At 38.5% G+C, this 72,089-nt stretch overlaps 2 protein-coding genes across 2 annotated transcripts; both read left to right on the top strand.

Annotated features, from left to right (window-relative positions):
• The first annotated feature begins 12,566 nt into the window (after positions 1-12,566).
• Positions 12,567-14,028, top strand: LOC128735735 (uncharacterized). The gene is made up of 6 exons (XM_053830224.1): positions 12,567-12,690; positions 12,753-12,911; positions 12,976-13,063; positions 13,120-13,603; positions 13,660-13,843; positions 13,910-14,028. Exons 1-6 carry the CDS (start codon positions 12,567-12,569, stop codon positions 14,026-14,028), a joined length of 1,158 nt encoding a protein of 385 aa, XP_053686199.1.
• A 9,208-nt stretch (positions 14,029-23,236) lies between these two features.
• On the top strand, positions 23,237-45,726 carry LOC128735734 (O-acyltransferase like protein-like). The gene is made up of 11 exons (XM_053830223.1): positions 23,237-23,350; positions 29,352-29,503; positions 43,493-43,742; positions 43,813-43,899; positions 43,961-44,324; positions 44,385-44,541; positions 44,603-44,682; positions 44,820-44,933; positions 44,990-45,140; positions 45,201-45,530; positions 45,595-45,726. The coding sequence occupies exons 1-11, from the start codon at positions 23,269-23,271 to the stop codon at positions 45,724-45,726; spliced, it is 1,899 nt and encodes a 632-aa protein (XP_053686198.1). The 5' UTR covers positions 23,237-23,268.
• Positions 45,727-72,089: the final 26,363 nt, after the last annotated feature.

Below are 72,089 nucleotides of genomic sequence, written 5' to 3'. Positions count from 1 at the left end.
TGCTTTCCCGTATCCTGTTCTGCAGACTGAGACCGTAGTCACCGTTAGCGTTAGCGGAGTCCTTCGTCGGCGAGTACCAAGTTGGTTCTCGTGAAGGTCGCTCCACGACGGATCAGATGTTTACCCTGCGTCAGTTGCTAGACAAGTTCCGGGAGTACAACTTGCATACATACCATCAGTTTGTGAACATTAAAGCTGCGTACGATTCAGTTAAACGAAATGAGCTGTGGCAGATAATGCTAGAGCATGGTTTTCCGACGATACTAGTAACGCTGATTCATGCGACGCTGGACGGAGCCAAATCATGCGTTAAAAAAGCGGGTGAGACCTCAGCTGCTTTCGTGACGTTGGGTGGACTGAAGCAAGGGGATGCACTCTCTAACCTGCCATTCAACATTGCCTTGGAAGGTGCATTACGAAGGGCAAACGTGGAAAGGAATGGAACTAGCATCACGAAATCTCACCTGCTTCTTGGTTTTGCGGATGACGTCGATATCATCGGAATCAACCGTAGAGCAGTGGAAGAGGCCTTCAGGCCTTTTAACAGGGATGCGGCGAGATTGGGACTTACCATTGACACCACCAAAACGATGTACATGGTTGCTGATAGGGAACGTGGGAGCCCAAGTGGTGTTGGTGGCGAGGTGGAGTTAGATGGGGAACGATATGCAGTAGTGGAGGAATTTATATACCTTGGTACACTCGTGACATGTGACAACGACGTAAGCCGTGAAACGACGATTTGCAGCTGCGAATCAGGCTTTCTACGGATTACGTAGCCAGCTGAAGTCCCGTAATTTACAAATTCGCACAAAACTGGCACGTTACAGAACACTAATCCTCCCGTTGGTCCTTTACTGACACGAATCATGGACGCTAAAGGAAAAGCTGAGTGCTTGGGGTTTTTGAGCGTAAAATTCTGCGATCTATACATGGTGGCAAAATGGAAAATGGAGCGTGGCGTAGACGCATAAATCACAAGCTTTACCAAGTATACAAATATGCTCATATAGTGAAGGTAGTGCAATGTGGCATACTGCGGTGGGCTGGACACGTGGCCAGAATGCCCGATGAAAGAGTAGCCAAAACTATTTTCAGCAGACAACCAGGAAGAGGCCATAGACTGCGGGGCAGACCCCGCACCCGGTGGGTACGTGCCGTCGAAGACGATGCGTTATCTGCTGGTCTCGATAAACTGTGTTGTATGCTGCTTTAAAATTAATAAAGATATGATGTGTGAGCACGTTGTACTCCCAACATTTCTGCAAGATCTGTCGGGTGGTAAAAATCTGGTCCGTAGTTGCGCGTGCTCCCATGAAGCCCGCCTGGTAATTCCATACGAAACCCTGCGCTTTTGGTGACAGCTGGCGTAACAGGATCTGGGAAAGTACCTTATAGGTGGCGCTTACTAGCGTTATGGTGCGATAGTTGCAACGGTCGTGCCGATGTCCCTTGTTGTAGATTGGACAAACCACTCCTTCCATCCAATCTCCGGTAGCTTCTCCTCTTCCCATATCTTGGAAATAGCCCAGTGAAGAGCCGTTTCTCGGCCATGTTTATAAAGCTCGGCCGATAGAGGTCCTCACCAGCGGCTCTGTTGATCTTAAGCAACACGAGTTGATTTCTTGGAGACCAGTTGCTGAGACATTACTATCTACTATGGATACTTCAAAGTTAACTTCCATGCCGCCCCCTTCTGCAACTTCACCTCAATGGTCGAAGAACTGCTTCTACCTGTCGACCACCTCGCATTTGTTTGTGATTAGATTTTCCCCTCGTCCCTACACATGTCAGATGCGTCATTGCGTAGCCCCTAAGAGTTTGGTTCACCTTCTCGTAAAAGTTGCGCGATTCGTTAGTTCGGAATAGTTGTTTTAATTCTTCAAAATCTTCACTCATCAGGGCAATTCGTGGTCAACTGGTTCCTTGCTCGTCGGTATTTGGTCAAGTTCTCCCTATAATTTTTTTCTCTCCGCCGCTTGTTGGAATTTCTCATTAAATCAATCATACTCTGAGGCTCTGCACCAAGTGCGAAAGTGGCATCTCCGATGTCAGTTTTTAGCGTACATATACTGCTACTAGGTGATGTTCAGAGTTAATGTCCGCATCCCGCAGGAAACGTATATGCAGGCTTCATTTTAGGGTTTTTTGCTTAGTAGATGCTCATTTGACTACTGCGCCTCAACGATACAGAATTCGAAAAAGTAGTATAAAAGACGAAATAGATAACAAACCATTGTATATAATTTCAATCGTCTTTTTATCAATACAGTTAGATTTCTATCTGCAGGTGTAATGTGTGTTTTTTGTACCGTTTAAAAAAAATTGTAATTCGCGAATTTGATTGTTGAAAAATACCTAAATAGCACAATTTAATGGTAATAAATATTTACAGGCGTCAGACGATGGTTGAAGAGTAGTAGGCTGAAACGTTACGCGATATATTCATCAGTTTCATTATTTCACCGAAAATTTTCAACTAAACCTGAAGATAGTGATTTTGAGGTGACTTAAAATCAAAGAACAGTTAGATTTCGATTTTGGCACGAACCGATTTTGGCAACACGAAAATATGCTTCAACATCAATCAATTTTCGCATACAGGTTCAAAATTACCCTGAATGATGACGTCAATATGTGCATGAAAAATAGTTTGTGGTTGCAGAATGTTTTAAAAGGTCTACGTCTTACTGCAAGGTGGCAAAAACTTGCTTGCGTCGATCTAACAACTCTCGTCTGGCTTTTTGAGTTTAAAATGGTTGCAATTGTAAAAAAAATCATTGATTATTGATATTTGGCCCATTTTTGACCCATTTTCATTAGATTTTTCTTTATCAAAAAAGGGTCTCGATTTTGGCACGGTATCGTTTTTGGCAACATAGGCGACACGCATTTGTTGCCAAATTCGAAATCCTACTGTATAGTGATTTTCTTTATGGGACTGATATGCGGGTACCGGCAGTACAGCATTATAGATTGAAATTCCATACGCTACCCAATCAGTAGACCTTAACCCATTTTAAGTATAAAAACAATTACTGATTCAAGTGATTGACTGCAATCAAGTGTTTGATTTGCTGGTAATTAATCAAGTTGAATTTTTAATTACAATGGCGAAATTCAAATTCAAAGGTTGTATACTTTCTGAAATATTACTATGAAGTAACGAGCGGCAGATAGACACACACTCAGATAAATAAACTTACCCACTCTAGATACGCACATCATGGAATGAACAATAAAATATTGACCTTTTATAAGCTTTCAGCAGAGATGCCGATTTCAATTTTGTTTATTCGTGGTAAATTTCCAGCGGTACCGCTGGATATTTACACGTTACGTTGGTGAGTGACTAAATCTATCGATTCATACTGGTAACAGGCCAACTTTTTGTTTTCTGATGGAGGCTCCGAGGGAAGCAGCACATCTTTAACCGCCAAACGTATTGACCTAAGCAGTCAATGTAACTTTGTAAACTCTTGACAAGCAAGGTGCGAAGAACGCTTGACGGCGACGCCGTTGTTGGCCAGATTGTGGCAAAAATACTTTGTGTACATAGTTTTCCTACAATTTGCGCTATCGCAGCAAATGCGCAACCGCTAAATCACTGAGCTAAACCTTGATATCAATTGCTAACTAAATATTGTACGTTCAATGCATCGCAATTACAGTAGAGAGAAATATAATGCATAAATTAAAGTAGGCAAGTAACACAGCCTCCCAGTTGCCCTCGAGGGATGATGCTGGCCTAATAATCCAGTCGTCGTATGTTCGAATTTCGGCTGGGAGAGGCTGTTAGAGTCAATAGGATCGTAGCAACTGGCCCTGCAATTGTCCTGTACTCAACAGCTGGCTGCGAAGTCTGTCGTATAAAAACAGAAGGTCAAGTTACGATAACGGAATGTAGCACCTAGGCTAAAATTAATTTTTAATCAAGATTTAACAAGTAATGAGTTAAGAAAAAGTGCATGTGATTTTCGACATTGAAACTTTGCTTTTATTGCTATACCGTACTCTCAGGAATATACCTTTCTGTTATGGCATAGCATAACGGGTGGCAGCTAAAATTTTGGAATTTTTTCGAGGCCCCTGTCCACAACACAAAACGAGCTCAGAGAGAAATGAGAGTGTGTACGTGATAGCTCTCTCTCTCTCTCCCTCTCTCTCTCTCCCTCTCTCTCTCCCTCTCTCTCTCTCTCTCTCTCTCTCTCTCCTCTTTCTGCCAATATTCTTTGTTTTGTTTATATTTGCCAAGTTTTGCACAAAATGGCGTCAAAACAAGAGGCATTTCATGAGCGCATTGTACACTTCTATCAATTGTACAAAAAAGTATACGGTAGTAGGGTACAAGAGGGTATTCCCAGCACGCTACTAATTTCGGCATGCATTACCTATTTTGGCTACACATTCCCAAATAAAAACTTTGCCGCTATATAACAATACTGAAACGAATGTAGCACTCATAAGCTTTAATGTGTTATAACTATTTTCATAAAAATGTAATTTGCTAAATTTTGTTCAATAAACATCAAAACCACTGTTTTTCCACTGGCACGTAATTAGGCTGAAAAAACCAGCAGCAATCGCTTACGCGTATCCGCCCTTGATGATGGTTTGGAAAACGCACAATTATGATCACGTTTACTTATTCTAGAAACTAAACAGCTGTGAATATGGTATCACAGAACAAATCTACTTCTTTTTATCACGGAAGAACACAAAAATTCCCTTCTGATATGAAAATATAAATCAATTTTCATTCACAGCATTTTGTTTTAATTTCAGCATATGATGCTCTAGTTACACTACTACCAATGTGTGAGGCAATTACTCCTGAAACTCTTCTATCTGGTTAACATACCTAGTAACACCACTGACAACCACTTGCTTCTGGTGCTAGTGTATATGTACGATTCAATGATACACTAGCGCCAGCAGCAAGCTGTTGTCACTGCAAAACTAGTTATCTTCAATGAGCCGGTATCTAGGCAATACCGACATGTTATCTATCGGTCTCTGTTCTGATCTGTTTTTGAAAAGCATTAAATCCCTGTGCTGGCTAGCTCGGCCTGCCGGATTTAAAAAACACAGACACCACTATAGAAAATGGGCTCAATTTAGCCGCAGCGACTTCCTCATTTCTCGCGACTATAACTCAAATTCAGTAGCGTTTCATTAAGATTAAAATACACGCCGATATTCAGTAAATATTATTCTATCAACTGGTATAAAAATCTTGTCTCGAATAAATATAATTTCAACGTTCAGGCTACCGCTTAGTGGGCTGGAAATACCCTCCCGTACTCTACAACATTTTAAAAGCGAAAATGTTGCAGCTTCGACAATTTACCATACCCTAAGATCCCCAACATCTACTCGCAAACAAGGTGGTGGAAGTCCAGCCAAAATTATGGGAAGCAGAAAGGCTTCGTGCTCTTTCTCGTGCCTTCAATAACAAGGATTCCGTGAGCCAACGGGATGCCGCAAAAAGTTCAACTTTTCCCACCAGTACATTTGCAAATCAGTGAAAAGAGTGGGAATAAAGTGCCGATAGAAGACAAGGGCCATGGAATACACTGAGGAACAGATCTCGACGCTAAAATCCCAATATTGCTTGTTGAAAAAAAAATTATTCCGGAATAGGCTTTATTTTGGACGACGAAAGTTACTTCCCACTTTTAAAGACGCACATTTCCGGAAATGATCGATACTATTTCATGACTAGTTCTACTGCGTCTCCTAACATAAAATACAAGTTTAAACATTAGTTTGAACAGAAAGTTATGCTGTGTAATGCCATTTCCGAGAGAGGTATTTCTAAGCCATGATTCAAGCCCTCTGGTATGGCTATTAATTAAAATGTTGTAACAGAACGAATGTTTGAAGAAAATTTTGATCCAGTTTCTACAAAAACATCATACAGATGGATAATACGTGTTTTGGCCGGATAAAGCATCATCGCATTACGCCAAAAAACTACAAGGTATACAGCTCTAAGGGTTGTACGAAAGGGTGACGTAGGAGTGGATCAGATCATTAGATGAATGACCAGCCCAGATTATTGTATTGAATGATTAGGCGTAGCTTGACATGTTTCAATACTTTCTTACTTTAACACGCTTGTGGCCTTTAAAGGGCCATTGGTTACAAATAACATGAATTTTTGACATGAATGGCAACCGGCACGTAAGTTAGCGACGTTGATTCACTGTCTCTTGCTCCGAGAAGGTTTTACTAGTTTGCATACGTTGTGAGTAGTTAAATGTTAAATGTTAGACTTGTATAACTATGTAAAAAATTTTGTACATCAATAGCTGAGGATGAAGGGATGCCCTTCGAAACGTCGACATTAAACGAAATATAAATATTTTCGCACGAAACCCGTGACCAAAAGCCAGTATCATCTATAACAAAACCAACGGTCGTTTTTATTATTATCGAAAATTACTAAGGGGCCATCCATATACCACGTGGACAGTTTAGAGGGGGGTGGGGGGTATGGAAATGTCCACGCTTGTCCACGGAAGGGGGGGAGGGGGTATGGTAAATGTCAACGTGGACAAGTTTTTTTATATCAAAAACAGAAATTACAAACAGAAATATTGAATTAATTATACACATTAGCAATCATTGATCAGTGATTGTTTGTAAGCTCAAATAATGTTTTATCTTCTAATAAGGCATATGTTGACGTAAACACATGAACCGAGCATTAGGGAAGGATTCGCGTTCAGAAAATTTTACGAAGCACATCGCGTCGGAAAGGTCCTGTGTTGTGTTGAAGTAGGCGGCCAAGCTGAGGGATACTCTTGACGTAGAAGAATCGTCAAGCGAAAGTCAAGCTGAAACGGACTTTCTTGCAGTCCATAATAATTCGCTGTAGCCAAGATTACTATGAACAGAAGAATTAAGGATCTAACACCTTGCATATAGAGTTTAACGCTGCGGAAATTTGATAGAAAATGAATGGAAAAACTTAAAATTCCGCAGCGACTCAAAATCCGTATGCATTCTGTCGGCCTTTAGACTAGAGCGTACGCTTTTTGATAAATACTGCATAAATCAAGTTGAAAACTAAATTCAGCACCATGCAATTCTGTTCTGTTAAATTATATATAAGAAAAAAATGTCCACGTGGACAAATCGGGAGGGGGGTGGGGATTGAGCCAATGTCCACGCATGTCCATGGAGGGGGACGGGGGGGGGTTGAAAGTAGGTATATTTCTGTCCACGTGGTATCTGGATGGCCCCTAATCTACTTTCACTATCAACAGGGGTGAGGGGTCTTAATTCACCATAGAAAAAATTCTTGCCTTCTAAAACCCCACCATGCTAAATTTGGTTCCATTTGATGGATTAGTTCTCGAGTTTTGAGGAAATTTGCGTTTCATTAGTATAGGAGCCTTCCCTCTTATGCCCTTCATAAAATTGCTCTCTTACCCCCTCCATAAAATTGCTGGTCATGTTATCTATCCAATGACATATAAGTTGTTCAGTTTCGTTTAGTAGTTTAGTTGTTATTACCATTTCAAATCTTTCATTCAAACGTTACACTTCTATTTTCGTTTTCATAAAGTGCTACCCAGTCCCAGTATAGTAAACAAACACGTAGTTCTACCTCAAAAATCGTTACTGACATGTCGGCCGTACAACGCTCCTGTTCCAATATCAAACGTAATCTTCGCAGAACAGCCAATTACGGACCGTTTCCAAATATTCACTAATTTTTTATCAACGATGGACAATGTATCTTTAATTTCAGTAAATCATGTCTTCTTCAAACAGCTTTACCTTATTTTGACAGGTTTAGAGATAAATTTCATAATTTTAATTGCCACCCGTTATACGCACAAGAATCACTTTGTGTGTGGTTTGTAGCGTTCCACAATTGCACACACTTTTCTCAAAGTGGGCTTGACCGATGTTGATGACTGTGATATCAAGTGAAAGCTGTAATTGTCTTATAGATTGCTATTGAATTTCATGTTGATCGGATTTTCGGTTTAAAAGTCATATATATAAGCATGATAAAAAAGAAACCCCATTTTCTTGAAGTTTATTTTTTCACCTTTGTTTACTTGCCACGTAGCTTTTAATCCTTACTAGTAAATAGTCAACCAAATCGTAATTTTAGTAATAAAGCAAGTCAAATAGTGACGAAAAGTCATTAAGGGGAAACCGAAAGTGGCTCAAAGATGGCTGGATAAATGGCTACCATTCGAAGTATGTATTGTTTTGCGCCTTAAAAATGCATCTGTATTGGCAGAGCACGCTTTCACCACGTAATCAGTGCTTCCAGCGCTGTTATAATGTCCTAAAACTTGTAATTCAATTTATCGATCTGCTGTGTATCAATAAACGCTCAGCAAAACATAATTGCTAATGGAAAATAAATTTAACTGAACATATCGATCATTACGTGTTCATAAAAGCGACCAATGTATAATTTGGAATTAGTTAATAGATATTTGGTTACGCACATATTTCGTTGAACTAGCGATTTCCGAAAAAGCAGCAACACAATATCAAACTTTCGTCACATCAATGAGCTTTTAAAGAGCTTTCAACTTTCGCCGCATCGATGAGCTTAGAGTGAAATAAACAAACAAAACGCAAACGCAGGAATCAAAAACGCAATCCGATGCAAGCGGATTAATTAAACATCCTAGTGATCCTACGCATTATTCAGTTGCTGCTGTTAATTTTGATTGAATCGGAATGCCTTGATAAAGAAAACAAACCTTTTTTCGGGATGTTTGTAGTCAGTGCGGTTGGCTGCGGATCAGCTGTTTATGTTTGCAAGCTCCGCTATTTGACATATATTACCAATACTAATGCAATATTCAAAAAAACGTTTAGGTTTTTAACGAACACATGAGATGTACAGTACAGTGTTTGTCGCACTAACACAATAACGTTAGCCACTTTCGGTTCCGCCTTAACGATTGAACACACAATATGAAAATAGTTACTCAGAAGTACTTTATGTAATCAAATAAATAATTCAAGACCTACGTCAAATGCGATTAAACAAACTTTATAGATTCCAAATCATTGGGATTGATCTAAAATCTAATAAATGCACATTTTTGGATTTAAACCCACCTATCAGCATCCATTATGCTACCACGAGATTGGCTGAAGCACATTCCAAAAACAGCTATCCGAACATTTGATTGAAGCTGCAAGGTTGCATGTAGCATATCATTATGTTCCTTCGTCGATCCGTCCTTCGCATTTCTGAACCTGACCGGGGCTGTAGATAGGGTTCCAGTCGATATGTTAGAGCACCGCTGACCGCTATTTCGTTAAGCGTTGTCACGTCGATTGAAATCTTCGATATTGTTTTTTGTAGATTCGAAAATTTTATACGATTAACACCCTGAAAGTGCTGCAGCCATGTGATGTCATTATCTTCGACGCGACGGTGGTGGTAGTCGGCAACATTGATTTGGCGGAGCCAGTTGTGGGCAATCCAGTTTCAAATGCCCATTCCATTTATAATGGTAACATTGATTTTTAAAGACATCGTAAAAAGTGCACGCAAAAAAGAACGCACAACACAATGCTTCGGTGCTATTTTTAGCTGGGTTTCAAGTGTTTTATTTTCACTCTGCAGGATGTCTGGGATCGGCTGGCCAATTGCCAGTTTATATTTACACCTCAAATATTCTTCATTTTTGATTTGATTCTGTGATCTGACGTTGTGATGACATTTTTCCTCCTACAACAATTATATTATTTTTTAAAAGCTTACGTATATGGGTCATTCCATCTCAAACGTACACAAAAACCGGAAAAATTGGATCCGACCATCAGCGATTTCAACCAAAATTGGCATAATTGTTCATTCCGACCCCACAACCAATTTCCAAAAGTTTTACGCCAATTGAGCAATCCCCCTAGCAATGGCGCTACTGCTCTTTAACAGATTTTCCAAAAAAGTCATTTTGCGGGCTTAAATATCTCTGAAACAGTTTGGTGTGAAGACTTGCCACTATACTTTTTCTATAGGTTTTTGGCCGCGGAATCGAATGATGTTATTAGTTTTTAGCTAATTTGTCAACATCATACATTTTTTTGCAATTTAAAACGAAAGATGCGAATATCTTAAAACATCTCCAATTTTGTTTTCAAATAAATATGCTTAAAATGTTCGCCAGAAAATTCTACATAAGAATCACTTAACGAGAAAAAACAATATTGGTAGTTTGGGAGATATGGCGTTTTAAATATCTGGGCCGTGCGTAATTCTGTCTGAATTGTATGTTTAAACACGCCTACCTGAAGCTTCCGGATATTTTCATGACTAAATAATGTATTTTAATGAAAGAGATTTCTGAATTTACGTCGTTTTTAGGCTAGTTTTTCTCATAGTGCAATGAACTAACTGGCACTTGTCATCTTTTTCGAATGTCATAAACCTTTTGCACGTGAAGCAGGGATGGTTCGATCACTTTAACTCAATTTTGATTCATTTGACAGTACCGTCTTAACGGGGCCAAATATGACAAAGTTGTATATGAGACATTTGTAGCACAGGTTATTGTCTATAATTTTTCTGAACAAAGTTTTGCTGTATCTTGTGTAGTTACTGCGCTACAATGCTAGTGTCTTATTAGTGACTAAATTAACGCTCATTTAATCACTGATGAGTTACTAGCGATGTAGCACCGTAACTACAAAAGATACAGCAAAACTTTGTTCAGAAAAATTGTAGATTAGAACTAGTTCTACAAATGTCTCATACATAACATTGTCATATTTGGCTCGGCTGAGACGGTACTGTCAAATGAATCAAAATTGAGTCAAAGTGATCGAACCATCCCTGACGTGAAGTAAACAGTGTATTGAAACTATTTTGTCTCATTGATGGACACTTAGAGAAGATTTTTGTAACTTTTAAGCTATATAAAAAACAAATATGGTGTTTATTTTAAAATCTTTACATTTAACATATAAGAGGCTTGCCTGAAGCCAAAAGCACGTCTCTGACAGGACGCCATAAGAGGCTTATCGGTAACTAAAAACAGGCCCATGACAAGAAGTTTTGCTTTCATAGCAAAGGGTTGTGTTCTCAGTCACCCGGTCGACTGCTGTACTGCTCGATTACTCAACAAAACTGCTCTACTGCTCGACTGGACTGTTCGACTCAACTGCTCGATTGGACGATCTACCTGACCACTGTACTGAACAGACCGATTTAACTGCTCGACTGGACTACTCTACTCAACTGCTCGATTCGACTGCTCAACTTACTACTCGACTCAACTGCTCGACTTAACTGCTTGATTGGACTGTTCCATTCGACTGCTTGACTAAACTAGATTAGACTAAAATAAAGTCGCACACTCGACTGCTCGATTTAACTACTCGATTCAACTGCTCGACATCTTCGCAAATACCGGCAAATCCGCAGTTTTCTTGACAGACATTTATATTTTCCGGATCGTAAGATTCGGGCCCAACTAGTTTAAGAATAAATCAAGGAAATTTAACTTGATATTAAATTGTTTAATCTGAAGCACACGTAAAACGTAAGTAGAGATAGTTCGTATATCAATCTATTCCATCATCCATTTGGAACATGTTCACTTCCTTTAATTTTAGCTTTCGATGTATCGTTTATATTCCAAAAGTGGGAAAAAGAATCAAATAATAAATCACTAAGTCAAGTCAAGTCAAGTCTACCAGTCGTCATAGTTCGAGTCTCGACTGGAAGAGGTTGCTAGAGTCAATAGGATCGTAGCACTAGTGCCGCAATTGTCCTGTACTCTAACAGCTGACTGCGAAGTCTGTTAGACAAAAACCGAAGGCCAGGCTTCGAAAACGAAACGTAGCATCTACTGTCTTACCTGACCTACTGCTAATGTACGTGTCATGGCAATAAACGTTACATTTTAGTACTATTCGTTTATAACGCAAGTGCAGCTAATATCGACCGATTTTTTTAATTAATGTTTTTATTATTGCATGTAACTTGTAAAAAGTTGCAAAAATAACTACTCAGTTTTAAAACAAAATCATTGCGTACTACTGTCACTTGAAATATTAGGTAAGCAATAACGTACTTAATTTTTAGTGATCAACACTAACGATATTTTCGATACAAGGGCGATATTTTACGAAACCTTTCGAACCAACACGATCTCACGAAGACACCGTATATTCGCAGTTACTCAGGTAAAACAGCAAGCTTTACTTTACTACCAAAAATTGCAAACTATTTTTGCCTTACAAAAATGAATTGAATGCACTGCCGATGCTTCTGAACTGTATCTGTTAAGATATTTTAACTCACCTTGCCCGCAACTATATCCAAACAAACCACGCGTAATTCGAGAAACCCTAAAGCAACCCAGTCGATTAATTAAACTATTATTTAAACTAATCGCTCGGGTGACAAGTGAGTCAAAATTGCTTCGGATATTTCACACCAACAATTGATTAGCGCGGTGCGCTTTTCTAACACTTTCCCTTTTTTTGGCAGCTTTAAAAGCGTCGTAATACCTGATAACAGCTTAGTTCGTTCGTGGTTGTATGTTGTGGTGTTCAGAAAGATAGATATGAAAGTGATCATTCAGCTTGTTGTGCTGATAACCCTCACCGGCAGTGTGTTTGGTTCGAAATTATGGGAGGAATCCAGCATAGAACCAAATGTTACAGTGTCCAGTAACCGCGAAGCTCGAGGTAATCGAGTCGAATAACGAAAAATTTATAAAGTTGAATAATACCTGTTTGTGACTTCCTAGTGTTTCCATTCTGGTCAATTGGGCGAATTGCCAATACGGTATGTACGGGTACAAACGGATTGATTGGAAATTGTCAAATTCGTGGAGAATGTACCGCCAATGGCGGTATAGCGTCTGGAAACTGCTCTACACTCACATGGCAAGCAGTCTGCTGTACTTGTAAGTTTAAAAGTGACATTTATAATAGAAAGGATCTACGTACGGATACATTTTCTGCTTTCAGTCGTTCAAAGCTGTGGTGCCACAACATCTCAAAACGTTACCTACTTCACAAACGCTGGTTATCCCACGCCATACAACGGAGGCGGAACGTAAAGTGAAAAATCGTTTGTTATAAACACTTACATTATTTGCAACTTTTATTCAGATGCGCGATAACGGTGGTTCCACCAGATAATACGGTATGTCAGTTAAGGGTCGATTTCACTACGCTATCACTAGCACAACCGAATGGAGATGGAGTCTGCAGTATAGATAATGTTCAAATAAGTGGTGGATCCTCAGCGGTTCCTGTAATTTGTGGCGATAACAATGGGCAGCATGCTTATGTATCATTTAGCGGAACCGCCGCAATCAGAATTGTGGTTTCAATGACTGCATCAACGTCCTTTAACCGAGTATGGTTGATGCAACTTAGTATGATATCCTGCACGAGTGCTTACCAGGCGCCAGCTGGGTGTCTCCAATATTTTTTCACAAATACTGGGACGATTGCCAGTTTTAATTACGGATCCGCGGCTAATTCGGCCTTGAACTCACTGGGAATGATCGGTACTCGCCAGCTAGCCAACTCTAACTACGGAATATGTATTCGAGCTAATGCCGGAATGTGTACAATAACCTACGCCTTGGTAAGGGCAATTCTTAATTGCAACATAGATATGGTCTTTTATTTTTTTATTTATAGCCTGCAGGCGATTCAAGCGCGTTCACCATGTCGATGGATGCCACTGCGGTAGCCCCAAACACTCTTGGAACGGCTGCTGTAGGAGCTACCGGAGTGGACTGTACAATGGACTTCATAGTTATTCCAAACCCCACTGGACTGGCTTTTGATCGGTTCTGTGGTTTAGGATTAGGACCTACCACAAGTATAGTAAAAAGTGATGCCAAAAAATTTCACATTTTCAAATGCCTCCGTTTTTCTTCTTTTGTAGGTGGTACAACGCCCTTTGTTGTATATTATGTTACTAACGCCAATGACAACGGTGATGTTGCTAATCGAGGTTTTCGTTTGGCGTACACTCAAAACGGTTGCGCCGTGACTGGAGGATAATAAAGACTGATAAGAAAAAATAGTTTTTCTTCACAACAACCCAATCCATCCAACATTTTCCGTCTACATCTTCTTCTTCTTCTTTTTCTAAATGGTTGCTCTGTTAAACACAATAGCTCCTCCCTGAAGTAATACCGATAAGGTGGTGCCAGAGGGGATGGAGGCTGGAGACTTGAGTAGGGTTTTAGTGGGTCCGGATCATCATGCCTCATTGGGGGGCTCGGGATACCAAACCCCACTCCCTGAGTTGTCTTCTCAGGTGTCTGAAAGTACCGTATCTTCTAAGGTGCTCGCAGATTTCCCTACTCGTAAAAAATGGTTGCTGTGTTATATACAGTATGCAATAAAGCAAAAAAAATTAAATGGAGTCGTGTTGATCTACAGACGTCCATATAGATTCAAGGTATGATGCAGGTCTAACAAGCCAATCGTCGTATGTTCGAATCTCAGCTGGGAGGTGCTATGGAGAACCAGTGGAATTATTGCACTAGCCCCGTCCTGTACTCCAATAGCGGCTGCAAAGTCTGTCAATAAGGAAGGGTCAAGCCTTAAAGACCTTTATACCCAAGGCTTTGCTTTTTTGACCGACAGAATGGCTGCCAACGCTTTGCTGATAAACTCACACAGCCCAGGCTGCATGCAATGTTCCGCTAATAACTAGAAATACTCTGGGTATGTTCAGCATTAACGAAGAAATGATCTCTTGAGCTGCCTCAACGTTGAAATCTCCGTCCAAAACCGGTGCAGATGATATTTCGTCTATGTTTCTAAAAAAACCGTTGAAGACCTGTTAATCTCTCGCCGTCTCATGCTTGGTTTTCTATCTAAATATCTGAAGCGGGGTATTTCTACTTGCATGGACCATATGTTTCCAACCAATATGTTGCACCCGCCATATGTTTCCTGTGGGGGGATCGGAAAGAGGTTAATAACTACTTTAGCAGATCACCGTCAAATGAACGTTATCTATGCTGATTTGTCTGCGGAGTTCGACCAAAGCAATCATTCGGTATCAGCGCCAGTGTATTGCGTTGGTTCACTTCCTACCTCGTTGGTCGTAAACTGATTGTGACAGTTGTAGATGTTCAATCAAATGCGTTTGTGGCCGCGTCTGGAATCCCACAAGGTAGTCATTTGGGTCCGTCAATCTTCCCGCTGTACTTCAATGATGCCAATCACGTACTTAGAGGAAAAAGCGCTGACGATATGAAGATTAACTTTAAGATACGCTACAAGGTTGATGCAATTCATTTTCAACGAGAACTTGATATTTTTATGAAGTACTAAAACCTGAACTGCATGCTCGTCAAGCCTGAAAAATGCTCCATTATTTTATTCGCCCATCTTCGGAAACCTGTCTTTAACCGTGGTACCGAAATTCAACGTGTCGATCAGGTGAAGGATCTCGGCGTTATTTTGGACAGTCATCTATCGTTTAAACGGCAGATTTCCTACACTGTGGACAAGGCATCCAGAACTTTGGGATACGTCTTCCGCATTGCTAAGGGCTTCACTGACATATATTGCTTCAAGGCATTATACTTTTCGTTCTTACTCGTTCGTTCGACTTGAAAGGAATAGTTCAACGCGAAAGGATAGTTCAACGCCACTTCTTTCGATTTCCTCTCCGTCGCGTCGTCTACCATGGCGAAACCCGTTTCACTTCCGCCGAGTTACGATGGTCGATGTCGATGAATCCACTTGGAGACAGTGCAGATACGCAAGTGTTCTATTTGCTGTTGCTACATCACATGGAAAAATCGATTGTCCTGCTATTCTGAGGCTTTTCCACAAATGATGACTAAGAAATTGTTAGTGCTTGTAATTGTAGTTTTTAGACTGTTGTTTTTGTAATTAGTCTAAGTTACTCTTAAGATTACTTAAGATCATTTACACTTAAAAAAGTACCGAAGCCGAACGTTGGGTAAAATCTTTTATGATGCCAAACATTACTAATGATCCGTAAACGTCGATTGGCACCACCGAATTTTTACCGAACTTTCGGCTGCTCAAAGTTTTTAAGTGTGTTGGGACTATACAGTGTGATACATATATATTCGAACAAAAATCTTTTTATGCTGTCAACGGCATATACAATTAATAAAATCAAACTAATATCATGTGTGTGTCATCATAACTTAAGTCTTACTTGACGTAGTTTCATTTTCGTATTGTATCTCGTTCGGTGTACACGTACCAATGTTCGAGTTACGGTCGTTGATAATAAGTAAATTCCGAAGCACTGCAGCACTAATTTTTGTGACCTCAAACATCTCGGTATAAAAAGAGGATTTGCATACCATATAGTGAAAAGATTTGCCGAAACGGGATCTGTTGAAAACTGTTAAAGACCCGGAAGAAAACGAAGCATTAGTATTGCAGAGGTCAAAAAGGTTGCTCGAGAGTGAATTTGTCGCAGTTTGGACCGGCCCGCATGGAAAATGGCAGTTGAGCTGAATATTAAAAGGGAATCTCTTCGTCGAATTTTGAAAAAGGATCTGGATGTGAAAGCATTCAAAAAAAGACAAATCCATGGATTACCGAAAGCAACAAAACAAAAACGGCAGAAAAGATACAAACTGCTGCTCCGTCGGCACGGTGATTTCGAAGTGATCTATTCTGGTGAGAAGTTGCTCGTTCTTCAAACCCCCCGTCATGCTCAAAATGATCGGTTGTGGTTGATTTCGATCATCGTAGAACGTCGATCAACGTCGAAACACAAACGGAATGTACCACGATACAAAAATTCATCAGCAGTCATGGTTTGAGGAGGCATTTAAAAGAAAGGAAAACTTCCTCTTGTATTTAATGACAAGGATGTGAAAGTTAATGCAAAATATTATCTAGAAATGATCTTAGAACAAAACTTGATTCCTTACGTTCGGGGAGTGTATGGTGAAGAATATTATTGCTTTCAACAGGATGGAGCTCCAACCCACACTGAAACCTTGTACAGACGTAGTGCAAAGCCAATCGGACGGTTTTCATACCGAAAAACGAATGGCCTCCAAGTTCTCCTGATTGGAACCCACTGGATTTTTGTATATGGGGCTACATGCAGCAGAAGCTCACGGATTATAAATATCATAATTTGAACGAATTTAAGTTAGCTATCAACAAGATATGGGATGATATTTCAATGGAAGTAGTGCGTGCCACGTGTAACGACTTTAAGGTGAAATTAGTCGTCATCGATTCTGCCAATTCCATAAGCAGTTTTTTTTTGTTTGAACCAAAAATTCTGTCCATGAAAATATATTTGCTGTGTTCAAATTGGCAAGAAGAATGCAGTGTTTACATTTTCATGAACAGAATCCCGCTTTTGGGCCCAAAAACTGCTTCCGAAATTGGGCTCTCCGACGAAAAGTTAATGACTGCTAGTTTCCCGTTAAGAAGCGTTCGAAGTGTGTTATCCAGGCAAAAGACGATTCAATAGAATAATGAATGTTTGTTGCGTTCTGTATCCATGAGTAAGCAACTTCTAAAACTAAAATCCGAAATAAAGCCATTATTTAAAAAAATATATGACTTTGTTTTTGTTCGAATACATAAGTGTCCCACGGAAGTAATTCTCGCTGAAATGGTGCCATTACTGACACGAGGTCTTCAAATATTGGAACTTTTGAGCTTAATTGGCTGAAAATGTTAAAAAATAAGCATTACACTTTCAATACCTCGAAATAGTGGACCCCTCGTTCGCCAAGGGGCCTAACAGTTTAAAAAAAAGTTGAATTTTGAGCAAACCTTGCAATCTATATCGTGTGATATTTCATAAATTTGCCATGAAACGACTAACAAATGGCCCGGTTCTGAAAAGAAGAAGAAATGGAGAAATAAAAATCGGTTGGGGGCTCATGGTAAAAATGGCGATTTTTTGATAAAATCCAATATGGCGACCCAATCCTAGATGACCGCTAAAAAAATTTTACTCCATTTGAAAGCCCTGTTCTTCTTCTTTACAGAATCGGGCCATTTGTTAGTTGTTTCATGGCAAATTTATGAAATATCACATGATGTAGAACTCAAGGTTTGCTCAAAATTCAACTTTTTTTAAAACTGTTAGGCCCCTTGGCGAACGAGAGGTCCACAATTTCGAGGTATTAAAAGTGTAATTCTTATTTTTTAACTATTTTCAACCAACTAAATGCAAAAGTTCCAATTTTTGAAGACCTCGTTTCAGTAGTGACCCTGTTTCAGCGAGAATTATTCACTGTAGTCTGTTGATGTCGACTTAATAAAAAAATTAAATAAACTACAACTTCTTCTATCGCTATTTCCTCGATCTCCTCGATACAAGCAATTTTAGGGAAGATCAGTGGAAACCGCATCCCCAACCTAGTGCAGCGTATAGCACTACGCTTCTTACGAATAATACAATGAAAATATTTATTACTGCAGAACAGTTGAAGCTGAAATGAAGCCCTACTTGGCTGATTGGTATCTGACTGTTGAAATCGGAGAATAAATATGCAGTGAGTTATTGTTATGTCCGGTATTCTCAAGGCAGCCATCTTGGCTGCCAGGTTTTCCTTTGCTAATAATCTCTTTCGAGTGCTATTTCGAGGTCAAATAAGTAAAAGATGCCATGTTCCTGCAAAACAACTTTAAAGCTTTTCAAGATGGTATAACGAAAATGGAATGGTGCACACCACTAGCAAGAGTTCAATTAGAGTTTATTTCTAATTCCCGTCGAAGTAAGGAAAGCCACTCTAATTTTCATTATTTCTTAGGTGGATTTAATGAATACTTCAAAAACTCTGCTGCTGAATTGACTCAAACACACTTACCTTCCGATCCGTGCCCTTTGAATTCACTAAAAAGCGATTAATAAAGCATTTGATTGAAATTACGCAACTGACTTTATATCTTAAATTCATCGTACCGTTTTAAAATTCGTCCATCAAAATTTTTCAACGTCCGAACTAAAAATCAAAATAATGTTTACGAAGCTAGCGCGCATGTATTTGTGTAGGACGCCATGACAAATGTTATTCTGCAAAATTTCTGTAGGTTATGCAAGTTTTCCCGGCTGCAGAAAAACAGCAATGCATTGAGTGAGTTATTTTCATTTTATGAATGACGGAAATTGAAACGGTTAGTCGACATTTTCTTCTTCGTCGCATGAAAAAAGTTGGAAATTTGGCTGCAAGGAATTCTTTAACGAAAAAAAAGCATTTAAATAGATCTCAGCTTACTTTGAATGATCGCGTATGAGAGGCAACAAACTAAAATATGAGGGAATAACTAGTTTTGCATTGTGTGTCATCAAAATCGCTGATATTTTTAATAATTTGTGTTGGATAGAACGGGAAAAGGCAATTACGACGAAGCAGCAACATACCCTATATCATTCTCCAGGAAAAAGTGGCCGATTCATTTCGGTTATCATCTCAGCGGCGAACTGATTAAAATAGTGTCCTGTATCAAGGGCCTACAAGTAGCATATTAACTACATATCGTTACCAAAGCAGTCTTGACCTGATTATGAGAACGGCTAAAAGCTTGACAGATATACATTGCTTGAAGAATTGGTTCTCCGTGCTAATTTCTTTGGCGCTGGAATATTGCCCGGCAGGCTGGAATCCTCATTATCTCTACGGCGTTAGAAATCGGTTAGAAAAAATACAGCGCAAATTCATTCGATTCACCCTCCATTGCCTGCCATGGAACAACCCGCTCCAGCTACCAAAGATACGAAGCGCACCTAGAACATGCTAATCGGACTGGACACCCTAGCAACTAGGAGCAAACTGCCGAGCAATACTTGAACATATTCTCATGGCGAGGGTCGATTGCCCATAACATCTCTATCGTATTAGTCTACGAGTTCAACCACTGACCTCGTCATAGTAGAATTTTCTTCCAAATACCGTTTCGAAGGAAACATTATGGAGCAAACGGAGCCATCGTCGGGCTTTCTTCAACGAGTTTTCAGCCAAGTATCAGTTGAGTTTGAATTTTCACCTTACTCGTAAGACAATTCGTAGGAACTTTTTGAATATTTCACGTACTAGATAGATTATAGTTATCAGTTATAGTTAGCTGGGTACTGTTCAATCTACGTAAGTGAGCGTAACTGAATACAGTACTTATTCTACGAATTAGGAGCGGGCTTTGTAGTGTTGGGTTGGGTAGAATGCGGGATCGTGTGATGAACTGTTGACTGAACGTTCTACTAAACTGGATGAACGTTCTACGTGCGGGGAGACAACATGCGTCAGTTGTTCGCCATGGAATATCCAGATCGTCATTGGGGATATAAACGTCCAGGCTGCAGCCGGCTAGTAAGGAAGCGATGTTGATAAAGGCCCATAACCTGCACACTGATACGAACAAAAACGGCCAGCGGTGCATCACGTACGCAGTTTCCCAAAACCTAGTGATTTGAAACCTATTCTTTTTCCGCAAAGAATGCCACAAGTTCCTTGGTATATCAAATATTGTGGTGATGGTTCTATTTGTCCACACTACGGTCAAAAGAGCTTGCCTTTTTGTCCCCAAAGTATAATCAATATATATAGAATGCCAGTGTCGCTGCAGTGCGCGTGGTAAACATCACACATGTTCAGATGATGTATTTACATTATATGCATATGTGTGTGTGCCTGAGATTCATGAAAAGGGGAATCTCATTGTCAAACTTTGAAAATCAGTTTAAAATTTCAAATATGGCTGCCAAGTAATGTGATTAGAAACTTCGCTGTCTTCAAATTTCTGAAAAAATCGGTGCAAAAGGACGCAGTTGTGAGATTCAATTCATCCAGACAAAAAGAAAAAAAGCGTTTAAAAACATTTTACTGGCATGAAAACACAGTGATGAGCGCACTGATGACAGCACCAACCAGCGCACAGATAAAGAACAGATAAATAACAATGAGCAACTTTGACAATGAAGTTCCCGATTCACAGACTTGATACAGATTGTTAGCATCATGTTTACTACAATGAGTCCTGTAGAAAAACAGCGACACTGGCATTCTATATATATTGATTCTACTGTCCCATCATGATAAAAGCTAATTAAACTGTAGAAAAACCTATTTAACACCCATGAAATGAACTCAAACTGTCTCTAAATATTGTTGAAAGATAGGGGGATTAGGGGCATAATGAGCACACGGGGCGAAATGGGCACCCCTCTTTTCTACGAAAGTACGCATTTTGTAACATCATATGGCATGCGAAACACTGCTGTAGGTACTATAGTATCAATTTATCAAAAAATGAGTGATGTCTACTTTTAAAACACGGAGTTATATTAAAAAACTTAACTAGGTTCTCAGACGCTGAAAAAATTATAATTTTGGTGCACTACCAAATAAGCTTTTACGATCATTTAAATATCTTAATCTATCAAGTGCACACTGCAACATAATGTATGCATTGTATCTCAAATTTCACCTTCATTGAAGTTTTGATTTTATACTATAATTAGTGGAAAAACCCATTTTTACTTTAACTACTTGACTGGGGGCGAAATGGGCACCCTTAGGTGGGGTGAAACGAACACTGTGTCGCATTAACTAACCTGTTTACAGTGATGGTATGAATATGCCAAGAGAATCCAGAAGACATAATTGGTTAAAAAAAGTCTTGCAAGCGACCTTGACCACTATAAGGCGAGACGGAATATCCACAAAATAAGTCGCCAAGTTCCACGGCATTCTGCGGCAGGCGTTAGCTCGGTATGTGAGGCCATACGAAAGGGCAATCTCGGGGCAAGAGGTGGACCAAATTGATTCCTTCAAAACTGTCTGTTTTCACTCCCGCTGCAGAACAAGAACTGGTGGTCCATATTTTGTAAATGGAGGTTCGACGCTACGGTATTACTACCCGTGAAATCAGAATCCTCGTATACCAGCTGGCAGAGGGAAACGGAAAAGCATATGTCTTCAACACTAAAATACAGCTAGCCTTAGCGTCATCCGAAACATTCTTTGTGTGCTCCAGAGGCAACCTCCGCGGCTCAATTGGCTTCAAGCGGCTTACGGTCAATAGTTTTTTCGACGTTTTGACACGTTTTATGTTTGTGTATGTATGGGTGTGTATGTGTATGTGTATGTGTGTATGTATGTGTGTATGTATGTGTATATGCATGTGTGTGTGAGTGTGTGTGTATGTGTATGTGTTTGGTTGTTGTACTTATATACACCCTTCAAGCATGTGTTTATAAGGGTGCTCATTATGCCCCAGGGGGAGCTCATTTTGCCCCACACACTACCGATTTTTAGTTTTTGAAGCATAAGTTTAAATTGCAATTTTCGTCATAAATTCAATTATTTTTCAATTTGTCAACCGTATGCCTTTAATTATCGTTAGTGAATGTATGTTTTGCAATGACGACCCTTTAAAAATTCAGTCATTTGGGGTGCTTAAATCAGCCAACAAGTTAGGGTGCTCATTATGCCCCTAATACCCCTACTACAGGTCGGACTCGATTATCCGGGTGAAAACAATTGTTTTATTATGTTGAAAACCTATTTAAAAAAAATGTTTTTTCACCCGTATTGTCGAGTCCGACCTGTATTTTGTCTTCTTTTCTCTTTTACTCCGCTTTTGCTTTGTAAACAAAGTTCAAAAGTAATAAAATTCTTCTCAAAGCGGCCACCAACAAAGCAAAACAAAACTTTGTTACAATGCGTTATTTAGTTTGCGAGAAAGAGGTAGGGCACGGGAGGGTATTTTCGGCCCATTAAGCGATTGTTTCTAGTTTTTCGGCCTAGGTCTAATTCTAGTGGAAGGTTGTTTTGACGTTCTTTTAATAAAAAAAACAGTTGATTATTTACATGAGAATTTACATTGAGAAAATAGAGAACATATTAAAGTTGCATACCGGCAAAGTATTTTTATTAGCGAGAGAAAAGGAAAATAGGCTGAATTTAGAAACAGAAAATATTCATATTCAAAAAAAGGCGTCACTACAATATTTGGATGTATGATTTTTGCGTAAATGGTTTTCTTGCTAATTTTTCAAAAGCGGTCATAGATGCATGGAAGAAAGATTAAGCACGTACTTGTTATTGCTGATGGCCTCTCTGAGAAAAGTATCCACCGTTTATACGGCTCGATAGAGATTGCTGTGCTGCGCGCGCGGATTTTGAACTTGAAATCGATCGTATACGTTAGTCTCGTGTGAGCTGTATCAAAGGTAACACGTTATATGCTACAGGCGCGCGGGCCGGTACGCGCCATAAGCAACGCAACATAAGCGTAAGCAACGCGACAACTTAGTTTGATAATATGAGAGTGCAAGACGTTTGGATTTTGGCGGTCGTTTGGGTTTTTGGAATTCTAGCGGAAATCCGGTGCGCGGAAAGCAAATGTAAGTCGGAAACCCAAAACATCTGCTGAAAATACCCGACCGAAAATAGTAGCGACGGAATGCATTAGAGCGATATGTGTGCCGGAAGCAATATGTTTATTAGTTTATTTTGAATACGGAATATTTTGAATTTATTACGCTTTGCGAGACAAAGTGTTAACTGTACTAACAAACTTAATACAGAGTGTTAGGTTCATAGTTCATTTAATGGTAGATTTCCAATAGTGCGATTAAAGTGGAAATTGATATATAATTAATTATATATCTGGATCGTTTCAACGGAATCATTTCAATCGATTTTAGTGGCATTAACCAACGAAGTGTTACGAAGTTCTCACAAGAATGCCATTGAGCAAAACAGTAACCAGTTACTATTTGTATTTTTGTTTACGACTAGTTCGTTCTTTCTTTGACTGCGTCATGAAAGAGCACAGGGATTTTTTCGGTGCTAAAACTAGTATAGCTAGTTAGGCCTGCGTTATTAATTGTGTACAGCAAAGTTAAGGAAGCTAAAATATACAGATTCTGCTATTGTGTTATATTCGTACCTACCTTCTTCTGTATTCTTAATTTTGAGAACAAAATTCATCTAAACACCGCACTGTTTTATGTTAAAGTGAATGAGAAAATCGTATTTTTTTGTTTTTATACCTTATTTTTTAAAGTCCAAATTTCTTAATTGATATTGGAAGCATTCAAATGGTAGAAAATAATCAATTGAAGAATTACCTATTTTTATGTGCTAAAGAAGTGTAAATATTTGTTATTTTTCTCATCGCGGATAGATTTTAATATTTTATTTTGAACCTTCTGACTACCCTCCACATCGTAGCAGGATTAATTCGTTTTTTACTTTCCGTGACTGTGTCCGACAATCGCGCTCACAAATAATTTTATAAAATATATTTAGGATAAGCTCTGTCTTATGACATTCTTCTGGTCCCTTATCGCTGCAGTTATTTTTATCGCCAAAAGATTTTTGTCCGTAAAGAACTCTTGGTCTGATCTCGGTGTCTCGGCATTCTCATTGATCTAAACGTCTTACGGAGGGCAAAAAATGGCCCGACTTCCAGCTGCAATGCGTCGTCGAATATCCTACACGTCTGAAGTATTTGGAGCGTCTTAGTAGAATACGAAACCTGGAAATTAAATAAAACTTATCCAATTGAATTCTACTATGTATGTTTTATTCTTGACAGATACGTATTTCGCCTACGACTTGCAGGCTTCCTCAGTGTCTGTTTTCGAACTTTAGAGTTTTCTCCACCTCATACTCATTTATGAGAAGATTATCCTTCAAACTTCGGCGCATATTGACTTGTGACATACAGCCTGTGCGCCAGCTGTAAAAATTGTCCAAGAACTTCTGTGCGTCGTTTGTTAATCCGTACCTTTTTGTACATTCTCTGAGTTATTTTTAGGTTTTTATAGTGCATCGTATTGGACCAACTCACCCCTTGTCGCGCCATTACTAGGCATAACGGGTTTCAGCGCCAAACTTCCTGTCCTAATACATTTTTTAGATGTACTACCGAACATTTTCAGTTCAATTACCTAATATTTATATCAGTAAAGCTTTGAAATAAAACCGAAAGGGACTAAACCAAGCTGATCCAAAAAAGAAGTTCATTAGTACAGTTTATTAGGGAACAAACAGTTTGGTCACATTTTGGTTATATCTAAAGGATGTTAATTGAAACTGGAAAGGCAAAGTTAATATAATTATGCAAATCTGCATTCTGCATTTGCATCTGCAGAATTGAAACAATAAAGTGTTGTGGTTGTTATAGGGTAACTATAACTCTTATGTGTATATCTCTACCGCATTGGGCTTGGTAGAACAAACAGATCATAATCGAATTTTCAAGTTATTAAACAATGGTTAATCATAAATTACGTCTCGCAAGAATTGGATACAGTTACATATTCAACTACATTTCATTATAATAATGCATTACAGCGTAATTGCTCACGATCTGTGTTTTATATCTATACCTATAAAAATGGATTTCTGTCTGTCTGTCTATCCGTATGTTCCTTATAGAATCGAAAACTACTGAACCGATCGACGTGAAAATTTGCGTGTAGGGGTTGTTGGGGCCAGGGAAGATTCTCTCGATGGTAAAAGACCCCTCCCACCACTAAGAGGGGGGGGGGGCTCCCATACAAATCTATGCCTATAAAAATGGATTTCTGTCTGTCTGCCCGCATGTTCCTTATAGAATCGAAAACTACTGCACCGATCGGCGTGAAAATTTGCATGTAGGAGTTTTTGGTGCCAGGGAAGGTTCTTATGATGGTTAGAGATCCCTCTCCCCACTAAGTGGGGGGGCTCCCATACAAATGAAACACAAATTTCTGCAAAACTCAAGAATTAATTAATCAAATGGAACCATATTTGGCATGTGAGTATTTTTGGAGGCATGAATTTTTTCTATGATGAACCAGGACCTCTTACCATTTTAGGAGAGGGGCTCCCATACAAATGAAATACAAATTTCCTCATAACTCGAGAACTAATCAAGCAAATGGAACAAAATATGACATGTGGGTGTTTTTGGAGACAAGGATGTTTTCTATGGTGACTTGAAACCTCTCCCCGCTTCAGAAGGGGGGCTTCTATACAAATGAAATACAAATTTCGTCATAACTCGAGAACTAATGGAACCATATTTGGCAAGAGGATGTTTTTGGAGGCATGAATTTTTTCTATGATTAGGACATCTCTCACGTTTTAGGAGGGGGGCTCCCATACAAATGAAATTCAAATTTCTTCATAACTCGAGAACTAATCAGGCAAATGGAACCAAATTTGGCATGTGGGGGGTTTTGGAGGCAGGAATTTTTATAATGATGGTTTGAGATCCCTTACCCCTGTGGTAGGGGGATAAGGACTCTCATACAAATAAAACAGAAATTTTTGCGTAACTCAAAAACTAATCGAACTCGAGAAATTTTAGACTCTTTCATAAAACATTATTCAATAACAATAACAAGGTATTCGACGAAATGGTTTGTAATGATGGCGAATATTTAAATTGACTGAAGTTTTTAGAGCGTCTTAGTAGAATACGAAACCTAAAAAAAAATAGTAGAATTAAATTGGATAAGTTTTCTTATTTTTTATTTTTAGGAATATTTAAATGCTATCCGCTTTATTTTATCAGGCTCAGCAATGGGGGGAGTTGTTTTCTACTTTACTGTGAGGAAAATTTGTATAATAAAACACCCGTGAACTCCCCAGAAACTTGCAAAACTCGAGATTGTGACAAAGGTCATCCGAGATTCACGATTTATGTACAACACAGTTTAATTTGTGGCAATACGAAGTTTGTCGGGTCAGCTAGTATTGTATAAAAAAGGTAAAAATATTAACATTATGACGGTAAAAGAACAGGAGAATTTCAAAATGTTGCTTGCTTTCACTATGCAATGTACCGACTTGTCGCTTCATCAGTCCAGAGACACCTAGTTCCTGAGAAGTTTTAGCACGCTTGCCATATTTATCAGATTCAGTTCGGTTTGTTTATAATCATAACAAATTATTGATAAAATAAAATTTGTATTTTTTCACCAAAAAAGTAATTTGTTAAAGCATCGGCGTACTGTGTTATATGAACAACGAATACGAATACGTATTAAAAGGCCGAATACCCTGAATAATGGCGTGTTTGATTTAGTACTACTTACTTACTTACTTAGGTGGCTTGCCGTCCTAAGACAAAGCCTGTTGAACAAAATTTTTCCATGTAACTCGGTTGAGGGCTACTGCTCTCCAATTCCTCGGACACCGAGTACTCTCCGCCAGATCTCGCTACACCTGGTCTAACCATCTTGCTCGCTGCGCTCCTGGTCGTCTTGTTTCTACCGGATTTGAGGCGAACACCATCTTTGCAGGGTAGTTGTCCGGCATTCTTGCAACATGCCCTGCCCATCGCATCCGTCCAGCTTTAGCTACCTTCTGGATACACTGATTTAATACAATCGTATTGATTACTATTGCAATTCGTCTTAATATGGTAGAGTAGCCTGGGGTAATAAGCACCGTTTAAGGAAATCGTGGTATTTCCTCGTTAAAGCTTAAAGCCAATACCGGTCTTATATACTGAGCATAATTTCATGAATATTAGGTCAAAGTTTCAGGAGCTATTATGCAAAAAAACCTTTGTGAAAAAGGTGTGCAAAGTGATTTTTGATATTGTGTGTGTGATACAATTCATCTCCCGTGCAATGTTGATTCTGGTCTTTACCAAATGCTGTGATTACATGTGCTAAGCGAGGAAGGGAAGATGACTTATTGGAGGTGTGTTTGCTTTAGAATTCTGTATAACCCAGTAGCATAATTGTTGAAACACAGTATTTAAGACACTCCAGTGCTGACTGCAGTTGTTTAACAGTAGCAAAAAACATATTAGATATTCGGACGTAATTGCGTATAATTTTTAAAAGAAACAAAGTGAATAAAGAATGTTTGCTGAGGATGCATTCTGCCCCGAGTTTCGGGGTGAATTTTGCCCCGAACTTACACAAAAAGTGTTCCTGGTTAAAACGGAAGTATTAAATGTCTAAACTTCTGATGTTCAATCAGAATTGTGTAATTCCAACCATAATTATTCGAATTATAACATTTACAGGCGATCAATATTGTTGGTGCAGTTAAAAAGTGTTAGCGAAACGAAGCAAAAAGTTATAGGTTATTTATAGAAAACATATTTTTGTTATTATTTATGTTTCCTTATCAGCTAAAACAGCCAAATTGACACAGCAGCCAAAGCAAACATCGATTTAACTGGGAGAATTACTTTTTTGTTTTTAAAATGTGTGCTATCTTAGAAACGAAGGGGGTGCATTTTGCCTCGACGGTGCTTATTACCCCTACATCTTCTATTTCTAGTTACGCAGATTATTTTATTAGGTAATTTCGATATCGGCATATGTTTCCCTAACAACCGCAAGGACGTGACCGGTGCCGTTATTGATCTATTTAAAGGTGTGTAGTAGCTACTGAATTATTGTACATTGAAGATGGCAAACTATTCCAAAATGCTATTTAGGTGGTTCTCTGTGCAACTTCATTAGCTTAGATCAATCACGGAGGTGCAACTACGATGTGTGTGGTTGTTCATGCTCATACTCAATATGGTAACAGTTAGCATGATCCTTGTTTCGGTGTACTTTCGAAAGCTTATTGCAGGTTTTTTATATCGTGGATATGAAAATATATCAAAACTCCCTACAGCCGGCTGTTTAGAGTTCAATTTGCTTCTAATAGTGACAATATGTATCGGTACAATGGCCCAACAATATTTCGACTGTTGGTTTAAACTATCTTAAAAAATATCTTGAACAGTCTTTTCGAAACAGCTGGCTCTATGAATATCAAATATAAGAACAACGCTATTAGAATAAATATGAAAAATACATAATCTTTACAAAAAAACGATCACATGACTTATCAAGGCGAATCCCGATCTAACGAAACCTACGTTACTAACAAAATTCAACTCCTTCCTGTAATCTTTGCTGGGATGCAGAGGTTAACACGGTCCCTAAAACAACAAAGATTACACTAACACTCCTTCCCCAATCCCACCTGATTGCAAGGACGTGACCGGCGCAGTGATTGATCCTTCGTATGTCGGAGTCACTCCCAACCCCATTCGTTTGATTCATTGTGCAATTTCACTGAATCGGATCAATCACTGAGTGCAACCATTGATATGTGCAATCAGTCTAAGCTAAGCTAAGCTAAGCTAAGCAAAAAAGTAATTTGTTAAATAACTTCCGGTTTCCAATTTAGACCTTCTGTGAGTTGTTGAAATTCTGCCATTTGGATTTCGGCTAATTGTTATTCGACCATTTCTGTCTCGGTATTGGGTTCCAGCCCAAAAATTGTTTTAATTGTAATATGATTAAGGAAAAATTATTTTTCATTTTCTTTTTTGTCGGATATTTGCAAATGAAAAATTGAATAATTTGAATAATATTATGTACATTACAGCAACTGACGAGCCATGGAGACGTTTTCCCAAGCTCTACGATTACGATGACTTCGATGACTGCAAACGAGCGAACCCGGACCGATACCGGTACTGCGTCGTTAAGGCACAACTTGAGGAAGATGCTAATTCGCAGCTGTGGCATGAAATAACCGTAAGTAGGGTCTTTTTCTAATTCCCGTCGTAATAAGTAAAGCCATTCTAATTTTCATCATTTGCTGGATGGATTTAATGAATACTCCAAAAGTTCTTGTGCTGATTTGACTAAAACACACTTACCTTCCGATCCGTGAACTTTGAAATCACTCAAAAGCGACTATTAAAGCATTTTATTGAAATTACGCAACTGACTTTATTTCTAAAATACGTCGTACCGTTTTAAAATCCGTCCATCAACATTTTTCATCGTCCAAACTAAAAATCACTACAATGTTTACGAAGCTAACGCGCATATATTTGTGTATGACGGCATGACAAATGTTATTCTACAAAATTTCTGCAGGTCAGGCAAGTTTTCCTGGCTGTAGAATAACGACAATGCCTTGGGTGAGTTATTTTCATTTCTGAATGACGGAAATTAAGACGATTAGTCGACATTGTCTTCTTCGTCGCACGAAAAAACGTAGGAAATTTGGCTGGTAGGACTTCTTTAATGATAAAAAGCATTTAAATAGATCTCAACTCACTTTGATTGATCGCGTATGATAAACAACTAACTAAAATATTAGGGAATAACTAGTTTTGCATTCGGTGTCATAAAAATGCTGATATTTTTGATAATTTGTGTTGGATAGGACGGGAATAGGCAATTACGACGATGTAGCAACATACCCTACCTAGCATCCCGAATGTAAAAACATACTAAATATCAACTTTGAAACGATTTTCCGCTTATCGTTTACACAATTTAACTATTTTACCCAAAATTGAATAAAGTTTTTCACTTATAGTTTATTAACTTGGCATCTAGCCTCGCTTTTTGCTTTATGGAGATGAATATGACATTGTCATTCGGGAATTCCAGTACCAACCTAATGTATCTGCTTAGTTAGCACCTAGGTGAGCATTACACATGGTTACAATGAGTTGTTGCCATAGTAAGCGGCAATGCCACATGTGGACAATTACTACTACTACAGAAATACAGAACAAATATTTAAAACTACATTTATACAAAAAGACGGTCAAAGTCAATGTTATGAGTATTGTTCAACTCGCACCAAAAACTATTTCAACAAGGTCAAAATTATTTCCTGTGTTAATGAAGCAAATGTTTCAGCGTTGTCTTTACTTTTATCACCTTTTACAAGGTCGTGGCAAATCTAGTAAATAATGAAGCAAATAATGTGAATCTTAAGACATGGTCCCAATTAGTTTAACTGATGATGCTAACCCAATCAGGCCCCACATTATACTTGTACCGTGAGCGTGCCACCTTTTGGGTATGGTTCCTAATTCTACGCACGGCATATTTTAATTACAAACTGCAACATTCTAAAACTAAGCACTAGAGTAGGGCGGGGCATAAGTGCGATGTTTGAAGTTGTCATCAATTTTCGCGTGATATAAAGAAGAAGAACAACAAAATATATTTTATAGTGATGCAGCTACTCAATGTCTTTACATTCAACTATAAATCATCTGGAATAATAGTGTTATTGAAAATAAATTCTTCATTCTTCTGAACAAGTGCCGATTCGCACTTTTACCCCACTAGCGGGGTAAAAGTTCGATTACCGCGGGGCAAAAGTGCGAAGCTCGAATCCATGAAATTAGCACAGCAGTAGCTAACAAAACCATATTATCGTCAATCTGCGGTATGTTTCGGTAAGGAATATTCTCAATTTGCACCTTTTCTATTTTGCGCTGGTGTATTGCAGCGTCCGTTAGATCGAAACTTTTCCAAACGTTTGTTTTTTGTTTCATCAGCGGAAAAACATTGTTTTCCTTCGACCAACATCTGTAGAGCACAGTTTTCTGGAGATCTTCCATTTCTAGTATCTGTAATATAGTGCAAAAAGATGTATATAAGCTATACATTTTTGTCCCGTCCGTGAACCGCACTTTTACTCCGCTAGGCGCTTGACGGGGTTTGATTAAATTATGGAAAAGCGAAACTATTATTTTCTTGATTCAAATAGAATTTCGTTTCGAAACAAAAATATTTTAGGTTGCTATAAAAATTTCGTTTGAAACAAACGAATTTTTTCGCTCCGTGATAGAATTAGAACTCCTTTCCCCGAACAACCCGTTGAGAACCGCGGCTATAACGCTGACGGACGAACAGCGTCGCCCGCAGTACCTTACAAGTCGCAAGGACTTGCATAGTGTCGTCGTCCCGTCAGTAAAATGAGTTAGATTCTCGATCCATGAATCGAACTTTTACCCCGTCAATAAATCGAACTTTTGCCCCGCTAGGCGCTTGACGGGGTTTGATTAAATTATGGAAAAGCAACATAAATTTTGTAAATTCTTCTCACCGCAATTTCAAGAGAGATATCTGAGTGATGTAAAACGCTGCTACAATTTGTGAATAAGTAATATCCTCCTGTTGATATCGTATTTGCCGTACAACGAAATATTACATCAAAACCGTTCTAAAATAACTTTTACCCATAACTCAGCAACTATGATTCGTAAACAACAAATGTTTATGATGGATTTAAGCTGTCAAAGTACTCACCCATCCATGCCAATGTAGTCAATTTACTCGGAATCCGCACTGATAAATCATTGAATCGCACTTTTACCCGCATCGTACTTTTACCCCTCCTTACTCTATATGTATATACATATTTTGCTTGTTTCGTTAATTAAAACAACAATTTCCAGGAATTGGACAGTTTTGACTAAAATGTGGGGTGCGCAGAATTAGGCGTGCTTACAGTAGTAGAAGTTTGAAGATCGACTATTTAATTTTTATTTCGACTATTTAATCCCTATTCTATTTCGCTCATGTAGCGAATTCAAACGAAACTAATAGCATGCAAATTGTTCAACCATCTCCGTTCATTCCCGTACCATGCGGCCTATGAAATTTTACCCGCCTGCGGCTTTAATCAAATCTTGGCACTCGACTCAATTGACTGGCAAATCCTATTTAGCGTGCGAAAAATGACGGCAACCTTGATAGCATGCGTAGCGTTATGCCTAAGTGCACGACTCAAAATTTTACTTTCGCATTCGGAATGTAAAGTGTTTGTACTATAATCTAACACTTTGCTGTTGCCGGCAGAAGATTTTTAGCACACGAGGGTAGCCACATTGGGAGCCAAAAAATCGTATGACCGACCTAGGTGAAGCTGAACGACATTTATCCAGCTATGAAATAGAGAGAAGAATGACATGGTTCCCTACTTCTTTTTTATGGAAAATCATCACAACACGACTGATTGCATTTCTTTAAAAAGGCAGCAGTAAATGCATACTCATATTTTTAATGTGCACTATGGTCAAAAGGTTTAGGTGTGTATATTATTTTGGCACTAAACTAATTCATTTGGAGCCGTTAAAATTTAAACTTCCGTTCGTTGGTAATCAACGACCAGACAAGAAAACATAACCATAGTTAGTAGTAATCCAAATATGTTTTATGTTTTAATGTGTTATATTCTGTTGTTAAAATAAACAAAAATTACAGTTACCTTTGAAAAAGGCCAAAACCAAAGGCCGAAACGTCAGGCAATATAAAAGAGCCGTTTATATAAAACTGACTGGAAAGCCGAAAATCCACAATACAACATATTTTTAATTTTTACCAAATAGCAAACTTTTTTTTTCATTTTATTAAGAACCCTTAAAAACACCTAAAAACAATTTATAAAAATCATAACTCTTAATTAAGCAAAAAAGGTTATATAATACCATTAGGTATTACTTACGTACAAGAAACATTACACTAACTAAACGAAATTGAAAAAACTGTTAGCCAAATAAAGTTCTTTGCTGCAATAAGGAGGTTTCTGTGGAAGTGGAAGAGATATGGGGGCGAAAGAATAAAATCTACTTGGCTGATGGGGTTTTTACGCCCATCCACTTGTGAAAGATTCCCGATCACTTCAGCTAGGCTTTTCCATAACTATAATGATGAAGTACCAGTCAGGATAGACGTATATTTGAGTTTCTTTGAGAAGAGGCATGCTAACTAAAATGCGTCTCTGACGCATGAACAACGGTGGGATTTTTACGCCCCCTTGACGGTGCTACAATTGGGATCATTGCGAATGGGATATTACCTTATCTTGTCAGTAAATTTAAGTTATAGTATCCTGTGTTAGTCAGATACATAAATGAAATAAATAGGGTATAAAGCGCTATGTGAATGTTTATTTTATATCTAATATGTAAAGTTAAATAGAGTAAGTTCCAAACTAAACTTTATAGTATGTAAATGATATGTACATATTATATATGATAGAGTATAATTTCAAAATTAATTTATTGATGTTGAAGAATTGGATTTGATATACCTGATAGCTAGCTAAGTTAGCTGCCGCTACTCGCATAACAGTCCCATTTATATAGGAAACTCCATAGAAAATGGGACTGTTCTGCGAGTAGCGGCAGATTAGCTATCGGCGAAATAAAATTCTCTACTGCTAGAGAGTGACTTCTCAAACCGCAAGTCATTGCCAATTCTAGATGTATAACGCGCACGCGCTCAGGTTCGCTCAACTCATTTGAACTTTTCCCAGTGCAGCTCAATGCCGATGAACCGATCAATAAATAAATGAATCCTAAATGCCGCAGCTTGTAACTAAAATGCACGAATCTCTGACGCACGAACAGTAAGTGTGAAGAGGTTTTTAAGTCTCTTGTTGATGGTGCCCTCAAAATGATCACTATGAATAAGATGAGTTCAGTTCAATTCATGGAAGCCCGTAATTAGGATTGAATGATGTCATGATATGTACCGTACCGATATACCGTTAAAATAAATTTGTTGCTATCACTAATCAGGCACGTAACTTGAGGGAGGTTCTGGGAGCCTTACCGCCCACGCAATTTTGTTGCTATAACTCTCAACATGTTTTGAGTTTGACTCAAACTGTTTTATATGCATATTTTTGTCGTTTAGAAGTACAGTACATTAAACTGAAACTGTAACTAAGTGAAACTGTATCGGAGTGAAGAGAATCCACATGCCATTGTCGAAACACCGTTACATCCTGAAACTGTCACTGTTTGGTAAACTTTATGAGTCGGAGGTACAATCGCTTGATAAGCTGTAACTTACTTTACTTTACTTTACTTTACTTTACTTTACTTTACTTTACTTCACTCCACTTCACTTCACTTCATTTTATTTTACTTTACTTTACTTTACTTTACGTTACGTTACTTTACTTTACTTTACTTTACTTTACTTTACTTTACTTTACTTTACTTTACTTTACTTTACTTTACTTTACTTTACTTTACTTTACTTTACTTTACTTTACTTTACTTTACTTTACTTTACTTTACTTTACTTTACTTTACTTTACTTTACTTTACTTTACTTTACTTTACTTTACTTTACTTTACTTTACTTTACTTTACTTTACTTTACTTTACTTTACTTTACTTTACTTTACTTTACTTTACTTTACTTTACTTTACTTTACTTTACTTTACTTTACTTTACTTTACTTTACTTTACTTTACTTTACTTTACTTTACTTTACTTTACTTTACTTTACTTTACTTTACTTTACTTTACTTTACTTTACTTTACTTTACTTTACTTTACTTTACTTTACTTTACTTTACTTTACTTTACTTTACTCCTGCTGCGCGTGCATCTTCCTCGACCGCATACATCCAACGAGTGCGTGGTCTACCTCGAAACCGACGACCTCGCCCAGATTCTCTACTGAACACTATTTTCACTGACCTTTCTTCTGACATTCGACCCAGAACCACTGTAACCGCCGGTGCCTGATAACCTTCACAATGTCATCATATTTATACACCTCGTAAAACGCGTGATTCATGCGTCTACGCCATTCGCCGTTTTCCATATTACCGCCAAGTATTGACCGCAAAATTACTCGTTCAAATACACGGTGTTCAATAAGTCCGAATACAACCTTCATGTGCATTCTGTATATTGGTATTGGTGTCAGCTTTAGCCTTATATATAGGCTAGCCAACGCGCAAGGTGTCGACTTGATGTCATTTGTTATTTGTTTACCGCGCCTGACGAAGGAGTACCGCAACGTCGTAGTAAAGTTGTTTGCAAGAGGTGAGCGACCCAATAACATATTTTGGGCGGTTGAAATCCCACGGGGTGAAGCGGAATTTCATCTATAACACCATCCGTCGGTACCGGGAGACGGGCTCGGCCAAGGACCGTGCTAGATCCGGGCGGCCGCGTTCGGCGAGGACGACAGCAGCCATCAAGGTAGTGAGGGAGCGGGTTCGTCGAAAAATGAACCGCTCGATCCGGAAGACCGCTGTTGAGCGGGATGTGTCGATCGGGACTGCCCACACCATCATGGCGGAGGACCTGGGATGCAAGCTGTACAACAAACGCAAGGTTAACGGGGTAACGGAGGCTACAACGAAGTCAGCCTTCTACTTCTCTACGTCGATAGAGCAAAACTGATACTTTCGCTGCACGCTGGTGAGGAATTCGTGTTTTCTGACGAGAAACTCTTCGTCTTGCAACAGCCGCTCAATGTCCAAAATGATCGGTTGTGGGCGCCGACGTTGGTCAGCATCCCCCCGTCCCACATAAACATCCCGCGATTCCAGAGCGCCGCGTCGCACAGTGGCCCTCCTCCATACAAAGCTTGGCCAAAAGTCAAAATTTACTTCAAATCGACTGAATACAACATCTTTAACTAATTTTGGGGCACTGATTTCAAATTTGGGATCAGAAATCGAAAAAACTGATCGCTCATTAGGGTGGTTAACAAAATTTAAAAAAAATTGTTTCGTTTTTTTACTTGTTTTATTGTGGTTTTTGTTTTTAAGATGGCAAATTTTGTATTTGCCGTTGAAAATATAAAAAACTTGTATCATAATGCATTAGGGTGGTTCATAAACCATGAAAAAATTATTACTAAAAAAACTTTAGTAAATTGCGATATCCACTAAGCTCGTTCAAGCTATAGAATTAGCTCTTCGAAGCGCCATCGTAAGGTATCTTAACTATATAAAAATAAATTTAAATCGGTTCAGTAATTCAACAGTTACGAATTTTTAAAGAAAGAAAATTTGTCAAAAATGATCATTTGTGGCATCACCCTAACTCAGAAAAAGACACCCTAAGCGCCAAGTAAAAAGTCAGGGGTCTAAAACTTTCCGAAAAGAAACAACTACACAAAATTTGAACACTCCCGAGCATTTCTAATTAGGACTTTCGTGGCATTCTCCTATGGAAGAGAAAATCATTCCTTCATGTAAGAAGAAGAAATCGCTTCTAATATACCCGCCAAAATGTCGATATTCGTTCCTTAGCGCAGCAAAGCGCAGAAAGCCACCTAGATTTCCAAAAAGTAGAGAAAATGTCCTATAAGATGCATTTAACGTGATCGTTTTCTGACGTTTCCCGCCATACTTTCTTGATCGCTGAATATTGGTGTTGAGTTTCCCAAACATTTTGTATGGAAGAACAAAATATCATTCTTCAACATGTTCAACTTCGGACATTTGTCAAAAATTCATTTTAACTCCAAACTGGCTAGAATTTTTAGGTTAACCTCCCAAAGTATTCCAGAAAATGATAAAAATATAATAATGGAAAAAGCTTGAAATTGGATTTTTGACTTTTGGCCAGCTTTGCGCCATAGTGCGTCGGTGATGGTTTGGGGGGCCGTATCCAAGCGTGAGAAGCTTCCACAGGTGTTAATCGAGAAAAACGTGAAAATCAACGCCGCGTACTATAAGACCGAGATTCTGCAGAAGATGGTGGCCCCGGAAATACGTGACCTCTACGGGAAAGAACATTACGTCTTTCAACAGGACGGCGCACCGGTCCACACGGCGAATATCATCCAAGCGTAGTGTCGGGAGAATTTAACTGATTTTCTCGATAAGACTTTGTGGCCTCCCAGCTCCCCGGATCTTAATCCCCTGGACATGCTGGCCAAGCAGAGTAAACATAAAGTGAGCACTATGGACCAATTTAGGAAGCTCATTTTCAAGATCTAGGACGAGATGCTTATGGACTAGGTGCGTGCTGCGTGTGGTTCTTTTGAGAAACGTCTCAAGCTAGTCATAAAGCACAAAGGGGGGGTGGCTCCACCAAATTTGTCGTAAAGGTTCTCAATAAACACAGCTCAATAAAAATTGACTCGGAAAAGAATATTTTGTATTTTCATTTTTCAAACAAATTTTTAAAGTGTATTCGAACTTATTGAACACCCTGTACACCAAGTATACGTCAATCTACTTCTCTCAACGTCCATGACTCATGACCGTAAAGGGCCACTGGCAATATTAATGTTTTGTAAATAGTTAATTTTGTACGCGTCAGCAAACTTCGTGACTTTAGCTGGCTACGGAGTGCGTAGAAAGCCCTATTTATACCAGCAATACGTCTCTTCCCATCTCGAGTGACGTCATTGTCGCATGTTACCAGAGTTCCCAGATGTGTGAATTCGTCCACAACCTCGTACCGTTCTCCATCTATTTCCACCTCAGATCTGGCATCATTCAGACTTCCACGCTCTCTGCCAGCAACTATGTACTTCGTTTTGGCAGTGTTTATGATCAGTCCGATTCTTGCAGATTTCCAATTTAACGCACAAATGCCTCTACAATAGCTCTACGATCAACATTAACAATGTCGATGTCATCCGCAAAGCCTAGAAGCATGTGCAATTTAGTGATGATGGTTCCATTCCTTTGCACGCCTGCTCTTCGTATCGCCCCTTCAAGTGTTATATTAAACAGTAGGTTAGAGAGTGCATCGCCTTGTTTCAATCCGTCTAACGTCACGAATGCATCTGATATTTCACCAGCTATTCTGACGCTTTATTTTGATTTGTCCAGCGTTGTACGACACAGTTTTATTAGCCTGGTTGAAGAGCTATGTTCGAGCATTATCTGCCATAATTCATTTCTTTTCACTGAATCGTACGCTGCATTAAAATCCACAAACAGATGGTGAGTCCGCAAGTTGTAATCCCGAAATAGTCAAGGATTTGACGTAAGGTGAACATTTGATTCGTAGTCGATCTTCCTTCTCCAAAACCTCACTGGTAATCGCCGACAAAGGATTCTGATAACGGTCTCAATCTGTTGAACAGAATACGGAAGAGCACCGTATAGGCAGAATTGAGCAATGTAATGCCTCGATAGAGAAGGGGGTGAACTAAGGCGGATTAAGGTGCTTCAAGGCATCAGTGCGGGCCTTTAAAATCTCGCCCAGTTTTTGCAATGAATCTCAACTGGCGAGTCGCTTTTGAGATTATCGTAATACACGGACGATCGAAAGTTTCGGGTCGAGAATTCAAGGCAATTCAGGTCATTCACATGCTCAACCCCGGCTGGTGAATGGCTTGGTAATGCGTACCATCGGTGCCTTGTGCACTGGGCATAAAGTAGACCCCACAGTGGTCCACAGCTTCTTACCTAGCAACTCCTACCCCTACCTCCTCGTGGTACCAGCCGGGATACGAGCAACCTCGGTGGAGATCGGGAAATCAACCCCGGTGGAAACCAAGGTCGTATGCTGACAGGGCAGGAGGGCTCCTTCGAGCTACGTTGGCCCTCCGGGGATACTGTGGGGTTGGTTACGGGCTTTGCAAGCCTGAACCACTAAAAAAATCAAAGCAATGGACTCCGTAAGTAATAATAATAACTCTAATCGGAACAATCGGCAAAGACCCAGGCGACGAAAACGGACTAACGATTGGAAATTAGGAACATGGAACTGTCGGTCTCTAAATTTCCTCGGAAGTACCCACGTGCTTTCTAAAGAAGTGAAGAGCCGCAAGTTCGACATAGTAGCGCTGCAGGTGGTATTCTGGAAAGGAACGATGGTACGTACGTATAGACATGGTCATACCATCTACCAGAGCTGCGGCAATACACACGAGCTGGGCATAGCTTTTATAGTGATAGGCGAGATGCAGAAGCGGGTGATCGGGTGGTGGCCGATCAACCCCCGAATGTGCAGATTAAGAATCAAGGGCCGATTCTTCAATATAAGCATAATTAACGTGCACAGCCCTCACCTCGGAAGTACCAATGATGGCAAAGACGAATTCTACGCGCAGTTGGAGCGTGAATACGACCGCTGCCAAAGACATGATGTCAAAATTATCATCGGGGACTGTAATGCTCAGGTTGGTCAGAAGGAGGAATTCAAACTGGTGATTGGACGGTTCAACGCTCACCGGCAAACGAACGAAAACGGCCTAAGACTTGTCGACTTCGCAACCTCCAAGAACATGGCCATACGTAGTACCTTCTTCCAGCATAACCTCTACTATCGGTACACCTGGAGATCACCAAACCAGAGAGAATCACAAATCGACCACGTTCTGATAGATGGACGGCACTTTTCAGACATTATCGACGTCAGAACCTATCCGGGCGCTAACATTGATTCGGATCACTACCTAGTGCTGGCAAGGATACGCCAAAAACTATCTGTTTTGAACAACATACGATACCGGCGCCCGTCATGGTATAATCTGGCGTGACTGAAGCAACCGGAGGTCGCCGAAAACTACGCGTTATCTCTCGAAACCGCGCTGCCGGAGAGACTGGATGAAGCCCCTCTTGAGGACTGTTGGAATGCCGTGAAAACAGCCATTAACAGCGTAACGGAGAACGTCCTAAGCCGTGTATCACCGAATCGACGTAACGAACAGTTTGACGAGGAATGCCAGCAGATATTGGCTGAGAAGAACGCAGCGCGGGTACAAATGCTGCGTAGAGCCACCCGTCAGAATGTGGAGCGATACAAACAGAAGCGGAGGCAGCAAACCCGACTCTTCGAGGAGAAGAAGTGCGAAGAACTCGAACAGCTGTACTGCTTTCACGACACACGGAAGTTCTATCAGAGACTCAACGGATCTCGCAAAGGCTTCGTGCCGCGGGCCAAAATGTGCAGAGATAAAGATGGAGGTATCTTGACTGACGACCGTGCGGTGATCGAAAGGTGGAAGCAGCACTACGATGAACACCTGAATGGCGTGCAGGCGGAAGACCATGATAGCGGAAGAAGTGACCACATTGGTGCAGCAAGCAACGAAGATGTGCCACCCCCATCGATAAGGGAAGTTAAAGAAAGCATCCAGCGGCTGAAGAACAACAAAGCAGCGGGAAAGGATGGCATTGGAGCGGAACTTATTAAAATGGGCCCGGATAAGTTGGCCGGCTGTCTGCATCAACTGATTGTCAAGATTTGGAATACGGAACGACTACCGAAGGAGTGGAAAGACGGGGTTATCTGCCCTATCTACAAGAAAGGTGATAAGCTGGATTGTGAGAACTACCTGGCAATCACTATCCTGAATACCGCCTTCAAAGTGCTGTCCCAAGTCATCTTTCATCGACAATCGCCAATAGTCAATAGATTTGTGGGAAGTTACCAGGCCGCCTTCATGGAGGGTCGGTCTACAACGGACCAAATCTTCACCCTGCGGCAGATCCTCCAGAAGTGCCGCGAATTCCGAGTCACCACATATGATAGCGGAAACCGACAAGAGGTATGGAAAATTTTGGACGAAAACGGCTTTCCGGGTAAGCTTACTAGACTTATCATATCTACGATGGATGGGATCCAGTGCTGTGTGAGAATCTCGGGTGGATTGTCGGACCCATTCGAATCTCACAGGGGACTTCAACAAGGAGATGGTCTTTCCTGCCTGCTATTCAACATTGCGCTTGAAAGTGTTATAAGACGAGCGGCGATCGAAATGCGGGGTACAATTTTCAATAAATCCAGTCAATTTATCTGCTTTGCTGACGACGTGGATGCTGTTGGTAGAACATTTGAGGCGGTGGAAGATTAGTACACCAGACTAAACGCGAAGCAGAGAAGATTTGGTTGAAGATAAATACGTCTAAAACGAAGTATATGCTGGCGGGCGGGACCGAGCGCAACAGGGCCCGCTTGGGCAGTACCGTGGTAATCGACGGGGATGAGTTCGTGGTAGTCGACGAGTTCGTATACCTTGGCTCACTGGCAACAGACGACAACAATGCCAGCCGTGAGATTAAAAGACGTATTATCAGCGGAAGTCGGGCCTACTACGGACTCCACAAACACTTGCGGTCGAACAATTTGAGCCCCCGTACAAAGTGCACACTGTGGACACTGCTAGAAGACCTACGAGCACTCGGAGCTTTCGAACGGCGGGTGCTAAGAACCATCTTTGGCGGAGTGCTAAGAACCATCTTTGCAAGAGAACGGTATATGGAGGCGTAGAATGAACCACGAGCTCGCGCGTCTCTACGGCGAACCAAGTATTCAGAAAGTGGTTAAAGCTGGACGGATACGTTGCGCAGGACATGTTGCCAGAATCCTGCAAAAATGGTTTTCGCATCAAATCCGGTAGGAACAAGACGAAGACGGGCACATCGAGCGAAGTGACAAGACCAGGTGTAGCGAGATCAAACACTGGGTGCCCGCGGAACTGGAGATCAGTTACCATGGACCGAAACAGATGGAGAAATTATACTGCGCAGACCTTGTCGTAAGACGTTAGGCCAATTAAGTTAGTAAGTACATGCTCGACCCTGGCCGTTAATGTTGTAGTCAAAAACTATAGGCGATTTGATTCGGTGGAACGTTCTAACCTCGCATTTAGAGACGCTGATAGTCACTTTGCGCCACTTTACAAACGTATCCAAGAGAAGTTGAAGGCAATGATAATCTTCGATGCAACGAATCGTCAAGTAAATTTTGAAACTATCAGCAGAAACCAGGCTGCAGTCTCTTACAAGGGGCAGAAGCAGCTTCGTTAAAGAATAAAATGAACAAAAGTGGTCCTAAGTTACTGCCTTGCGGCACCAGATTGATTCTTGAACGGGAATGATACCTTCAAGCCAACAATATTTCATTCTCCGATTCGTGTCCGTATTATCATGCTAAAGGTATTGCCTATAATCAAAATCGAATTCTACTTTCATTTTGTGATATTTGGTAAGTTTTCGGGTATAATAACTTATTAGCCTAAGGGCCCTATCCTGCTTAACGGGCTGCCATTTTAGAGTGGAGCCGCTGTCCCCAATTTCTATCTTCGTACGACAACCAAGGTTGCGTAATCCAACCGACATCACATGGAGGTAGGGATAAGAGTTACTGGACGGAGGTAGTAGATTTGCACATATCCACTCTTTACCAGCCATTTCTTATCTTGACAGTGTAGAATTGTGCTCCTGGAAGCGTTTTGTAGTTCAGCTTAACATATGTTTCGTCATTCTTTGGGTCATTATTTCCTTTTTGCTCATCATCATATAGTTTACGGTCACGATTTTTCGCGGAATCTGCTTGAATGTTGCTGCGTTTAGGACATTTTTGCTTAATTTTTTTTTTTTTTTTGAAACGATGATTTTTTACAATTGATGGAGGGACGGTAGGGGAAAGTAATGAAAAATTTTTGGAAAAGGGGGGGAAAGAGTCAATTGTAAAAACCATCGTTTCAAAAAAAAATATTAATATTAATGTCTGACTGCATTTCAAGGTCAAAGACTATAACACGAGTTTGGTAATTTTTGATTGTTGTAGGTCTTAGGAGGGTTACGTGCTCTTAGCTCTTTGAAGTATTTTTATTGATGTTCTACACTTTTGAGCACAATCCCTGATTGGGATGCCTCCTTTCAAAATATTTCAAATATTTTTGTCCAAACTGAATTCCAAGCTGGTCCGTATCTTTACAAGTTTTTTATTTCTATATGTGTTTTTTCTGTTTTATTTTGCTTAAATGTGATCTAACATATTCTAACACTGCTTGAAACCTTTTATTTTGTTACGGTTAAAAATGTTATATCACGCAGTCCTTAAAACTTTCTGTATTAGTGTAATAGCTATAGTTAATAAAATATAAAAATGCATACGTTCGCTGTACCAAAACTGAGTTTATCTCTATTATTTTTTATTTTAATTACTGCAAAATGAAAGTGAAACAATTATGTGTTATTTTATGCCCACAATTGAACCGATCATAACAATATCAATCTTTCCGCCTCCCACCAGCAATACTCCAATGATCCACGGCATTACCGTCGTGATATACTGGAACTAGGCGTCTGTTTGGATCGTTGCACTTTAATTACCCCAGAAAATGACGAAGAGAATTACAGCAAGCAAGCTGCAACGGTAGATCCGCAGTTCGCTGAAGAGTGCGCCACCGAACGTATCCGGTTGAACTATGCCATGAACTCCACCTCGCGGGTTTCGAACTGCGTTGCTGCAACAGACAAATCGAGCAGCTTATCGGTGATTGGTAATTTAGTATTCGACATAACGATGTAAATCTATCATCACTCATTACGATTTTGATTTAATACTTCCAGATACGCTATTCAGTGCAATTATTGCTGCTATTTTCGCGCTAGTCATCACAAGCACAGTAATTGACGTTCGTAACCTACCATGCAAAGGTTGGCACATCAGTCTTATTATGCTAAATAATAAACCACTAATGACTTTCAATCACTGCAGGTTATAGAGTGATAAAATCCTTCTCTTTGTCCGAAAACTTACGAAAACTAGGAGCATTAGATTCGCGATCCCGCCAAGATTTACTCTTCCTGGACGGTGCAAGAGTGCTCACAATGGCCGTAATTCTACTCTGTCACGCTAGCATTCCGATGCTTCGATTTCCGCTTAAGAATCCGGAAAGTGTGGAGCAACAATTCGATATGGCCTTGTTTCCTGTACTTCTAGCTGGCAACACATACGTGGTGCAGCAGTTTTTCTTCTATGGAGGAGTGGTGCTAGCAGTCAACTTTATGGATCACATTCAATCTAATCCCGCTTTCCAACTTTCTTATCTTTGGCAGAAAGTGTCGAATCGTTTGTTACGGTAACTAGAAACCAAAAATGAGATGAATATCATTTGATTATGTTCATATTTTTTGTGTAGCATCTTTCCAGTTTATGCATTAGTGGTCCTCTTCCAGGTTTCCTGGTTTCAACAGTTGCAGGACGGTCCCATGGCGTACCATTACAAGGACCATTGCAGCGAAAATTGGTGGACAAATCTTCTGTTTGTGAACAACTACATCCGTCCTAGTGAACCAGTGAGTTTTCGATTTGTTTTAGAAAAAAAACAATGTTTTAAACATAATTTGTTTTCACTAGTGTGCACAATTCACCTGGTACATGGGAGCCGATTTCCAACTGTTTCTAGCTGGAACTATGGTGATGATGATTATTTGGAAGTGAGTGCAATTTATTTTATAAACTAAACTTTTTCTATGTCTCAACAAAAAATATTTTTATCGAATTACTAGTTTACAGGAAATAATGCTTTCTTATTTGAACTTTTACTGGTAATGATTATTGATTTTTATTTCAGATATCCTAGATTGATTTGGTTCATCACTCGAGCAATGGTTGTTTTTGCGTTTGTAGTTCCAGCCGTGGTAATTTATGTTTACAAGCTGGATGCTACAGTTATGGTTATAAATAAGTAATAATCCGTTAATTACCCCTGTATTGCCGTAACTAAAAGTTTTCTTTTCGTAGATATCTAACAAATGAAATCCGAAATCTTGATTACTATACTAAAGTGTATGTAACGTTTGAGAGTAATGCTGGAAATTACTTTTTCGGAATGATCACAGGAATGGTGTACCAAAGATTATCCACTCAAAAGAAACAACTTGAATCCATAAAAGTGATTAAAATAGAATTAAACTATTAAACCATTTGTTAAACCGTTTTTTTCTGTTTGCAGCACTTCAAGTTGATGTTCCTGGCTGCCGCAGTATTTTTCGTATCAATGTTGGCCTTAACGTTGGTCTTGCCCCGAGATCAGCTACACACGAGCTCTCTACCGACCGCAATCTACGGCTCTCTGCTGAAGAGTTCCTGGGGTCTACTATCGGCGACGTTAATACTGTATCTCAGTTATCGACCGCAGAATCTTTTCGGTTCCTTCCTTCAGCATCCCGTTATGTTAGTAGCGGCCAAACTAACCTACTGCGCCTATCTCGCCCAATACAGCGTGATTTATACGATTTATCGTAACGTGACCATTCCTTTGGTGCACAACCCATTCAACTTGGTTCGTTTGATTAATACAATTGTTTTCAATTAGAACAAATAATAACCATGAAAATCTATTCTAGATCCTGTTCTCGTCAGCGGTACTATTCATTACGCTATTGGTAGCTCTTCTACTACATGTCTGTGTTGAAATACCATTCATTACATTGCTTAAACCACTGCTGAATTTACGACACCCAAAGCCAACCCACTGAAAGCATTAGATCGAACACTCATGAGATTTAAAGTAGATTGTATTTTAATATATGAAACTTGTTCAATGGTTATATAACTAAAGTTACAGTGCAACAAAGTTAATGAAACTGTAATCAAAGAAGGAATTGCAACTCTTCCAGAATTCGAATTTAACAAATGCAACGAGGGTTTAAAAGTATGCTGACATAAATGTGTTGAATAAAGGAGGATATTATTCTTAAGATAATGAAATAGCTTTATTAAAATTAGTAAAAGTGTTAAAAAGTATAACTTGTTTCCTTTTGATCAGTACAACGCAGTTTCAACGTACATATAGGGTTATTCCCTAATATTTTAGTTTTTATATATCATAAGCGATCAATCAAAGTGGGTATGAAATGGGGAAGGCAAATGAGGAGCATCTAATATAGCTCTAGTCATCCCAAGCCCCTACCTAGTGCCTCCACGTGGCCATACCTGGCAATGCTCTATTGAGTAGCCAAGCTAGGAGGTGCGATGCTGGGTGGTTCCCGGCTACCTGGTCTCAAAACCGCGGCCGGTTTTGGGCAGACGACGCACTATGGCGCAAAGCTGGCCATTATTATATTTTTATCATTTTCCGGAATGCTTTGGGAGGTTAACCTGAAAATTATAGCCAGTTTGAAGTTAAAATGAATTTTTGACAAATGTTTGAAGTTGAACATGTTGAAGAATGATATTTTGTTCTTCCATACAAAATGTATGGGAAACTCAACACCAATATTCAGCGATCAAGAAAGTATGGCGGGAAACGTCAGAAAACGATCACGTTAAATGTATCTTATAGAAAATTTTCTCTACCTTTTGGAAATCTAGGTGGGTTTCTGCGCTTTGCTGCGCTAAGGAAGTAATATCGACTTTTTGGCGGGTATATTAGAAGTGATTTCTTCTTCTTAGATGAAGGAATGATTTTCTCTTCCATAGGAGAATTCCACGAAAGTCCCAATTAAATTAATGCTCGTGTTTGTTCAAATATTGTGTAGTTGTTTCTTTTCGGAAAATTTTAGCCCCCTGACTTTTTACTTGGCGCTTAGGGTGTCTTTTTCTGAGTTAGTGTGGTGCCAAAAATCATCATTTTTGACCAATTTTCTTTCTTTAAAAATTCGTAACTGTTGAATTACTGAACCGATTTGAATTTATTTTTATATAGTGAAGATACCTTACGATGGCGCTTCGAAAAGCTAATTCTATAGTTTGAACGAGCTTAGTGGATATCGCAATTTAATAGTTTTTTTTTGTAATAATTTTTTTATGGCTACAAGTTTTTTATGCTTTCAACGGCAAATACAAACTTTGCCATCTCAAAAACAAAAACCACAATGAAACAAGTAAAAAAACGACACTATTTTTTTTAAATTTTGTGAACCACCCTAATAAGCGATCAGTTTTTTTGATTTCTGATCCCAAATTTGAAATCAGTGACCCAAAATTAGCTAAAGACTTTTGACTTTTGGCCAAGCTTTGAATGGAGGAGCGCCACTGTGCGACGGAGCCACACGGCGTAGCTAATAGGTAAGCCTAATAAGTTATTTTAATTATTTTTTTCGTTTTAGCATCTCCTGCTATATAGTAAAAACTTTGGCCAAAACGAGTCTTAATACTTTTCTCGTCTATTTTTACCATATATACCGCATTTCAACTTGATATCATATTATTAACAGTATTATTACTGATATCATAAATGTGGAAGGCTGGATGATGGAGTGAATTGCCAACCTGAATCCTTCAGGTCTGAAGCAAATATGGCACTTCTCAATTCAAAACAAACAAATCATCACGTGAGTTAAAGTTGGTACAGCGAAATTGATTATTACATGGAAGGATGCTAATACTGGAAGGCGACTCTTATAACCCCGGAATGCGCACAAGTGCCTCTGCTTGTGGGTCCGCCCAATCCCTTTTGGCCCTTCTGTAACAACATTAGTGTGAAATTCATTTGATAATCAAATTTGGATCTACTGTAATTCCACCCACAAACTTTGGCAAGTCCTTGAACTGATAGTGGCTTTCCCCTACTACTACTACTACTACTACTACTACTACTACTACTACTACTACTACTACTACTACTACTACTACTACTACTACTACTACTACTACTACTACTACTACTACTACTACTACTACTACTACTACTACTACTACTACTACTACTACTACTACTACTACTACTACTACTACTACTACTACTACTACTACTACTACTACTACTACTACTACTACTACTACTACTACTACTACTACTACTACTACTACTACTACTACTACTACTACTACTACTACTACTACTACTACTACTACTACTACTACTACTACTACTACTACTACTACTACTACTACTACTACTACTACTACTACTACTACTACTACTACTACTACTACTACTACTACTACTACTACTACTACTACTACTACTACTACTACTACTACTACTACTACTACTACTACTACTACTACTACTACTACTACTACTACTACTACTACTACTACTACTACTACTACTACTACTACTACTACTACTACTACTACTACTACTACTACTACTACTACTACTACTACTACTACTACTACTACTACTACTACTACTACTACTACTACTACTACTACTACTACTACTACTACTACTACTACTACTACTACTACTACTACTACTACTACTACTACTACTACTACTACTACTACTACTACTACTACTACTACTACTACTACTACTACTACTACTACTACTACTACTACTACTACTACTACTACTACTACTACTACTACTACTACTACTACTACTACTACTACTACTACTACTACTACTACTACTACTACTACTACTACTACTACTACTACTACTACTACTACTACTACTACTACTACTACTACTACTACTACTACTACTACTACTACTACTACTACTACTACTACTACTACTACTACTACTACTACTACTACTACTACTACTACTACTACTACTACTACTACTACTACTACTACTACTACTACTACTACTACTACTACTACTACTACTACTACTACTACTACTACTACTACTACTACTACTACTACTACTACTACTACTACTACTACTACTACTACTACTACTACTACTACTACTACTACTACTACTACTACTACTACTACTACTACTACTACTACTACTACTACTACTACTACTACTACTACTACTACTACTACTACTACTACTACTACTACTACTACTACTACTACTACTACTACTACTACTACTACTACTACTACTACTACTACTACTACTACTACTACTACTACTACTACTACTACTACTACTACTACTACTACTACTACTACTACTACTACTACTACTACTACTACTACTACTACTACTACTACTACTACTACTACTACTACTACTACTACTACTACTACTACTACTACTACTACTACTATCATTAGCGATCAGTCAAAGTAAGCTGAGATCCAGTTAAATGCTTTTCATCATTAAAGAGGTCCTACCAGCCAAATTTCCTACGTTTTTTCGGCCGACGAAGAAGAAAATTTCGACTAATCGTTTTAGTTTCCGAAAATAACTCACGCAAGGCATTGTCGTTATTCTACAGCCAGGAAAACTTGCCTGACCTGCAGAAATTTTGCAGACTAACATTTGTCATGCCGTCCTACACAAATACAAGCGCGTTAGCTTCATAAACATTGTTGTGATTTTTAGTTCGGACGATGAAAAATTTTAATGTACGGATTTTATAACGGTACGACGAATTTAAGACATAAAGTCAGTTGCGTAATTCTAATAATATACTTTAATAATCGCTTTTCAGTGATTTCAAAGTTTACGGATCGAAAGGTAAGTATGTTTTAGTCAAATCACTACAAGAACTTTTGGAGTATTCATTAAATCCATCCAACAAATAATGAAAACTAGAATGGCTTTACTTACTACGACGGGAATTAGAAATGAACCCTACCTATTTCAGAACAAGCTTACTAGGAATCTTCGCGCAGGATTTTCTTGATTGGAATTTGTTAATTTTATTTTTTCTCTCCAAGAATGCAAATTGGCAATGTTTGGTAATATGTATATGTGTTAAATCTCTTAATTTTCAAATGTAAAATAGATATTAAAGGTTAATCCTAGACTGACTAAGCGAAAGTCCAACGAAACTCGAACAGCCGGAGCTTCCGGTTATAAATATAAAAGTTTATATGAAACGTTTATATTTAATTCACGTAAATTTACAGTAATAACGAGGATCTGAAGCCTTTTGACAATATTTGAAAAGAAACTGGCCGAAATCAGAACCCACAAAACTCTATGTAGCTTTAATTTATTAATCAATTGATGGTTAAATCGTCGTTAAATATCGTTATATCATTGGTTAAATATTGTTACCATTTAAATTCATGCAGGCTAGGTAGTTAAGCATGATAAAATAAAAAAAATCCTATTAAGCGTTGCGAGCCCTTTGAGGCATACATTTTCAACGAAGTGGTTCGTTTCCCAGCTTGAAAAACTGATTGCCTGCTTACAAGTTTTTATGCAAGTTTGTATGCATTGGCTTCCCAACCAAAATTGATCATTCATTCAGTCATATAAATAGTTGCATCGTTTTTACGATGTTGCCCGTTAGAGGGTTAATAAATTTGTGTCTACTTGCTAGTTGGCATTCATAAGATGATAAGATGATGCTATTCTTTAAAAAGTCAAATTGTGAATGCCTTTACTATTCTTGCTTGTTGGCTAATATTATTCTGTTCTGCTCTCAGTAAGTCGCCGAAAACCACTTCAGCAGGAAATACCATTGGGCGGAAATGTATTAAGTACGCAGAAAATATTTTCGAGCATGCCTTAGCTCGCTAAGTGATATATGCATGTGGTTGCGTTGAATACTCATAGCATATATTGTGCCTTGCAGCGATTTTACGAGTCCTAAGCCAAAAACAAATATTTTTACCAGTGTCAGAATCGGAGTACAGCCTGAATCACGACAGTGTGGGTCACGACTGCACTTCAGCTGATTTGCTAATTGGACCGACTGACAGTTGTTTGAAATTTTTAAACTCAAAACACATTCAAGTTGGATCATGGTCCAACTAACGAATACCCAATTAACGAACCGTATCTCTCTCACGCACCCAGCTATTAAGGGGAAACCGAAAGTGGCTCAAAGATGGCTGGATAAATGGGTACCATTCGATGCATGTATTGTTTTGCGCCTTAAAAATGCATCTGTATTGGCAGAGCACACCTTCGCCACGTAATCAGTGCTTCCAGTGCTATTGTAATTTCCTAAAACTTGTTATTCCATTTATCGATCTGCTATATTCTGATTCAAACTTAGAACAGTCTCAAACTTCGAACACTTCAGAATCAAATGCTCGTAAGTATCGCTAATATTTTAAAATATTATGTTTATTGTACACCACCGTGTTCGTTAGAATGTCCTCTATCCGGTGAGGTATGACATTGAACTGTAGGACTCTTTGTAAGAAATCAGGAGGCGTTGGAAAAAGTGAGAACTCAGATGTTAACTTCGTTCGCATACTCTTAGCGTTTCGTGCAAAAGTAGCTGTTTTTTTCGTTTGCATTTTTTTACCAATTTTAGAACATTTACCTTCCCACTGCGCGATTATTAGGTAAGTGCAAGATATATATGTACTAAAGCATAAATAAAATACAATATTTCAAGCATTATTTCAAAGATATTAGCTAAATAAAAAGTGTTCGAAGTTTGAATCACGTTTTGAGGTGTGATTCAAACTTCGAACACCCACGAATAATATCCGGTTTTTTCGGGTTTTCCTTCGGGAAAATTAATTGTCTGCATTGATAAAGCTGTAGAAAGTAAACTTCTTTTAGATGTGGTTCATGGAGTTCGTAAATATTAGCAATTGACTTCAGAAATAAGGATTGAAACTAATTATTGTGTGAAAAATTTAAATCACACTGTTAGGTGGATTTAAAAGGACAGTGTTTAGAAAAAGGATGTAATTTCACTTATTTAAGTTGAATGACACTAAAAACATTAATACTTTTTAAAGTAATACAAGTATTCGATGTCTGAGACTGAAATATTCGAGCTTTGAATGTCGACCATGAAAGTGTTCGAAGTTTGAATCAAAACCGAACAGCAGTTTTTTAGTGTTTTTCATTATAAAATAACAGTTTATCCTCATTTTTGAAATTTTCCCACGAAAATAAATAAATTGTCATGCTATTGAACCATTCATGGGGGTAGAATAAAGATGTTTTCGAGCATTTTACTTTGAAGAAAGTTTCAGCATGGCTTAAGTGTTCGAAGTTTGAATCAGAACGGTATATCAACAAACGCTCAGCAAAACATAATTGCTAATGGAAAAAAATTAACTGATCATATCGATCATTACGTGTTCATAAAAGCTACCAATGTATAATTTGGAATTAGTTAATAGATATTTGGTTGCGCACATATTTCGTTGAACTAGCGATTCCCGAAAAAGCAGCAACACGGTATCAAACTTTCGTCACATCAATGAGCTTTTAAAGAGCTTTCAACTTTCGCCGCATCGATGAGCTTAGAGTGAAGTAAACAAACAAAACGCAAACGCAGGAATCAAAAACGGGATCCGATGCAAGCGGATTAGTTAAACATCCTAGTGATCCTACGCATTATTCAGTTGCTGCTGTTAATTTTGATTGAATCGGAATGCCTTGATAAAGAAAACAAACTCTTTTTCGGGATGTTTGTAGTCAGTCGCGGTTGGCCGCGGATCAGCTGTTTATGTTTGCAAGCTCCGCTATTTGACATATATTACCAATACTAATGCCATATTCAAATAAACGGTTAGGTTTTTAACGAACACATGAGATGTACAGTACAGTATTTGTCGCACTAACACAATAACGTTAGCCACTTTCGGTTCCGCCTTAACAAAATTCTCTCGTTAATATCAAACACTATTCACATACATATGTATTTTGATAATAACAAAAAATTGTTATGTTAAAATGGCTTGAGTGTGCTACAGGTTGTGAAATCCAAATTTTTGTTGATAATGTTTCACATCGTTTTATTCATTTTAATGATTGAAAGCTACTAAGTAAGTTAAAGTTGTTTGCAAAATGTTTTGTACCTTACTGCCTTATACTGAGTTGACGGTCAAATAAACAAATTAGCACCACTACGGATCTCTTCTGCCTTGTATTCTCCATCATTTTCGAAAGAAATCAATGCTTGACTATTGAATAGTAAATAATTGCAGGTAACTAACTGACGCAAAGCAGCAATTGAAACATTCAAAACTATTCTCGGATAAAAGAGTTGCTGATTTTCCTCACTTTAAGAATTACTGCGTTACTTCACATACACAAATATCCCTTCACCCGAGTTTCCTTGTAAGACAACACTTCCGAAAAAATTCTTGCGGTACCTATTCGCGATTATGCAAGCTAAAGAGATTTTTAATCCTGTTCGCACTTAAAGCCAATTGTATAAACTTGCGTGAAAACAAAAGCAAAAATATTTCCTTCACTTTTTTCTCACGCAAAAACCAAACAAATATTAGCAACTTCGTAGTCGCGAATCTGCATACAATCTGGAAAAAGGAAAGGATTGTTGCTCACTTTTCTGTAACGTTTAACCTTCAGGACATCAATTTGGACTAGATTCAATGTTTAAAAATGGACTAGGTTGAAAGAAACGGGTAGTTTTATGCTTCAACAAAACAGAGTACAAACAAACGTACAGAGTACATACGACTACGATGCGACGCGACTCCGTTGCGCGTATAACTGCAGCAACAAAAGTCTCGTCACGTAGCAGGTCGCCGGTACTCTGGCGGTACCCTTAGTTCAAGGGATTTGAAATCCTTCCTTCCATTTTTCGTGTAGCGTGTGCAGTCCGTACGAAGCTAATTTGATTATCATCGCCGCATCCTGCGGGTTTTCGGTTAGATGCCTAATCATCACCGCTCTGATGGCTTTTTCAGCCACATTTTCTAATACATCTCGTTTATTGGATGGCCATGCTTCATATTTAATGCTGTCTACAGTGAGCTGCGCCGCGAAACCTTTTTGTGTACGTTCGATAGACTCGACGTGATTCGGGCGCAGCTCGAACAGTAACTTCCGCGCGATTTTAGCCTGGATAAACTTTTCTGCTCTTTCTTGCTGTTTTCTTTTCTTCACTGCTGTGGAAAAATAAAACAAGTAAAAAAATCAGAGGGGTTGTGTACAAGACACGATCGCATATAGGTGACGCAGGACTACGTAAGTCTCTTTGTAGTGATAGTAGTATGTATTCATGCTTGTAATCATTCGATTCTTCATGTATACATGCTATATGCAACATATATACATACTACATGCGTTGTATATAACATTTATCAAAGTAGTAACATTGCATACGTTCAATTCTCAAAAGATTGTGCATTTGAAAACAATTTAACAAAATCAAGAACACAAACTATTGCTTTCCTGCTACCATACTGAGATTAAAGATTGTTTTTATTACCCATGGTTCCCCACGTTGAAGCAATTTTACCAATTGAATCCCATTTTATCAACAGCACATCTTTTCAATACACTTCTAATGAAACGGCAAGCATGCGTATTCATACAGAGTCGTATTATAACCGAACACTACAGCTAGCACATTTTTCCAACACAGGTATCAAATTCGCCGAGATTTAATCGTCTCGCAGTAAAGAATTTGCGATCTGTTGGGACAATGAACTTGCGTCATTTTTTATGGCACACTTCCCTAACACAGACATCAAATTGGACTAGGTTTAATCGCGTTCGTAAGAAATCTGTTGGCACGAGAGGGCTTTGTCACTCTTTCTGGCGTACTTCCCAAGCAAGGACATAAAAATGGTCTAGGTTTAACCGCGGTGTTAAGAAATCTTGTTGAAATGAGAAAACTTGGTCACTTGTTTTGGCTTACTTCCCAAGCACAGATATAAAATTGGTATAGGTTTAGATCATCGCAAAGAATCTTCCAACCAATCACGAAGCGAGAATTCTGGTAAAACATAGGTTCATTATTTTCAATTTTTCATAGGTTCAACATCAAGAATCCATACTTTTCTTCATTTGGGTCAATTCTTAGAAGATTTTCCGATCGATTGGTGTTAGAATATTGAAAATCGATAGGAAAACCGCTGAGCTATTAGCGCTCAAAACCTTTCATTTTTCGTGACGCTCGCATTTTTCGATTTTTTGGAATGACACCCTATCTCAAAACTTGCCGTAAGACGTAGTCCTACGTCAAAAGAAAAACATTAATTAATTTTTAAAAACATATTTGCATCTATACATACCTCCTCAAGGGAAAATGCGGCTATCGACAGGTCGTCGTGCTACAAAAAAAGTGGATTTAATCAGCAGACTAGCTTGAAATATTCATACAAAATAATATGTGTATATATTTTTCCCTCTTTATGATCCTAATAATAGCGGTTCAAGATAGATGATAACTGTATTTGATATCGATACTATCAATAATATTTACTGAGTCCTCTTGACACCTCTAGAGAAAGCGTGCTTCATCATATTTATAGTATTAGTTACAATAAAACCGCCCAAGCCGCGTGAGATGGATCTTAGTATATAATATAGCACGGGGCAAGATGCGAATCTTAAGCTACCTGTAAATTATATCCGCTCTTTTAGTTTATTCTATAACCTGTGTGCGTGTTTAGTGCTCAAAGTTATGACGCATAATGAATATTCGCTTTGACAGCAGTTCGATTCAAGCTTAATACTAATCGATCTGAGCCAGATTTATTTATGAATTCGCTACACCGTGAGATGCTCTAATTCCGCGCGCATGATTTGAGCGCCTAATTCCGCGCACCTGTGTTCATTTGCTCCTAACGATAGATAAAATTTATCTCATTTCACTTCGGGTCAAATTAGCAAATTTGTTATATGTTAAACACACATTGGTGAAAAAAAATTTAAGGAAAAATCAGTGAAACACATTGAAGCTCTTTCCTCACCTGTGGCATATCTCATTGGCTCTCAGAAGCGAACCATCGACTGTCAAAACTAAACATGCTCCCGAGCAGCGTTATTTTCGAAAAACCATCGAACTGCCAAATTTTAACTAAAAAGTTAAAAATTTCGGGAAATGGTTCATAGCCTTATTGTGAAGCGTTATTGCGCTTTGCAGCTGTACCTAGATTAATCCTGAACTATTGTACCTCAACTAATTTATCTAATACCAATGTATATGACAAAACAGAACAGCAACATTGCCGTTGTCGCTTTTTTTCTTTCTTACTATTGCAATCTCACAATGTTGCACTTTTGTGTCTCTCGCATTTTTAGACTGCGGTGACCAGTAAGGTGTAAAATGTAAGATATTAGTTTAAATTTAATTCATTTTATATTTTGAATAATATTGCGAATAATATTTGTTTTTAATTTTTGTGCATGTAAAATGCATTACGCAATTTCACACAGCTCCTTAATTCGATTAGTTTGATTACAATACTCCTACTGATTCGAGCACAATCGAGTTTTAGATTCTGAAGCTTTTCATCGACTTTCCAGTCCACTTGGTTTCGACGAATGGAATATGAGTTCCTGTGTCCCTTCTTTAGTCAGTTTCTTTAGTTTCGACTAAAGAAACTGACTAAAGAAATGACATCGGAGCTCAGTCACTCGCGGTCTCCTGTCGTCATTAAACCTGATTTGCTCAACGATGATTGTTGTGCGTGACTCTGTTCAATGTTGCTCGAAAAAGTTCTAACAATATTTTTTTTCGAGCTCAACATTTAGGCGATTTTATGTACTGTACTGTACGCTACAAACTTGATTGCTTGGTGTTTTCGTTAGGCAGCACGGATCGGTTTCGTGATGATACGATGATATTTGTCGCTGTTTGCTTGCAGTCAATAAGGTTTTGCACGGGCGAGCATAACCTCACTTCTTTGACGTCTATCAGTGGTTTGTTTACATGGACTTAGAATATGGGTTAACGTGTTGAAACTGAATATTGCTTAAAGGTCTTAACGGCAGTCAGAAAAGCACAAGCACAAAAACTGCCGTTCCGAGTAGTTTGGAAAGCGACACGGCTGGATAATACGCTTTTAAAACGTTCAACTCCAATTTATGCATATCGCTTTCGCCTAACAAATAGTAAACAAACCACGAGTGGATGTCAGATGGGTGAATTGCATTCATTCCGGTTCATTCGTGACGTCACCTTGCAAAACCTTATAGTTTCTCCCGCGTTGATCGACTGATACTCCGCAAGTTTTCGGGCAAAAGATTCAGAAGGTTTCATCGAGATTCATGCGCACTTGGTTTCGACGAACCGACAATGAGTTACCTGTCACTTCTTTAGTCAGTTTCATCACTTTAGTCAGTTTCTTTAGGGTGGCTCGTCCTGTTTCAAGCAGTCGTCTGTATTTAACTCGATCTTGGGCCATTCGTCGTAAGTTTCCCAGTCGTTTCAAAAGTCATAAATCACTTTCGACTTGGTCAAGCCATATTGCATGTTGATTCTTCGTGTTTCCGGTGCCGGTGGGGTTGTTGAAAACAACTGTTGTCGTTGCTCTGTCGTTCGGCATCCTTACGACGTGCCTGGCCCACCGTAGCCTACCGACTTTCGTCAGATGTAGATGGGAGTCTCTGGGATTCTCAAGCATTCATATACTTCTACCCTTGATGATTCCCTCCCAGTTGGCCTCGAGGTAAGACGCTGGTCTAATAAGCCAGTCGTCGTATGTTCGAATCTCGGCTGGGAGAGGCTGTTAGAGTCAATAGGATTGTAGCACTGACCCCGCACTGTCCTGTATTCTAACAGCTGGTTGCGAAGTCTGTCGTATAAAAAACAGAAGGTCAAATTTCGATAACGGAATTAGCACCCAGGCTTTGCTTTTACCCTTGATGAAAATCATGCCTCTCGTATCGATACTCGCTGATCGGAATACCTCCTCAAGAGTGATGTTGAACAGCATACTGGATAACCAGTCACCTTGTCCCAACCCTCGACGAGTCTCGAAGGGACTCGAGTGTGTCCCGGAGACGTGCGAAGCACATCACTCGTTCCAATGTAGCTCTGATTAGTCGGGTCGGTTTATCCGGCAAACCGGTTTCGTGCATTATGTACCATAGCTGGTCGCGATGGACTGTATCGTATGTTGCTTTGAAATCAATAAAGATGTGATCCTAGGACACGATGTACCCTCAACATTTCTGCAAGATCTGTCGGATGGAAAAAATCTGGTCGGTAGTTGCGCGAGCCCCCATGAAGTCCACCTGATAAATTACAGTGTAAAATTACAATGAATAATGCAGTTATTACAATTGGCTATTTTTTTGCTACAATGCCGTGATGGGTAAAATTACTGATAGTTATCAGGAACGTACTGAAACTACTGATAGTTATCAGTAACGATTTTTAATGATAGTTCCCTTCCCTACTGCGAAGAGTGGTGTATCTCCGGAGTGATTCGCGATTAGGGCGCAACTAGCAAAATGTAAACAATGAGGAATATCACTGCGATAATTTGTAAGTACATTTTCAACCCGTAATGCAAATAAAAGTGACAAAAATCGAGTCTAAAGACATAAATTGGTGTAGAATAAAGCAATCTTATAATTTCACAGCAATACTGCATTAACCCTCTAACGGGTAAGACCGTCTAGAGACGGCCTTCGCTTTTGGAGCTCCAGAGCCGCATACGAAATTTGTTTTTAATTGGCAATATGCAAAATGTGTCCAGAGCAGATTTCTTGACATTTTGATACTAATATCATAACATTCTGACCATCCATTCAAAAGTTATCATTTTTCAAAAACAAAAATTCCGAAAATAATTAATGCGCGAATATTCCCTTTTTTACTTTTGGAGGAAAAGGACGTCTAGAACAAAATGATTGAACTAAACAATTTTTCTATGAGTAAATCTCATGCATTATTTTAATTTTGTAATATATTTGAATTGAAAAAATATCTGGGCAGAGTGTTAGACATGAAAAAAGAAAAGGAGAAATCAGAAAATCAGAACGTAAGGTTTTTTTGTGTGTACTTTCATGATAAAATAATCATTAGCTTGATCGCATCGTTTTTACGGTGTTGGCCGTTAGAGGGTTAAATCTGTGCATTCAAGCTCAAAATCTATGTCTTCTAGTTGAACCCCTTGAAATAAGCCTCAAAGCATTTTGATAATGAGATTCGCCCAGCCCTGCTTCGCCTTGCTTTGATTTTGTTTATTTGGTTTCGCTTGTTTACATGCGCCTGTGTTTTAAAAACAACGCAGTTTCGCTCTTTAGCCTCTTTACTATCGCCTGTTTACAAAACGATTTGCAAATAAGCCTGTTACTTCATGCACGCCGAAAAACAATTGTAAATGCAAAAAAAATCTGTATCAATTCAACAATGAATATTGTTGACTGAAGGCTAACCCAGATATTTTTTTGATTCTAACTGTTTGATTTTTTAGTTCAACAATAAGGTTTGTTATTTCGAAAAATTGCTTGTTTCTATCAAAGAAAAAATTTTAGAATCAAAAATAAGTACTCTTGAGTTTATAAACGATCTAGTAGAAGCAAAAGGAGTACGAATTCAGTTTAAACAATATTTTTTTGATTCAAAAATACGATACGAGTTGAACTCAACAACAGGGGATTGTTGTTTCAAACTATCATCAGTTTTCTGCGTGAAACAATGAAAGGGGCTAAACTGCAAATTGTCTTTTGTTTTGAATAAACACTTCTACCGCCAATCACTAAAAACTTGTTTTAAATAATTCTATCAATTAAAACAGAAGAAAGGATTCTTGACACGGATATTATTAGTCTTTTTAAGGCTGATAGTGTAATAAAACGATTTGTTTACATTTTGCTAGTTGCGCCGTATTCACGAATCACTCCGGATCTATATTCTGTATTAAACTGGTTGTAATCACTGCTGCTGGAAACCCCTTGCTTTAAATTACAACTAAATTTTAACTAAAATAGTACTGACTATCAAGTACAGAAGTCGCATGGACCAAAGCCTGTACTAATTTTTCAGACAGAAAGAGACGCTAACAGCATATTCTATCTCGTTGATTGGCGTGTGATGCATTTGTGAGGAAGGAGTGTGTGTTTCAGTTGATAGACTAAATACAAACGAATTGCGATTCGAGCAGTCTAGTTGCACAAGTTGAGCAAAAGGCGCTTTCGAAGGAATATTATTGCCGACATTACTGAAGTGTTGTGTACTGAAACAAAAACAGGAAAAATATGACGACAAAATAACAAAACAACTTTCTGCTAAATGTTAGAGCTCTTCATTACTGTTATAGAAGACTGTAGTCATTATCTAGTCACCCTAAAACCTCGTTATACACGTGAGATTCGTTTGTACTAAAAGTAGTTTGTGTAGGTATATGTATATGTATACTAAGCGAGACTCGAGGATCCCTCCGGTACACACAACACACACAGTACCGCTAGCTGGCGATGTTGCTGCCTTTGCTGCGTACGAAAAGAACGGTTTTTCTCGTGAGAAAGAGTAAGAGATAGGTTTATTGGATGCAAAAGGGCGAGAGAAAGAGCAACCGGAGTCACATTCAATCGGATTTTGATCGCTCGAGAGGGTCGAGCAGCCTTGCCAATGTGTGTGCATTCGTTCGTTTTGAAATTCGAGAGGTGGTGCGCCTGTTGGACACACAACAGAGTCGATCCTTGTGGGTTAGAGGGGTTCGTGTGACGTCGCTGCGCATTTTACGTGAGGAGGCACCGCGCTGGCCGTTGGTGGTGTTAGTGCGCCTGAAAAACACACGCGTTCGGTCGGTCGTTCACCCCGGGCTCCATATTATATCGTACAGTCATTTCTCTCATCATAGTTGATCAAACGGTCGCAACTTTTTCATAGTCTCTAATGTTTATCGCCTGGTTTTCGCCGGAAAAGTCGGTTCCCACAGCTAGTTCTCTCCTCTTGGACGTTGGAAACCTTCGATTCCCGTCTAGTAGTGTAACCGATCCCAAATAGTGTACTATTCTAACTATGCTCTTTAGTGACTGACAGTGTTCGGAGCGGTGATTTTAGGGAGCAAAGTGTTGTCGGCTTGAGCCTTGAGGTGAAGCAGCGGCATAGAAGTTCTGCACCGTGAAAGTTTTTCTTTTTTTTTTCTCGTTGGGTTCTCTGAAAAGAAAACTGATAAGCTGGAATGGAGTTCTGGATTCCCAATATTATCCGATGGTGGCAGCTTTGAATATAATGTGAGATCTTGTGGTAAAAATTATGTGATTTGGTTCTATCATATTTCGATGCAATCCTTTTTTGGAATCGCCCGATATTTTTGACTCCTACGAAGGCAGAAGGGTTTTGTTGGGGAAAAAGCAAGAGGAGCAGAAAGTTAATTTAAAGCACAATGATAAGAAGCTGGAGTGAAGGAACCCCTCCCTGGTCAGAGAAACTGGCCAATAGTCGAGGGTAGGGTTTATCAGATGGTGAAACTAGAAGAGTTTGACATGACAAGAATGGTGTAATGATTGATAGTTACATGGGTATTGTAAAACAACTAATGTGAAGTGTTACAACCTTAGCAATATGAATGAGAAAAAAATGATATAATAAAAGCATTGCTGGAAATAACGACCATGTGAAGTGAATGTGAAAATCCCGAAAAATAGGATATCGAAGTGTTTTGAAGCACTGCAGGAAAACAAGGACAGTTCTAGAAGTGTGAAAAGTGACGTGCCATTTTTTTCTTCCTCGCCGTTTCTTTGTCAGTGAATCGCAAATTGAAAAAGATATGTGAAGACACACGCTGGTACGCTGGTAGGTGGGGATTCGACAGCGACGAAGAGTTTTTGGACACCGAAACGGATTATTGTTGTTATTATTGCGTAGCGCTTCTCACTGACGGTCAAGGTTAGTATCGTGATACAGGTTAGCGAAACTGTGATTGTATGAGACAAACAATGACTGTCCAATTTAGCATCAAAATGCCCCTTAATTCAGTTACCATTTGATGTACATCATTCCTATACCATACCCGAATATTAAGTTACATTGGCGTAGCCACGTTGAAGTATTTGAAACTACCTAGTTTATTAATTAAATTTTCCAATCAATGAATCAATAATTGTTACCAACTTTTCTCCTTTAATCGTCACTAAATGCAAATATCAAATTGGACCAATCGTTGAGCAACCACCCGGAAATCAAAACAAACTTGCTGCTAACATTGCTAAACTTCATTCGTAATTAAGTTTATTTTTTCCGGAAAGAAAAAAAATACGTCAAAATATCTACTGGTTCTACGCGACGGTACTGGTACTGGTTTTCTACGCGACGTTTCAAAGATTTAATTTAAATTTAATTTATTTTAATTTTACGAGATTAACTTCCTCTCTTCACAGCGGCACAATGCCGAATAATCTGGATGCTGATGTTTGATAAAATGATCCAGCGAGTTTTGTTATGTCAACACTTCTTCACGATAGCACAATACCGAATGTAAAATATGATTATGGCAGCTTCCAATCACTGTAGTGCTAAAAATAAAGAAAAAGTTGGATCATTTGGCTGCAGCTGATGACCTAGCTGCCGATAAACTGTTCATTTTACCATAGTATTTGCATCCCAATCGCGTCGATTGTAAAAAGTTGTAAAATCCTAAAATCCTATATGTTAAACGTAAAAAAGAGGATGGTATTTGACGAGGACGTTAATTTTAATTTTGGACATAAAAAAAGAGGACAGAAATTTAAATTGTGGGTGTAAAAAGAGAGGACGTTTATTCCAATCTCGTACGTAAAAAGAGAGTATGTTAATTCAAATTTTAGATGTGAAATGAGAAGATGAATTTTGAACGTAAAAAGAGAGGACGTTAGTTCAAATTTTAGACGCAAAAAGACAGGACGTTAATTCAAATTTTGGGCGTAAAAAGAGAGGACGTAATTTAAATTTCGAACGCAAAAAGAAATCACGTAAAATGGATGGAAATAACAAGAGATTCTAGTGTACCTCCAATTACTTCTATTGATTGATTGAAAAGACTTTCCAACAATCCTTGGATAGATTATTTTGCCGCTCTGTTGCACTGTAATACATAAGATATATGTGTAATTGATTGAAATACCCTGGACGTAGAGAACCAGCCTTAGGAGGCGTACGAAATTAAAGAATTTTAGGATTGTAGTTTGCAGCTTTACACGCCGACCAGACCACCGCTTTTTTATAGTTTTTAGTTATTGAGGATTTGAGTAGATACAATTCCAGTGACACATATAAAACAAACCGAAACTTCGCGTTTATTATGCACTTAGCTAAGGACTTCCGTGATCCATACTGTCTGTGCGCCCGTTACTTTTCTTTAGTACGATCCATTCTGAACACGGCCTCTGTTGTTGGGAACCTATACACGTTTCTGGATTTCAAGAATCGAAGCTGTGCAACGGAGATTTGTTAGGCATGCATTACGATTCCTTCTATGGTTTGATTCAACGAATCTTCCACCGCATGGAGACAGATGTAAACTAATAAATATCAATACCTTTATTAAAAGAAGGGATGCTTCGAGACATATCTTCGTTGCTAAAGTGGTAAAAAGTAAAATTGATACGCCAGAAATTTTATCAATGCTGAACATTGACAACGCACCCGGAACTAGACATAAAGATGCACGAGGCCTCAATACTAACTAGAAAAGGATGCTGACACTACGAGACTAGCAATGAGCAAGCTGAGCTAAAATAGCTTAGATGTTTTTAGAAGACGGTCTACCGACCCTGACCACTAGCTAGACCTGAGCATCCTGAGTTTTCTTGGTCCGAGATTCATTTAGCAATATGCTGCAGCCCATAAATTTGCAAAAAAATAATTTAACAAAATGATAGTAATATATTCGAACAATTCTTTTTATGAAATACCTCTAGACTTAGGTTTATTAGTAGATTGGCAAATCAGGAGGGAGCAGTCCTAGATATGAAAAATAGTGCTGATGACTTCTTACAAATAAGGCTGGAATGGAATTGACCAAGACAGCATAGGACAAACAATGTCACAGACCTCACAGAACAATCGTGGATCCTCTACGCCGAATTGACCGTAGTGTGTTAATTCGGCCAGTGAATATCTACTCACTTTGCTCGCGAGTCGGACCGAGACCCAATTAGCAATTCGCTACACTCCTTCCACTCGCCAAACAATTTGGATTAGACTTAGGTTGGAATTGGATTAAATTTGGATTGGATCTAGATTGGATAAGAATTGGATTTATAAGTGGATTGGATTTGTACCTACAGTGAATCACTGTACTTTAATAATCGACTGAGAAGGGCGATACAGAAGAGTCCAAATTAAAAAAAATTTATACCCAAGGCTTTGCTTTGGACTGGATTTCAACTGAATTTGGATTGGGTTTTAGTCGGATTTAAATTGAATTTGGATTGGATTTGGACTTCATTTGATTTAGATTGGATTTGTATTTGGGTTGAATTTGGACTGAAATTGGATTAGATTTGGACTGAGTTTGGATCGAATTTATTGGATGGATTGGATTAAATTTAGATTGGGTTTGGTGCGGATTAGGATTGAAATTGAATTTGGATTTGACTTGGATTGAATTTGGAATAGATTTGGATTGGATTTAAATTGGACTTGAGCTGAATTTCAATATAGGGGTCATTCCATGCCAAGTGATAGAGAAAAAGTTCAAACGTGTAATCGACCTTCACGGATTTGAACCAAATTTCGCCAGATTGTTTGTTTTCGGTCAGAAAGCAAAAATCGAAAATTTGGTGCCGATCGAACATTCCCTCGATTAATGGGAGCCGGAGCACCTCCATTTTTAAGGAAAATACCCTTTTTTGTCAAAACCTCTTATTTTCGTTTGCTTACATCTCCGGAAATATTGAGTTTAGAAAGACACTATTTTCACATTTTCAAAGGAAATCATCCAAGGAATTCGAAGAAGATAATATTTTTGAGCACCAGTGCTGCTAATCATTTCTAAACTCAATTTGAAAACAAAATTTACATTTTTCTCTCAATGAAGACAATTTTATCTCAATAATTTCAACTTCATCGTGTTCCGCAAATTTTTTTACATAAAAATCACTCATCGCCCCGAGGCATTCTTTGCCGATGCCGAGATACAGCGTTTTAAAGCAAGCAATTTCCCATTTTTAATGTAAAACTAAGAGCAAAATACATTTTTTTGAAGCAGTAATTCTCTACGCAATGTAAAAATACTTTGGCATATCGGGAAAGCATTTATGCAGTATAAAAAAAGATTTTTCTTAACAGTGTAACTGAAAAGTTGCAGTTTCCCGCATGATTAGTTACATTAATTAAGGGAATATTAGTCTCCTAAACAAGGTAGGTAAGAGCTCATGTCTATTAGCGAAATGAAAAACAGTTTACAAGGCTATAATCACACAACGTATATTTTACGCCTTTTTGAAGTAACATTTCCTTATCTAGTGCTATAAATCAAACGAAAAACTGAAAAGCAGGCTGTTAAGAAAAACTTTGCTTATAAATGCTTTCCCGATATGGCAAAGTAGTTTTACATTGCGTAGAGAATCACTGCTTGAAAAAAAATTATTTTGCTTATACTTTTACATAAAAAATGGGATATTGCTTGATTTAAAACGCTGTATCTCAGGATCGGCAAAGAATACCTCGGGACGATGAGTGATTCTTATGTAAAAAAATCTGCAAAACACGATGAAGTTGGAATTTTTGAGATCAAATTGTCTTCTTTGAGAGAAAAATGTAAATTTAGTTTTCAAATCGAGGTTAAAAATATTTGGCAGCACTGGTGCTTAAAAATAATATTTTTTCGAATTCCTTGGGTAATTTCCTTTAAAAATGTGAAAATAGTGTCTTTCTAAATCCAATACTTCCGAAGATATAAGTAAAAGAAAATGACAAAGGAAAAGAATTAACAAAAAAGGGTATTTTCCTTAAAAATGGAGGCCATTAATCGAGGGAATGTCCGATCGGCATCAAATTTTTGATTTTTGCTTTCTGACCGAAAACGAACAATCTGGTTCGTTTGGTTCGAATTCGTCAAAGTCGATTACACGGGGCTCGGACACTTCGCGTGGAATGACTCATAGATTGAATTCGGATTAGACCTTGATTGGATTCAGATGGAATTTCGACTGGACTTTAATTAGATTTGAATTCAATTTGGATTGGATTTAATGGATTTGGATTGGGTTTCGATCGGATTTGGATTAAATTTGGATACTACGATTGAATTTGGATTTGAATTGGATCTGGATTGAATTTTAATTAGACTTGGATTGGATTTCGATTGGATTTTAACTGGGTTTGGATTTGGACTGGATTGGATTAGATTTAAATTGGATTCGGATTGGATTTGGATTGTGATTACATTTGCATTTGGGTTGAATTTGAATTGAAGATGAGTTAGACTTGGGTTGAGTTTGAATTGGATTTGGATAGGATTTGGATTTGACTTGGATTGGATTTAAATTGGTTTAGGTTGGATTTGAATTGAATTTGAATAGGATTTTCATTCGATCTGGATTGGATATGAAGCAAAGCCATGGGTTTATACCGTCTTTAGACATTACCCTTCTTTATCGACAGACTTCGCAGCCGGCTGTTAGAGTACAGGAAAATTACGGGGCCAGTGCAACAATCCTACTGACTCTAACTAGCAAGCACTGCCTAGCCGAGATTCGAACATACGACGACTGGCTTGTTAGACCAGCATCGTACCTCGAAGCTAACTGTGCGGTGGATTGGATATGAATTGGATGTTTATTTAGAATGAATTTAGATAAGATTTTGATTGAATTTACGTTGGTATTGTGATAATACTTGGATATAGAAGGAACTTGGATTCAAATTAGTTTGAACGCGGGTTTGAACTGGATTGGATTTGGATTCATTATGGACTGGATTGAAATCAGATTTGGATTAGATTTAAATTGGATTTGGATTAAATTGGAGTTGACTTAGGTTTATATTTAGATTGGATTTGAATGAACGAAAAAATGCTATAAAAATTCCAAGCTGAATTTTTAACTGTACTTAGAAATTCTTAGCTAAGCATCGTTGAACTAATTTCTAGTGCTTCAGTGCTAAAATTATGAGCAAGGTTTGTCAATGATTGGATTTAAAAGAAAAATATTTTTGCACAAAAAACCAATTGTCCAGCCTAAAACACTCGAAAAATGAGTGTACAGAGTGTTAACGCTGCTCTCACGAAACAAAAGTGGAAATTCGACAAAATGAAAATTCCGAAAATCGACAGAAAAAAATTTCAATTTTGTCTTTTCTTTTGTAGGTGGTTTTTGCATGGCAAATAACTATATATGAAAAGCTAAACACCCAATTCTATTTTTGCACGGATTTTTTTTACACGGATTTTTTTTGCACGGATTTTTTTGCACGGTTTCTCGAAATAACACGGTTTTTCTAAAATTTCACCAACAACAGTTGTAAACCCAATTTTTTTACACGGATTCTAGTACGCGGAATTTTTTTGCACGACTTTTTTTGCACGGTTTCTCGAAATAACACGGATTTTTTTACACGGTTTCTCGAAATAACACGGTTTATTTTTGCACGGTTTTTTTTACACGGGACGCATCCCCCGTGTAAAAAAAGAATTGGGTGTAATAGATTTGGTTTTTACGTTTAAACTTGCTTTAAAAATGCCTAAACCGTATAATTTTTTTTGCTCATTCAAAACAAATCTCTTTGCTTTTTATCAAAAATATTATAGTAAATTTTATCACAATGATATTCCTCATTATATACATTTTGCTAGTTGCGCCCTAATCGCAAATCATTCGGATATGCAGTTAACATTATGTGGAGGCAAAAAGTAATGTATATTCTTTTTATGTAAAATATATCAATAAATAGCAGAGTGGAACAGAATAACCAAACAAGCCTTAATATAAACGTTAAAAACTATACGAAAAACAATCAAACGCTTTTCATCTTTCCAAACGCCAGCCCACAATCACCGTATAGAATGGTCAAGGTTCGTTAATTTTTAATATTTGCCAAAAAAAAAGCAACGAAAACCGCCATTCGTCAGTTCTTTCAGCTTAAAAGGCACCGCTTTTCTGTACGGTTTAGCTCTTGCATAATCTACCTCTTTTGCCCAACACTAAATAATAAACACTCAGTTTGCAGTCGATTACCATTCAATGAGGAAAGTATGTACGCGAACCAGTAGGCGAGAGAGGGAGAGAGAAAGAAAAAGGCTCGCCTTTCTTTCACTTCCACTAAAGTGCATTGCCCTTGCCGTTGGTTTATGCTCGTCCACCCGTTGCAAGGAAGGAAGAAAGCATTACACTCAACTTTTTTTCTCTGTGTATGTGTACGTGTGTGTGTGCACTCGCTCGCTCGGGTCATGCAAGTTTTTTATAACATTTTTCCCTGTTCTGCTCGACTTTCTTCGGCCATCCCACTAGTAGTGCACTGCATTTGTATAATCGTTCAAGGCATTATTACACACCGGGCCGAATTTCGCAGGATCACGGATGAATGTTGTATTAACCTGGCAGGGCCGGATAGTTGGATGGACGGGTGGATAGACGGAGGGAACAACATGTAGGCCTCCTTTTTCAGTTAATTCAGCCAAACTTGCTTACCTTACTTTTAGCTTGTGGTGCATTCTTTCATGTAGGTATGCGCTTCCTTCAGGTATTTGTTCTTCCCGAAAAGGGTTCATGGACCTCTGATGAAAATCTACTTTGTTTTGAAAAGCTCCCTGTGTTGGCCCGATGGTGGCGGCATCCGGCCAACAAAAACGCATCGCGATGATGGGAAAGAGCTGAGAAATTCACCTTCAGATTCGATGGATATCGCAACGGCTGGGAAAGTGCCGGTCGTCTTTTGTTGGTTGGTAAATCAAAGGACGTTTCGGTTGAATTGTATTTCCAGTTACGAGCGATCAGATCCGTTTGTTGATATTTTATAAGGAAAAAAAATATCAATAAGTCGCCAAATTTCCCGGCGAGTCATGAAGCGATTAGTTTTCGATTCAAAATTAAAATTGTTGTCGATTTCCCAATGCAAGGTTTAATGGTTCCAAAATTCCATAAATTTATAAACTTGTTCTCAATCAAGTCTCGCAGAACCTGCACTCAGATTTAGATATAGAGTTTGACAAATTCATCGATTTAGTTTCAAGCAGTGAGTAAATATGTGTGTTCGGGTTTCTTAAATAGAATTGATCCTAAATTTTGGATAGTTAAAGATAATGGCTATTTCGCGAGAATTGCGTATATTAGATTTTCGGTCAAATGACCTATTGACATGTTCAAAATCTAAAATTAAATGTAAAGTGAGCAAACCAATGAATTTCGTCACTAGATTTTGTGCAGGGTTGTAAGATCTTTTGAGTTATGCCAAAATTTGAAAACTTATAAAATGTTTTAAAATTGTTAAGTTGGTTGACTCTAAGGTTACTTGAATGTGCTGGAAAAAATTGCAAAATGATCCCGGTCGGTTATTTTAGAATTGCCAATAAGGCCATTGCAAATGCTTTTTAAAGTTTTGCGAAAAATCGGGAGGCAAAAAAATAATTTGTAGGATATAAGATAATTTTTTTTATAAAATCAATTGTCTGTGGGCTCTACAGCCTGAATAACTTGAAAATTGAGAGTACGAGTTGAATTAACGCTTCTAGCATGAAATAGAAATGGAAATTCAAACAACGGAATTTCCGAAAATCAGCCTAAATAATTTTCTTTCGTTTTTGTCTTTTTTTCGTAGATTTTTGCTTGGAAAATAATAACGTATATATTAAAAGCAAGAATAGATTTGGTTTTCACGTTTAAACTTTAAATATAAATGCCTGAAATCCATACTTTTTTTGCTAGATTAAAAAATTCTCTTTGCTTATTTTTCGCCCCCCCCCGTCAGTGGCCCAACATCGGAGGGACAAACACTTTTTAAAATATTTGTAATTGCCTAATTCGTGATTAAAATATCAACAAGGCTCGAGATCGTCGAAACAAATATAAATGAATCTGATTTTCACTTTTGTTTGTTTCAAACATTATAAAGCACCTTTGAATTTTTTGAACAGAATCTTTCAACTACCGATTGTTTCAAGTGACGGCGATTTTAAATCAGGCACGATTTGTCGATTATTGGCTAAATTAACCTTCCTAGTGCATTGGGGTCGTTTTCGACCCATCGGCATACTTACAAAGCTTGATACTCAGTAACGGTACGAGCTAGAGACTTGAAATTTTCTGACTTTTCCTAACTTTGGAAAATTAGCATTGTGGGGGAGTTTCAGCTTTCAGCGACATCTAGAAGAGCCACAGCAAAAAAAGTTACATATTATGCATTAAGGGTCGAAAACGACCCAAGTTTTGAAATTGCTCTCATTCATCCATTTTCAATCCGAATTTCGTTTTCTTTACCTCGTTTGAAAGATATGGCCAAAAACTAGCACCCAAGGTATGTTGGGGAATATTTGTTGACTGATGGCCACTTCTGCGTCGGTTCCGGAACACCCACTACCAGGTCCCGGGGAACATTTTTATATTTTGAGATAATTAATTTTGCGGCACATCAAATCACATTGGCTCGATAAAATAAGACTAGTGGAAGTACAATGGGGACATTTTGGACCCGAATGGCCACTTCCCCATCGGTTACGGAACATCCGGTACCTGGTTTTTGAGGCCATTTTTGAATTTTAGGATGATTTCTATTGCGGCACGTCAAATTTCATCTCATTGATAACATAAGACTATTGAAAGTATAATAAACACATGTTGAAGGCAAATGGCCACATCAGCATCGGTCCTGGAACATCCGGTACCCGGTTTTTGGGGACATTTTTGTATTTTAGGATAACTCATAATGCGACATATCAAATCACATCGACTTGATAAAATAAGACTGATGGAAGTAAAACAATGTCATTTAGAAGCCAAATGGCCACTTTACCATCGGTACTGGGTCATCCGGTACCAGTTTCGGGAGACATTTTTGGCTTTTGAGATAACTCACCATGCGGCACCTCAAATCACATCGCGTTGATAAAATAACAACAATGGAAGTATAATGTCTATAAGTATATAATATATAATGTATAATGGAAGTATATAATGTATAATGGCGTCAGTCGCATATAATCCGGTACCCGGTATTTATAATAAACCGTAAAACGGGGTAACTCGGGGCCGATGAATTACCCTGTAATCCAAAAATGTCCCCAAAAACCGGATACCGGATAGTCCGGAACCGATGGTGAAATGGTAATTTTGGCTCCAAAATTTTTCCATTGTACTTCCATTAGTGTTATTTCATCAAGCCAATGTGATTTGATGTGGCGCATGATGAATTATCCTATCCAAAAATGTTCTCATAAACCGTGCACCCGTTGTTCCGGAACCGATGATGAAATGGCCATTTGTCTTCAAATGGTCCCCATAGCTCTTGTAACTGTTTTATTAGATCAAGGCGTTGTGATTTGATGTGCCGCAAGATGAATTATTTCATAATCCAAAAATATCCCGCGGAACCAGGTACCGGATGTTGCGGAACCGATGGTAAAATGGCCATTTGGCTTCTAAATGACCTTATTTTATTTTCATCAGTCTTATTTAATCAAGCCGATGTGATTTGATGTGCCGCAAGATGGGTTATCCTAAATACAAAAATGGCCCCAAAACCCGGGTACCGGGTGTTCCGGGACCAATGCTGATGTAGCCATTTGCGTTCAAAATGTCTTTATTATACTTTCAATAGTCTTACGTTATCAAGCTGATGTAATTTGACGTGTCGCAAGATAAATCATCCTAAAATTTAAAATTGTCCTCAAAAACCGGGTACCGGATGTTCTAGAACCAATGAGGAAATGGCCGCTTGGGTCCAAAATGTTCCCATTGTACTTCCATTAATCTTATTTTATCAAGCCAATGTGATTTGATGTGCCGCAAAATGAATTATCTCAAAATATAAAAATGTTCCCCGGGACCTGGTAGTGGGTGTTCCGGAACCGACGCAGAAGTGGCCATCAGTCAACAAATATTCCCCAACATACTTTGGGTGCTAGTTTTTGGCCATAGCTTTCAAACGAGGTAAAGAAAACGAAATTCGGATTGAAAATGGATGAATGAGAGCATTTTCAAAACTTGGGTCGTTTTCGACCCTTAATGCATAATATGTAACTTTTTTCTAATGCATTAGGAAGGTTAATTACAACATGTAACTGTAACAGTCAGGAAACTGACTGAGTTTTGGATCTTGCTTGGGACTGCTAGAAAAAGACGCCCACACCCACATGCCAAATATGGTTCCATTTGATTAATTAGTTCTCGAGTTATGAGAAAATTTGAATTTCATTTGTATAGGAACCCCCCCTCCTAAAGTGGGGAGAGGTTTCAATTCACCATAGAAAAAATTCTTGTTTC

This window comes from Sabethes cyaneus, chromosome 2, assembly GCF_943734655.1.
Source record: "Sabethes cyaneus chromosome 2, idSabCyanKW18_F2, whole genome shotgun sequence".
Classification (NCBI taxonomy): domain Eukaryota; kingdom Metazoa; phylum Arthropoda; class Insecta; order Diptera; family Culicidae; genus Sabethes; species Sabethes cyaneus.
Note: the sequence above shows the minus strand (reverse complement) of the source record. Positions and strands in the feature narration are given on the sequence as shown.

Coding starts and splice junctions, on each gene's coding strand:
- LOC128735734 (XM_053830223.1), top strand. CDS start 23,269: ATGAGAGTGCAAGACGTTTGGATTTTGGCGGTCGTTTGGGTTTTTGGA. Junction 29,504..43,492: donor AGCTGTGGCATGAAATAACC/GTAAGTAGGGTC, acceptor GCCTCCCACCAG/CAATACTCCAATGATCCACG. Junction 45,531..45,594: donor TGCACAACCCATTCAACTTG/GTTCGTTTGATT, acceptor AATCTATTCTAG/ATCCTGTTCTCGTCAGCGGT.
- LOC128735735 (XM_053830224.1), top strand. CDS start 12,567: ATGAAAGTGATCATTCAGCTTGTTGTGCTGATAACCCTCACCGGCAGT. Junction 12,912..12,975: donor GCAAGCAGTCTGCTGTACTT/GTAAGTTTAAAA, acceptor TTCTGCTTTCAG/TCGTTCAAAGCTGTGGTGCC. Junction 13,844..13,909: donor AGGATTAGGACCTACCACAA/GTATAGTAAAAA, acceptor CTTCTTTTGTAG/GTGGTACAACGCCCTTTGTT.